Source organism: Budorcas taxicolor, chromosome 6 (assembly GCF_023091745.1).
Source record: "Budorcas taxicolor isolate Tak-1 chromosome 6, Takin1.1, whole genome shotgun sequence".
Classification (NCBI taxonomy): Eukaryota; Metazoa; Chordata; class Mammalia; order Artiodactyla; family Bovidae; genus Budorcas; species Budorcas taxicolor.
In genome coordinates, this window is record NC_068915.1 from 44,699,749 (window position 1) to 44,760,445 (window position 60,697).

The 60,697-nt window shown below is 44.0% G+C and overlaps 1 pseudogene; it reads right to left on the reverse strand.

Moving 5' to 3' along the window:
- Positions 1-38,074: 38,074 nt before the first annotated feature.
- LOC128049493 (40S ribosomal protein S6-like) lies at positions 38,075-44,417 on the reverse strand (annotated as a pseudogene).
- Positions 44,418-60,697: the final 16,280 nt, after the last annotated feature.

Genomic DNA, 60,697 nt, shown 5'->3' on the forward strand with positions numbered 1-60,697 from the left:
CTTAGACAAAGACTTCTGTTGAGTTTCCTGATCCCTGACTAGCTTAACCTTGGGGGCCATAGGCAGAGGGCCATGGACAGATCTGGGGCTTCTCTGGCTTCTTTGAACACCCAGAAGGACTTCCATCTTCATCAGCAGATCTTTTATATGTGTGCCCTGAATTCTGTCTTACCTTTATTATTTCATCCATATCCTCTGTCTCTTTCCTATTCCAGTTGCCCTTCTGTTCCCATCTTCATGTTCCAGTTCATTCAGGGTTTTCTTAAGGCTTTCTCTGAACTGATATTTTCCACCCCAGATTTCCCCACCAGTAACTCTCAGAATAGTAAATTGTTGACTTGTCAGGAAATTTGCCAGCTGGTTGATTTCACATGGATAGTTTCAACTTGGCCATGATAGAGTGACTATAAACCAGCCCTCCCTATACCAGAACTGTTGTTAAATACTTACCAGCACATGATTGCTCATTTATGAAATGATTTTATTTTCTTACCTCTGCCTGAATTTAATTCAGAAATCACTATTTCCACTCGCTATGGAGTCACAAAACATTTGCATTTGAAAATATAAAATTGTTAAGACCAAGTGGCTTCAAAACCCTGTCTGTAAAGTGGTGATAACATCTTCCTCCAAGTCGTGATGGGACAAGACTGGGTCATGCCAGTCTAGGCTCAGCAAACACTAGATTCTCTGGCTCTTATCTCTCTGCTGGTCCCCAGCCCTTTCAGACTCAGGTTACTCCTTTATCCAGTGATAGTTTTTGGAGCTCTCTTGTTCTATGAAAAGCTGGTACTAGTGACTCATCAGTGAAGTATGTTTTAAGCTGATGGAAATCTTTATACTGGTGGGAAAAGCTCACAACAATCCACATTCGTTTGTACTTCTGTGATGAACTGTGAAAACCAGGTCTTGTTCTGCAATGCTAAACCCTGAGCATTTTGAGGGGATTCTGAATGTGAATTCTTGGATTGTTATCCATATTGTCATTCTTCCACTTGGACAGAGCTCTTTTTTTGAAATATCCAGCTGGCACGTGTCTATATTCAACTGTGCCCTAATTTTGTAGGATCAGCTTCCCTTTGTGTTGAGATCATTGTGCATTGAGGTCAAATATGAATCATTGGGCAAAGCATGTTGTCCCCTCTTCTCCAGGGTCTGAAACACACACGTGCCATCCTACACATTCCCTGACATGGGTAGTGGCTGTTAACATGTTTTGCCCAATGGAATTCATAGCTGCTTCTTCCTGCAAGGCTAATTTCATTTGGAAAAGACATTTTTTTTTTTAATCCTAGGGTTATTACATTTGATGAGATTAATTGCCCCTGAGCTTTAAAAATGCATATTTTGATGGCCAACAAGTATGTCAAGAAATACCTGAAGTAAAAATATAAAGCAGGGGAAAATAGCAGTTATTTGTTTGACTTTAGAAAGTGTCAAGGTCCTTTTATTTGCTGCTTCATGGTCCCAGTGGACTGTTTGAATTTAAATTTAGGTTTACTGAGATGTAATTTACATGCAGGAAAATGTACCTTTTTTGGTGTAGATTTCTATGAGTTCTGACAAAAGTGTGTTCTGTGTAATCACCACAATCATGGTGTAAAACATCCCCAGACCTCCAAATTCCCTAGGGCCCCGTGATGCCAACTCCCCTCTCCCACCCCCAGGCCCTGGCAATCACAGATTGGTTTACAGCCACTAAAGTTTTGTCTTTTTCAGAAAGTCGTGTTAATGAAACATTATACTACATCGCCTTTTGAGTCTGGCTCCTTTTACTCAGTGAATGCATTCAAGATGCACCCACGAAGCGCCTGTACCGGTGGCTTGTTCTTTGTTTTTGCTGAACACTATTGCATTGTGTGCATGTACCGCGGCTTGTTTATCCATTCACAGTTGCAGGACGTTTGGGTTGTTTCCAGGTTTGGGTGATCATGAATCAAGCCACTGTAAATATCTGCATACAGATTTCTATATGAACGTAGGTTTTCATCTCCCTTGGGTCAGTCCTGTGTGCCATTTTCTCAGCCCCTCAAACTCCTGTGGCTGCTTCACGCCTGCCTGCATAATCCTCAAAGCCCCAGTTTGGAGGGGCTGAGCACCATTCTCACTTCAAGTAGGGATGTTCGAGTTCCAGAGTAAGGAAGCAGTTTTAGAATTTAGGTCTGTAGACACCTGACCTACCCCCTGAGGAGACAGGGAAATAAATTGGAAGCAGAGAAATATATAGGTGGTTGATAGATGGAGGGAAGAGAGGTGGGCAAAATAAAGGAGCAAGAACAAGACACATCTCCTACATCAGGTGCTGTAATTAAGGGCTTCTTCTTAATTAGCAGCCCAGCTGCTTATACAATTGACTTGTGTTTCTCTGCTTATAAACGGGAACTGTGACTCTCTGAATTATGATTTGCTTAAATCCACACTCTTGCCATTTGTGTGTAGGAACTAATGTATTGCAGCTGATAGCTGAACTAAGGCGAGATGATTAGGAGGTCTCCGGTCATGAGAGATTTCTGTTAATAATTCCATCTGAAGAACAATAATAGCTAACACCGAGAGCTTGCCATGTACCGGATACTATTCAAAGGACTTTACATATTCGAACTCAATTAATACTCATGACAACCTTAAGAACTAGTGGTAATTTCCCTCACTTTACAGATTTTGTAGAATCTGAGGCACAGAGAGGTTGAGGACCATCCGTAAGTGGCAGAGCCGGAATAAACACAGGCCATCTGGCTTTCAAGCTCATTTGCTTACCCATGAGTCTTCCCTGCCCCGAAACTCCTGCCATGAAGAGCCAGGCATGTGACATGTCTTTTCTGACCTTCATACTGCCCCACAAGGTGACTCTCGTTATCCCTATTTTACAGATGAGGGAATTGAGACTCAGAGAAATTAAGTAACTAGGTCAAGCCCCCCCTACTTGTGGGTCATGGAGCTGGGAATGGAATCTGAGTTAGTTCGCAGGCTCTCCACCACCCTTCCCTGCCTCTTGTAAAATCCTTTTGTTTGCCTTGGACTTGACCTGAGTTGAGAGGCTGTCGAGGACATGAAATGAAGATGAATCTGTCTGAGGCTGTGTTAACCTGCTGTCTAGGCTCAGCGCATGCTGCCTGCACATTCCTGCTGGGACCTGGCTCCTTGCAACCTGCTGACCACTGAGAGTTCCTCTCTGGGGATCAGGAAGCCAGTTGTAAAAATATTCTGATTTTTACCAGGGTTTTTCTCAAATAATAAACTCTCCTAGAAAAGTTAGGGGAAAACACATACACACAAATAAATATTTTTTGAGGGTATATTTATGATAGATGTCTTCTTGAATTCATTTGACTCAAATTTCCTTAATAGGCTGCTTATTCTGGGCATCATACTTGCTCTAATTAGTTTTTTCATCATGTGGTGGTTGGTCTCTGGAGGAAGAGAGAGTTTGAAAGCATAAGCAGCAGCCGTGGCTATAAAAGCACCAAATAAACTCGTCATTGCCTTGGCTGTGCTTCTGTGAAGTGGAGGTGAGGGCTGGTCCAGTCCTTACAAATCTCACCTTGCACAAAAATGCTCTGACGTGGAGGATGCTTGGTTTTCATTATTCTATCATCTTTGGGCATCTTCTCCGAGTTCAGCTCTGTATTCAGCACTTTTGGATGCTTGCTATCTCCAGGCCCCACAGCTCACTTTCTGTACCCATCTGTCCCCCTGCTGAATTATGGGTTCCTGAGTGTAGGGAAATAAGTCATCAGGGATGAATTGGATCTGATTTTCTGTCATCCAGGAGTCTCTAGTTTAGTAGGAGAAACTGACATATATATAAATAATTTGAAAACATGGCACCCTGTGATAGTGCAATAGTATTATAACAATGATGATTACATTTAAGGACAGGGTATCACGGTCCTGGCACTGTGCTAAATCCAGCACGTGTTTCTATATATCTTTAATGCTTAGTGAAATCAGTGCTGTAGCAGTTATCTACTAGTAAGGCTGTGTAACGACCATAAAACCTCAGTGACATGCAGCAACATTTATTTTTGCTCACAAATCTGAGCATTGGCTGGGAGCTTCTGCTTCTGGTGCAGCCGGCTGTTGGCCAAGGCATTTTGGCCGAGTGCTCTCATGCATCTGGGGGTTGGCTGGTCTGAGAAACTCTCAGATGAGACGCTTTGCCTCCGTTTTACTCTGTCTTTCCTTCTTCACCAGGGCAGCTCTGGCTTATCTTTATGGTAAAGGCAGGATTCCAAGATCATGGAAGCTCACAAACCTCTAGAGGCTGAAACTTGAAACTGGCCCACAGTCAGTTCTGCTGTTCTTGCACTTGGCCAAAGTAAATTTACAAGGGTAACCTAGATTCAGGGAATGGAGGAGAGGCTCCACCTCTCAATGAGAGGAGATGTGAAGTTACTCTGTAAAGAGCATGGGTGCCAGAGCAGTGAAGAATTGTAGTAGACACTTTTGTAATCTACCATAGGGACTACTATCATCCCCATTTTACAGATGAAGAAACTGATGCATAAAGAGGTACCTAAGTTCCCACAGAAAGTGCGTGCAGGCTAAGTTGCTTCAGTAATATCTGACTTTGTGTGATCCCATGGACTGTAGCCCACCAGGCTCCTCCGTCTATGGGATTCTTTAGGCAAGAATACTGGAGTGGGTTGCCATGCCCTCCTCCAGGGGGTCTTCCAGACCTAGGGATGGAACCCACGTCTCTTATGTCTCCTGTATTGGCAGGTGCGTTCTTTACTGCTAGAGCCACCACAGAAAGTAGTGGCATCTTAAACAAAAGGGCTATGAAAGCACTGATGAAGAAAGAGATTAATGCTTTTAAGAAAGACTTGAAATCTTCTTTCATATGGGGATGAATCAGAACTGGGGCACTGTAACAGATGCTGCTGATGCCTCACCCCAATTCACACAAGAATCACCTCTGAGCACACAAGGATCACCTCTGAGCACACCAGCAGCTGTTGGGAGTAGCTGACAGGCTTCTCACCTCAAAGGACTCTTAGCTCTTCTGCTTGAGGCTTTCTCGAAGGTCATCAAAGTTCACTCTTCTCCTTGCAGGGGAGCCAGCGAGTGTCAGAGTTAATGCCCTCTCAGGGGCAACCCTCAGCCAGTGTGGGGTAGGAGCTGCGGAGTCAACAACCCAGCTTCCCCATCCTGGGTGGAATAATTCCATGGCATATCTTACACATTTCCTGAGATGATCCCCCTGGGGACCTTGCCCCAGATTACTCTCAGTAGTAACCTACTCATTAACACACACCATATCACCCTCCTCTTTCAAGGAAGCCACCTGCACCCAAACCCTTGTCTTAGGATCTGCTTTTGTAGGAAATCAAAGGAAGACACTTTGAAGGACGGACAAGATATTGACAGATAGGGGAAGCCCTGTGCAGTGTTCCAGGCAGAAGATTTCATTTGATAAGGTCTTGAAGCTGTTCTGAGCTCATCTATTTTGTTTGTCCAGAAGAGCTTTTCAGAACCCAGGCCGATTTTGTAACATGTAGTGCACAAAGCAAACATGAGGGATACCGATGACCTAGTTACTCATTAGTCACCTAAATTTTTTTTCTTTCTCAAAAAATTAGCTTTCCCAGTCAAAGGAAATGCAGGCACATTGTAGAAAAACAGGAAATACCAAAAGAAGTAAAAAGAAGAAAGAGACATCATCCTCCATATAGGCAACTCCTTCCTAATTTTTTTTCTGTATTTTCTTTAGATTTTTCTTCTATGCATATTTTAATGTTTCATGTATACTATTTTCTTCAGTTTTGGATTCTTCTTTTCCAGTTGTTATCAGAACAAAAGCATTTTAAGCATTATTAATACATCTCCAGAAATCTGAATTCTAATGACTGCATTATATTACAGCTTGTGAATGTGGCATAGTTTTACCTAATCATTCCCCCAGTTCTGGACACTGTGTTTAAATTTTCTTTGTTCAAATAATACTATATTTACATCACTGTGTAATCACATTTTATGTTAATTTCAGATTATTCCTTTGAGGAATAGATTTCTAGAAATACAATTAGTAGGTTACAGGGTTTAAGCATTTTCACAGGCTTCTGGCCACCAAAATTTTAACTGTAACATTTAGATTTTGCCCAGTACAGATATCTATCTTAGTACTGAAGGGTTTTTTTTTTTTTCAAAACCTTATTCATACAAGCAATGTGTATTTATTGAACACCTGTTATGATTGGGTATGGTTCTCGGTACTAGAGATACCAGTGAACAAAACACACACAAATACCTACCCTGGGTGAGTAAAAGAGAGCCTCAGACATTTTCTAATGAATACTAGAGGGTAAGGACATGCTTAAAAAAGTGATGAGTGCATGTCACGAGGACCCAAGAGCCTACTTGAAAGGGTTCCCACCAGCAAAATCTGGGGTAATATGAATACCAAATAATGAAAGAAAATAGTGAATTATAAATTATTAAAGAAATAGAAATTGATGAATCCACTGTAATGATAGGCAGATAAACAAACACACAAGGGAGAAGGGAAAGCTCTTGCTTATAGTAAAATGCCAAGTTCCTGTTGGTCAGTGGGCTGCGAATGCTACAGTTGGAAACTACCATTTTATTACTATCATAATAAAGATTGGCTTAAGCAAGAATCAAGAGATTATCCATCTAGGAGTTAATTTTCATAGGGAACAGGAGATCTTCATGGTCTTAGCTGTCTCTCTAGAGACTGGTCATCAGCTGCAACAAAAAGAACAGTAACTGCTCAGTGCAGAAACTGAACAACATCTTGACCAGATGATAAAAACTGATACCGCCCACGAGAGACAACAGTGTGTGCTTCCAAATGCCACTCATTGAAAAGGACACATCATTAATGATGTACTCTGGTTGAGAATACCTAACATGGATATAACTGTGAAGAAATAATCAGACCAATCATTCCCAAATGAGGAAAGTTTTATTGAGAGAGAGGCAGGGGGTGAGAAAAAACACTATAGCCTTCAGAAGTTTCAATGTCATAAAATGCAAAGAAAGGCTGACTTGGAGAAGACAAGCTATAAAGAACAGTAGTAGGTCTATTGACATTATTGTGTCACTTATCAACTGGAATACCCTAAACACATTAGATTAGAGCATTTTATCAAAGTTAAATTTGCTGAAGTTGGTAACTATGTTAGAGTGATTTATAATATCCCAATTCTTAGGAAATGCATACTGAAATAATTAGGTATAATAGAGCATGATGCAGACAACCTACTCTCAAATGTTCAGAAAAGTATTATATAATCACATAGTATGGTTGTATAATTAAAATAATCACATCTGTTTTATGTGTGAGAGGGAGGGAGTAAATTATAACGCATCTGGATAAAATGCTAACAATAGGTCAACCTGGGGCTAGGGGTCATGGGGATTCTTTGTCCTTGCTTTGTGTTTACCGCTTTTCTGAGTTTACAATTATTTTCCAAATAAAAATTTTGATCTCACAGAGCCCACATTCATTAAGATTACAAGAAGATTGGGGTAGAGTCATGAGTCCACATGCTGGAATGAAAACTATGTTCAAACACTTTACTCAACATGTGCTTAAGCATAGATAGCCAGCCTTCAAGCATCTCCTTCTGATACCCTGTCTCTAGACTGGGATGAGGTCCTTAACCGGTGGGGGTGGGAAGGTCCTCCGCCTGTGCCCCACTTCCTGGTTATGCCTATAACGTCTCATCACCCTATTCTGCCTGGTGATATTTCTTGTTTCATGGCTATGTTAGCCAGGTTCCAACTAGGATAATGAAAACCTTCTGGGTATTTAAAACAGACGGAGCTTAATGTGGGGAATTGGTTACCTGGGTGATGAAGGAGTTGAGAAGATAAATGGGAGGTTGAGGCTGCCCAGAGATTTGCAATGGCAGAAAGTCACGGCCACTTCTGAGCTGGAGGAACAAAGGGGAAGGTCGTGTTGCTGGAGTCCAGAGGCTGGGGTTCCTGATGGACACAGGAACCACGTCTGACAAGAGCTGGCAGCAAGTACAGTCCCTGCCTCTCCCTTCCTTCAGCTACTGTCGCCCAGGACTGTCTCTCTGTGGCTGAACCCAGGGTCAGCCGATCTCTCATTCTCTTAACACACACAACTTGTGGGATGTACAGGCGAGCAGGGAAAGGATGAAAACTGGATCTTAGGATAGCCACTTTTATACCCTTATAGCTATCTGCAGAAAGATCTTGGCATTTGCGTCCACAATGTTCAGAATTCCCTCTGTGTATTATGTCTAGGGAGGCTTGGCCTCTCTCCTGTCCTTTTCGTAAATGTTTGGTCTAGATTCTTGGGCCCATGGCTCTGTCTCTATTCTGAGCCCTCTGTTGGCCATGATTCCTTTCAAGCTGACCTGGGTCAGCCGTGGTTTCTGCAGCCAAGCAGATTCCCTTGAAGACCTGCATGGTTTCTGCATTAATGTTTATATCATGAATGTACCTTTGAGGATGCTAATCATGCACTTCTCACCCTCTCTCTGGCTTAGTTGCTCTTTCCCAACCACTGCCTATAATAGTGTGAGCAGGAGTTTAACCTTCCTGAGTGAGAAGAGTGTCTTTTCACTTGGGATCTGGCCTGAAAGCAGAGTTCCCGTTTGGGTGGTGCTATGACATGACCTGGGTACTATTACTGAAAACAGCCCTGACATCACTACTCAAAGATGTTGCTGCTATGATCACATCAAGCTCAACAGCTTGGTAGCCTGTGCTTTCTCGTGGTCTGGTATCTAAGAGTGGAAATGATGGGACTTGGCTCCCATTTTTCCTGGAAAATTAATTTATTCCTTCCATGTCCACACACAGTTCAGTTCAGTTCAGTCACTCAGTCATGTCCAACTCTTTGCAACCCCATGGACTGCACCATACCAGGCTTCCCTGTCCATCACCAACTCCTGGAGTTTACTCAAACTCATGTCCATTGAGTCGATGATGCCATCCAACCATCTCATCCTCTGTCATCCCCTTCTCCTCCTGCCTTCAATCTTTCCCAGCATCACGGTCTTCTCAAATGAGTCAGCTCTTTGCATCAGGTGGCCAAAGTATTGGAGTTTCAGCTTCCATCAGTCCTTCCGATGAACACCCAGGACTGATCTCCTTTAGAATGGACTGGTTGGACCTCCTTGCAGTCCACGGGACTCTCAAGAGTCTTCTCCAACACCACAGTTCAAAAGCATCAATTCTTCAGCGCTCAGCTTTCTTTACAGTTCAACTCTCACATTCATACATGACTACTGGAAAACCATAGCCTTGGCTAGATGGACCTTTGTTGGCAAAGTAATGTCTCTGCTTTTGAATATGCTGTCTATGTTGGTCACAACTTTTCTTCCAAACAGCACTAGGGGATGGGGCAGATAAACACCCTGTCTGAGAGTGACCAAGTGTCAGTGATCTAGAAGTCCCCAGTTCAGTTCTCTTAGCCTGCACTCACCATATCTTTAAAGATTTAAATATCAACTCAATTTCCTATCTCACTTTTGCTGGAATTCAACATCCCTCCCAACCAACAGCTCTATTCTCTGTGGCTTTAAGTGTCTCCCAGTCACCTCAGGCTTCAGTCTCCTGTTGCCATTTGATTCTCAATCTCCATTGTACATCCTCTCTCCTGTTTCTTTTCCACATCATCCAGTTGCTGTCTATTCTTAACATCAGGCAGGTCCTTGACCTTGAAGGTCATGTTTCAAATGCCACATTCTCATTGTGGCTAGAGGGAGAAACGAACCCCCATGGCGTTTAGTTTCAGCTGCATTTGCAGCCAGAATTGCTTACTCAAGTACATGAGCTTTCCTAAAATTCCATGTTGACACAGGCATGCTGCTGCTGCTAAGTCGCTTCAGTCGTGTCCGACTCTGTGCGACCCCAGAGACGGCAGCCCACCAGGCTCCCCCGTCCCTGGGATTCTCCAGGCAAGAACACTGGAGTGGGTTGCCATTTCCTTCTCCTGACACAGGCATAGCAAACTTTTATTGAAATTTTGAGTGTATGAGGGTTGCTGTTAACTCAATGTAACCCATGCAATGGCATATACCTACCTAGACATCACAGCTTAAACACTAAACATCTCTGTTATGTCCATTAGCCTTTCTTGTACCATGAAGTTCTTGGCCAGTCTTGCATACTGGATTCTCTGGTGGTTCAGATGGTAAAGAATCTGCCTGCAATGCAGGGGACTCGGGTTCTATCCATGGATTGGGAAGATCCCCTGGAGAAGGGAATGGCAACTCACTCCTATTCTTGCCTGGAGAATTCCATGGACAAAGGAGCCTGGTGGGCCACAGTCCATGGGGTTGCAAAGAGTTGGACATGACTGAGCGACTAACACACACGCAATCTTCCATTTAAAAACATGATCTGCCCTCATATTTTCCATTCTTTTTTTTTAATCTCTTTTTTCTTATTTCCTCCATTTTAGAGGATAGTCTCCAAATCCAGCCATATCCCTTTATATTTTCCTAGGTCAAGCAGTTCACTTCCCTAGCTACTGTCTCCAGGCAGGCCCCACCCTGAGTGCTAGCCTTCTATAACCAGAATGGCTTATCAAAATTTTCACTAAATAAGACAGTTCTCTCTCTCAGGTACCCCACAACTAATGTGTTTGTAGAGATGGGATGGGAGTGGGGCTGGGAGGGGAGAACACAGGAAGGGGGGTTGACAAAGGTGTCCCTTGTGAAGGGGACAAAATAAACTTGGTAAGTTTGAGAATAATCTGGACTATTTTCTGCTCTCCCAAATATCCAACTCACAACCTCTAATTCTGTGCTTTGTTCTTTTGGACTCTGAAAGCTTTTTGGTCTTCAATAATTCTCTATTAAAATGCAAATACCTACTGGGAGTTGTTAAGCCTTATCAGTTAATAGTTGACTCTTGCATAAGCATAGGATCCTGCTTTAATGGGGCCAGGATGGCAGAGGAATGGGGTGATTTTGTGGAAGGATGAATAGATTCAGAAAGAAGGGGAGAGAATATTTATCAAAGGGGTCATTTGGGGTCTTATATTTTGACCAGAATGAACTCTGCTCACGTTTATCCATAGTCTTTTCCTTTGCCTTCTCAAAAGGAGCCATCTTTAAATGGTTGGTTCGTTTCCCCTTGACCTGAGAGTAAGTTGAATTAAGGAGGGATGTTGGAGCCTCTCTCGTCTGTCATGCCTGAATAAGAAAGAGTAAAAGTGATCCAAGGAAATAGCTGCAACGGTGCCCCCTTCCAGTTTAAATTTAGCTCTGTTTGATGGCATCAGTGCTATGGCAAACATGTGGCGTGGGGACTGGTGGGTGGCAGCAAAGACTGGACGTGGCCCGGATGATGGGTGTGCTTCCTCCGTGGTAGGAGGTAAGCCAAATTCCTACCAGTGGACTTGCCAACCTGTGCACATTAGGAAGGATCAAATGAGAGCTGTGGATGCACACTGCCAATCATCGCAGCTCCTGGGAAACCACAGAAAGCTGCACACACCTCCAGAGGACATGAAGGCATCATGAGCTGAGTCCCCAGCTGCCTTCCTGCTTGAGGACCTTTTCCATCACCTGTGTGCTCTCTACCTACCGTGCATATCTGCTCTCCCCTGCTGGCTTGTGAGCATCTTCAGCAGGAGCCAAGGCTGCTTCATCTTCAAGAGCAAATCCAAAATGCTTCCAGAATAAGCTCATTCATGAAGAAGAGGCAGCAACGCAGGATCATTCCAAAGCAGAATGTGGAAATATTCCTTTCCTCCAGGATTCTCTTGTCCCTTTCAGTGGTAATATTACAATATATAACAACCAGGAAGGCACCAGCACCAACAAATAAGACTAGAAGCAGGCTTGTTCTGAAGCTGGGTCCTGGGCCACCGGCCCAGCAACAAGTTCCTGGAGCATCAAGTTCCAAGGGAGAGACAGGACAGGGCAAGATTTGCCTAGTTAGCTCAGAATGCTGCTGCTGCTGCTGCTAAGTCACGTCAGTCGTGTCCGACTCTGTGAGACCCCAGAAACGGCAGCCCACCGGGCTCACCCATCCCTGGGATTCCCCAGGCAAGGATACTGGATCCACCAACGTGGAAATGTTAACATAGGTATGTGTGCCCGACACACAGCATGATGGAGTTATAGTGGTTAACATTATCACTCGTTAGATTCCTGGAGGCCTGAGGCTATGTGCTCATGATCATCAAGTAGTTTTCCCATTTGGTGGTGGTCGGGGGGTTCACATCTCCAAAACAACCCAGGAAATTTGCATCAGATATTATCTAGGTACTTCAGAGAGGAGCTAAAGCAGAGGATATCGTGGAAGGCCTGTCCTGGGAAAGCCCAGTAGGGTTCTGCTCAGTTCCAGAAGCATTCTAATATTTTAACAACTTTATGGCTATCCTGGTGTGTCCTGCCTGAGTGCCAGCCCCTGCCCCTTTCCAGGCACTCTGCTTTCGGACCCAAAGCTGGGATGAAGCTGGGCCAATGAAAGTTCTACCTTGCACTGGCCTGTGCACTTTGGTGGGGGAGGAGTTGTCAGTGGGCTCAGTCCTAGGGGAGGTGTGAGGGTCATTCTGAAGACGACCAGGGCTTGGTGGCTCAAAAGGCAGTGTCTGGGGGCTTCCCTGATGGTGCACTGGTAAAGAATCCCCTTGCCAATGCAGGAGACACAGGTGTGATCCCTGATCCAGGGAGATCCCACATGCCGCAGAGCAACAAAGCCCATACACCACAACCACTGAGCCTGTGCTGTAGAGCCCAGGGCCACACTTATTGAGCCCGAACACCACGACCGAAGCCCGTGTGCCCGAGAGGCTGTGCTCTGCAACAAGAGAAGTCAGTGCAATGAGAAACCTGTGTGCCACAACTGAAGAGTAGGCCCCATTCACCACAACTAAGAAAGCTTGAGTAGCAATGAAGACCCACACAGCCATAAATAAATAAATAAAACATTAAAAAAAAAAAAAAAAAAGGCAGTGTCTGTGTAGCCCTGAGCTGGCCACAGCCTTTCCTGAGGCCCAGCAGGCTTGGCCACAGTCTTTGGTGCCCAATTTCCTGTGGCCTATAACAGCTCCAGGGAAAGGCTTCCTGTGACACTAAGACATCAGTGTTCTATTCTGTTTTTTGCCTTGCTGATTCCTACTGTTGAAGAAACAAAAGACTTCCCCTTCCCTACAGCTCTCATCCCCATGAAAACATTTGTGTTTTTTTTTAAGGCAAACTCAGTTCTGTAGCTTGCTAGAGCAAGGAAAGGCACTGTTTTAGTTGCATGCACTTTAGATCCAGCTTAAGGCTCAGTTTTACTACATCTGTCCTCATTCATGCATCAGGACAGAGGGAGAGGAACCTTGACACTTGGGATCTTTGGGTGGAATCACAGACCTGGCTGGGGGTGAGGGGAAGGACAGGAGGAGGAGAGAAAGGAAGTGAGCTATTTTCAGTTTGTCAAGAATCCAAATGGAAATTATAGATGAACACAGCACCCTTGTGTGGATCTAGAGAAATTCAACTTGAGCCAGCTTAGGGGTAAAAAAAAAAAAAGTGGAATTAATTAGCTCTTGAAATCAATATACAGGAAGAACTGGGGTGTGCTGAGCCGCAGGGACAGCTGGGACCAGTGCCTTAAATGTCACCAGGACATTCTTGCATTTCCCCAGTGCTCACCTGTGCTCTCCCCTAAATATGGGATTCCTTCTCTGGGTCAGTGGTTCTTGACCAGTGATGGAGTGTGACTTTACCATACTCCCCCCCCAATCCCCTGCACCAGGGGACACTTGGCAATATCTGAGTGGAGATGCTACTGGCATCTAGTGGGTAGAGGCCCAGGATGCTGCTAAATGTTCTACAATGCACAGAACAGCGCCTCCCTCTCAAAAAAATAAAAAATTATCTGACCCAAAATGTCAGTAGTAGCTGGGAAACCCTGGTTGAAGACCAGCTTCCTCTGTATAGTTGAAACTGGCTGCTGGCAGCTCCCAGGCCCACATCCAACAGCTTTGGCAATCCAAGGGGCTATGGGGAAGCCAGTAAAGACAAGTGGACTTTGATGGAGTGAAGACTGGGAAACATATTAAATACCAAATCCTTCACTAACATACTGCACAAGCCAGGCTGGTATTCCCCATTTCAGGCCCCTTTTCCCGATTCCTCCAATGAAGACAATTCCTGGGGGACGTGTTCTTGCTCAGAATCTATGGGTGGTAACTGGCTATTCAGATAAACTAATTCTTGCTAATGTTTAGGTAGCTAATGAGTTATTCTTTCCAGATGACACAATGCCCAACCTCATTACAATGTGCGTATCCTTTAAAAGGTCCTTAAGGGAGGAAATAATGGCAGAAATTTCAAGCAAATGGGAGCTTGGTGGGAAGATATTTTGGTTTTGGTGTCCTCCAGATTTGGGTCATTCAAGCAGGTAGCAGGTTAGACTGTAACTGAATTAGGCACGTTCAAGGTCAACATATTTTGAGATATATTCTAAGGAACACTGAGTCCCTAGGATGGTAGAAGGTATTATGGAAAATAAAGATTCCGTAATCAAGTCAGTTGGGAAATTCTGGTGTAGACAACATTTAGTGGGTTTCTTTATTTTAAGACTCATAGCTTTCAATGGAATGAGTGTGGTGTGATTCTTAAGAAGGAACTATACAGTATGTAGACTTTCCAAACTTTTGGGGTCAAGGAGCCCCCTTTGTTGAGACATATTTTACACAGGATGACCAGTCCTGTTTCACACCTGCTGTCCTTGCATAATTGCTATAGGCATCTACTTCCATTCCCCAAAGTGTACCAGTCTGGAGAGTAAATTCTATGGTCACCCTATTCTAACAGAAACACACTTTGGAAACCCTTTTCTACTGTCATCTTAATATGGAGAGAACAACTCTTATATCCTTTTATATCAGCCTTTAGACTTCTCTGCTGGAATATTTTTCACTACTTGGGTATCAAACTTAGATGCTTAGTTCTCTATAGATGAGCGTAGTATAAAAATTATTGGGAGCAATCATTTCCTATTGTCCCTCCAGAACACAATTTAGAACACTAAATTGACCCCTCCAATCAATGTTAGCATTAGAATCCCAGAATCAAAGCACAGACTTTTAAAATTAGACGAACCCTAAGGTCACTGCATTATTAAGGCATTGTTTGTTTGTAAGAGACAGAAACTCCAACAGAATAGCCAAAAATAACATAATAAATTTAGGGAAGAAACTTCTAGAAGCAGAGGACAAAATTCAGGAACCAGTACACCTTCGTGTCCCTTGGGGGCTGGACCATTTCCTTGCTGTTTCCAGGATTCTTTCTCCAATCATGGCTTGTCTCTGCCTTAGCGTCAATCTGTCCCTCCTGAGACCATGCTGCCTCTGTAGATGCTGGTGATTAGAGAAGACTAATTTATGACCTACAAGTATTTACATAAACATCAGACAAAACAATCATTCAAAAATTAGAACCATGAGAAAAAAACGTTAAGCAATGTAGAGTGATTTCAAAGAAGAAGCTCAAGACAATATTGTAAGGTCAAAATGTAGGACAAAAATCAGTTCTTGTAAATAATTACCTTGGAAATCCCTTGAATCCCAGATAAAGCACAATGTGTATGGTTTTACATCCTCAACTCTTGGTACGTACAAATGACAGAGGCATGTAGTAATGCGCAGAAAATGAATAATGTACAGAAAAATAGTACATATGCAAAACATAAACTTCCAGACTTTTTACTTTTATAAAAGGGAGCTGAGAAATGGAAGAATAAAGAAGAAAATAAAGAAAAACTACAGGTGGTTTCTTCAGTGGATCAAGTGCTCAGTTTAGAATTAAGGGATGTGGTTCTCTGTGCTGTGCTCAGTCACGTCTCACTCTGTGACCCCATGGACTGTAGGGAGCCCACCAGCCTCCTTGTCCTTGGGATTCTCCAGGCAAGAATCCTGGAGTGGGTTGCCATGCTCTCCTCCTATGGATCTTCCTAGCCGAGAGACTGGACCTGTGGCTCCTGTATTTCCTGCACTGCAGGCGCATTCTTTACCACTGAGCCATGGGGACAGCCCTAGAACTAAGGGGCATTTTGTGCAGTATCTTTCAGCACCAGCTGATAGTTAGGGTGGAGGCCATGGAACACAGGGAGCAGAGCTGCACTGTCTTCCGTCTAACGCTCACACTGAACTTGCTTCCCTGGGGGAGGATGGGGAAGTGTCACCTGCCCTGTTTTGACTCTGCTTACTTTTCCTCTGGTTTTCTTCCTTCTTTCCCCTTCCCCTTAGCCCTCTTTCTCTCTCCCTTCCATCTATCCCCCTTTCTCTCAAGCCAGTGTAGCAGGCGATGTAATCTAGTAGTAAAAAACGTGAGATACTGGTGCATTAATTTAAATCTGACCACTGTCACTATGGGGGGCTTCCCTGGTGGCTTAGATGGTTAAAAATCTGCCTGCAATGCAGGAGGCCCAGGTTCAAGCCCTGGATCGGGAAGATCCCCTCCAGTATTCTTGCCTGGAGAATTCCACAGACAAGAGGATCCTGGTGGGCTACAGTTCCTGAGGTCGCAAAGAGTCAGACAGGACTGAGTGACTTAAGCACAGCACACAGCAATACACTGTCACTGTGGGACCTTGGAAAAGTTACTTAGTCTTTCTGTACCTCACACATAAATGATAGAACATGTCTCGTGGTGTTATTGTGATGATTCAATACGGTAATGCATGCAGAGCACCTAGAACAGTGACAGACACTTATCATCGCTCTCACGGTTACTACTACTGTGACTACTATTTGTACTGTAAGATAAAGCCAAGAGGGTCTCAGTTCTCTGGGAACCTTTACTGATGTCCACTTTATTCATTTCCTCCAATCCCCACTGTTTATTTTGCTTGTTTGTTTTTCTTTTAAACCCATCTTTGACTGGTTTGCACTTTATGGAGAGAAAACCTCCTTTGAGTCTTTGCTTAGGAGTTCCACTGCATTTCTTATTCATTCATTCATTTAAAACATATTTATTAAGTGGCTTCTCTGTTCCAGGCATAATTCCAGGTGCTGGAGATACAGCAGAAAGCAAATCAACATGAATCCCTGCCCTCAGGAGCTGATATCCCAGTGGGAGAAATACTGTGAAGGGGAAAATTTCAAGTTTATAATCCAAATGATACTGTCTTTCTTCCCTCACCTGCTCCAGTTTGCTTGTCTCTAATTTCTTGATGTAAACTTTTCCCCCTTTTGGTTTATGTGTGAATACCCGAGGGAGTCCCAGAAAAAGCTTTAGGCAGCTTCCTTTTTTCTTTCTTTTTTTTTTTTAAATAAGAATACTATTTACTTGAAAGTATACCTCTGGACATGATATCACTGGTATTTTTAGATATTGAAAGACTATTTTACATAAGCAATTGCTAGCTTCCTTGCCTTTAACTTCGTTGCTTCCACATGACTTGCTCCCTCCCCTGACATGTGTGGTAGCATTTTGCTAGGTGCTGTTGGCCTTTTCTAAGCTGGATCCATCTCCTGCCTGGTCTTTCAGAGTCCCTTCCTCTGGTGTAGGCAACAAATCCCAATTTAGCATCACTTGTGATTATAATTAATGTGCTGTTTACTCCCTCTTCCAGATCATTAATGAAGATGTTAAATGAGACCAGAATGAAACCATGTCCCCGTGGCATCCTGCTAGACACCTTCCAACAACTTGACACCCTGCCATTTGCTGTTTCATTACCCTTTGTTTACCTCATGAGCCCAGGCCCTTGCTTCTCAAAGAGGCAGAAAACTTGATGTTTCTACTGCTGCAGAGATGGCACTTTAAAGTGGGGTTTATAAAACCAGGCAGAGTGTCAACACGTCTTTCTGAGTTTGAATGAAATGTTGGATTATGAATAGAGCATTGTCAGTAAATACTTGGTTGCTCTCTCTCCTCTCAGATGCCTTTGTTTTCCCTGGACTTTCTGCAGCTGTTCTGTCTTTACCAGAGCAGAGAAGGGTAGATGGTTGCTGTCTGCAAAGATGTTGCTTGGGTCAGCCTGACTATGAACTAGAAAGATGCTCTGTTAGTTGTAAAGACTGTGCTAATGGATTGCATTTCTAACCTCAGTTTTTCTCCCTTTCCTGCATCCATGCCTTCCCTATGTAACCCTGCCAGAGTCCCCTTCCAATCTAATTCTGACCCAGCCATGTGACTTCCTTTGACAGAAGGGATTTTAGCAGACATAATGCAGTCATTGACTTGAAAACAGTCACTTGCATCTCTCTGCCTGCATTCTTACACCTTCCATGACTGCAGTGAAAACAGGCCCGGGAGAGCCTGTTGGAATATAGGACACAGAGACAAGAGCCCAGTCTCCCCAGTTGTACGGTCAGGACAACTGGTAACCTCCACATATGCATATGGGCCCAGGGTTAGATCAGCAAAATCTCCTACCTGACTGCCAGATGTGTGGACAATAAGTATATTGCTTAGGAGGTTTTGTGGTTGGTTGTTACACAGCAGTAAGTGTGGTAATAGATAGCTAATTTCGTGGCCTGGAAACGCGCTGACCACCTAGTGGTTTTCTACATAGGGTGCTCTCAACACCACTTTTTATAAGAAAGGAGAAGGAAAAGTTTTCTAAGTAGAGATGCAAAGTACAGAGAAGTACAAAATAGATCCTAGCATCTGGCTTCAGGCTTTAAAAAGCGAAAACCAGAATACGACTTCCATGCTTTTTCAGCTCAAGATGGTTAAAGCCAGCACACGTACTATGTGTGGCATGTCCTAAGAACTCTGACAAGTATAGGCGCTTTTATGCAGGGAGGGGCTCCGAGAGCTACAGAATCTGCACTGCACTGAGAGACTCCTTTTTCCAGTGAAGACGGAAAAGAGAAATGAAGTCTGTCCCAAGAAGAACAAGAGTGCGCTTACTCCCCCTCAACCCTAAACAATGGTTCCTTGCATCTTTTTAAATATTTACCTCCTGAAACTGCCCCAATATTCAGCCTATGGTCGAAAAATGTTCCTTTGGTTTCTGGCACCCTAGTGATAGGTGGCCTGAGTGGGATGGGCCAAGCTTGGTGAAGCTCTGTTGCTACTGTTTAGACTTCCTGAGGGGAAGCCACAGGCTTCTAAAAGGCGGAAGAAGCAGTCTCTAATTTCTCCCTGGGTCCTTTCTCCACCAGGGTCCCTCTAAGTCTTCCTCTTCACGACTGATTCCCCACCCTAGGACCTTGCTAGGAACATCAGGGAAGGCATGAGCCTCTTAGGCAGGATCCTGGGCTCCTCCCAGAACCACTGAATTTATATTGATATTTTTCAAGAACCCCAAGGGTGCCATATGCACGTTCAAGTGTGAGAAGCCCTGCCATATGGAATGTCACACTTTCCAAAAGGAGTAAGTAATTTCTTTTGGGGTCAGCTGCCTCTTCTTCATGGTGGTCTTCTTCTTTTTTTGAATTTCATTTATTTAGGCTGTACTGGGTCTTAGTTGTGGCTGGTGGGATCTAGTTCCCTGACCAAGGATTGCACCCAGGCCCCCTGCCCTGGAAGTGCAGTCTTACCCACTTGACCACCAGGGAAGTCCCAGCAGTGGGCTTCTTGAAAGCAGAGTCCTATCTTCTGAATCTTTGTATCCCCAGCACCTCATACTGTGTTTAAATATAGTAGGTGTGTATGTGTATGTGTGTGTGTGAGTTGCTCAGTTGTGTTTGACTCTTTGCGATCCCATGGGCTGTAGCCCACTAGGTTCCTCTGTCCAGGCAAGAATACTGGAGTGGGTTGCCATTCCCTTCTCCAGGGGATCTTTCCATCCTAGGGGTTGAACCCAGGTCTCTTGCATTGCAGGCAGATTCTTTACCATCTGAGCTACCTGGGAATGCCTGAATATATAGGAGCCCAAAACAAATTTACTGAACTGAAGTGCATTGATGTCCCTGGGCAGTCAGAGCTCTCCAGTTTATTCCACTACTTACAGATGTACCTTTTCTCTCCAGGAATCCAAGTCTCCTGGAGTGGACGCCACCTTGAATGTGCAAATTTGCCCAAACAAAGTAAACTCTGCATGGGCTCTGGGCCAGCTCTGCACACACCAGAGATTTAGGTTGGAACATCGACATGGGAATCACCACATCAAGGGCCTTTGAATAAGCAAGTTTGGGACCAGCATCCTGCATATATTAGAATGTCAACACTGAACTAAATTAGGGTCCTTAGTGGAAAAACTTGCTAGACTTTCAGCAGTGGACATAGAAATAGATCAGCAGGCAGGAAGGAAGGGAGAAGGAGGAGGAGGATGGTAAGAAACCAGGAGAATGACAGAGTGGGAGGAGAAGGGAAGAAAAAATAGGCCAGGGCTTATGGGACCTAAATTTTACCTTCTTATTTTCTAGCGGAACTCAGAATTTTTTCACCCTCCTCTCACGGTATTATTGACATTAAATATCCAATCTCCTCGGCCCCACATCAACTTGAGTAATATACTACAGCCAAGGTTGGCTGCATCTGCTCTCTTCCCCTCTACTCAATTCAAGTTAAGAATGCTCCTACCATACATTACTATTGGGATTTTAAAAATGATTTATTTTGCTACACAATTCAGACCTTTGAACCACGCTAGATGCTGGGTGCTTTGTTGACATAGTAGTTAGGGATAAAAGTAGAGTTTGGGGGATTGTGGAATTCTGACTTTCTATAAATCACTAATTTTATTGTAGTAAATAGAGGTCACCTCCTGGAACTTCAATAGCCTGCCTTGAAAAATGGTATGAAACTATCAAAGTCCATCAAAAGGAAAAATAGGACAAATGGAGTAGAGGGGAAAGAATATTTTCTCACTTTCAGCCAAGGCCACGGCAAGAATATGGTCAGTACAGTCAGAGCTACTTTTAAGAGGTTGGCCCAAAACTTTCCCTTGCTTCTTTGAGCATATTGTCTATTACCCCTGCCCTTGATAAGAAGCTAAAGATGAAGAATGAAGCTGAGGAAGATGGAGCCTTGAAAATTCAGTTCTGTCCTGAGCTTAGAAAGGCCAGAACATATTCCAAAATTTATGCCGTGACTTGGCTGAGAATAACAAAAGGAGTTGCAGACACAAATGCAGGTATGGGGCCATGGAGGGCAGGTAAATGATAAACCAGACTGGGAAGGGTCTGTTCTGAATGGAGATACTCTAATTTGCGTTATACAACACATTTCCCACCGCCTTCTTTCTTAGTAATAGCAGCAGTAATGAACGTTCCATTTCCCAGCCAAACTTGGAGCAAGGCATGGCTGATACAATTCACTTCTGACCTTTAAGATATTAGTGGAAGACCGTGGGGAGTCTTCCTTTCTCAGCTGAAAGGACAGTCCTTTGCCTGAAGAGATTTGGCCCTTTGCCCCTTTCTGTCCTCCATCCTCTCTTCTTGTCTGAAACCCACGTGCTCTGGCGGGATGTGCAGCAGCCATCCTGAGATTGTGAGGACCCAACATCACATGATAAAGTGACAGAGCAGTCAGAGGAGCCCAGGGTCCTGACAGCATTGCTCAGCCTCAGTGTCAGCCTTGGACTTCTGACTCCTGAACATCTTGCTGTATGAGAAAAACTCAACCCTTACTTGATTAAGCTCTGGTGGGCAGAGTTTCTTTTATTCACACATTGATATACTGCTCCCTAGCTCTATCCATTGTTGCCATGTAGGAATGATGGTCCAGTGTGGTCAGATTTGATTTTTCAAGAGAAGATTTAATTCTAGATTGTAAATCTAAATGTAATTTCCCAGTTGATGGTTGGGACTAGATCCCAATAGAGAGAATTAATTGTATATTTGAATATACAATTTCAGTTTTGTGACCTCTGATTTATAGAGTATTTGTTCTGGGCCAAGTACGATGACAAACAGCCTATATAGATAATCTCATTTAATCTTTACAACAATGTTGGTAGTGATGCTATTTTTGCTTCCGTTTTATAAATGAGGAAACTGAGACTCAGAGGTTAACTTATCCAAGGCTATAGAGCTAGAAGAGAAAGAACCATGATGAAAGCTCCGATCTGTCTTTGGAGCAGGCATTGGTAATAACTATTGAATCAATCATCTGTTACCATGGTACGTTGCTTAAGGAATTGCCCCACACTCGATTGGATTACAATCAGCCTCTATTCTCATGCTTCCTGGCTTCCCTGATAGCTCAGCTGATACAGAATCCACCTGCAATGCAGGAGATTGTGGTTCAATTCCTGGGTCAGGAAGATCTGCTGGAAAAGGGATAGGCAACCCACTCAAATATTCTTGAACTTCCCTTGTGACTCAGCTGGTAAAGAATCTATCTGCAATTTAGGAGACCTGGGTTCGATCCCTGGGTTGGGAAGATCCCCTGGAGAAGGGAAAGGCTACCCAGTCCAGTATTCTGGCCTGGAGAATTCCATGGAGTCCATGGGGTCACAAAGAGTTGGACATGACTGAGCTACTTTCACACTTTATTCTCATGCTTCCAGGTTTGTGGGTTGACTGTGGTGGGGTCTACTTCAGGCTGTGGGTTTGGTGGGACAGACTCCAGGCTAGAAGTCAGGTTCGGGTTGACTCCAAGTGTGTGGATCCTGGAGCCCAGGTGAAAGGGCAGTGGCCTTGCAGCCAGGGACACCAGAGTTAAGAACTAAGCCAAATGGTCTGTACATGGAAGGCCTCTAGCAGTGTCATGACTGGCGTTCCATTGGCCAAAACATGTTTTGAAACCAAGCCCAGCATGGAAGGAGCAGGAACACAGGCTGAGCCCCCAGCGGGAGGGAGGGTAAGCATTGCTCAGCGGCGATTCAAACAATGGCAATTGTGCTGTGCAGTGCTAGGAGAAGCTGCCTTATTGTGATGAAACAAGGACTCCTTTTGTTCCAGTTGCCTGTTTGCAACACCGACACATGGTGCATGGACCTGGAAAATGGGGCACAAAGCCACCCAAACTCATCTAAAATCAGTTCATTTCAGAGCTGTCATCACCCTCTGATGATGTTAAGCCTGGCAAATTGTGGTCCATCTCCAGCTTCCGGGAGGCCACTGGCAGAAGGTGGGGAGGAGTCGGTGGGAAGATATCCCAGTTCCTTTTTCAGGGAAGAGCTCTCATCTCATTCCAGTTTGGAGTGGTAGAAGCTATACCCAGGGCCTTCCCCAGCATCTCCTGCCCTGGTTCCTGCCTCATCTCTCTTCTCCCCTTATCATCATTTAGGTTTTCCTTCCTCCTTCTCCAACATTCTGGAAGATTCAGTCACTCTATCACTTCATCAATAAGCATTAATTGACACCTTTTTTGTAGCAAGCACTGTTCATGATGCTGGAGACACGGGGAGAACAGGACTGGTCTGATCCCCATTTTTGTGGAGCTTAACATTTAGCAGGAGCAGACAGGTTAACAAACAAGTAAATAAAATGAAGGTGGTCACTGCGGAGGGGCAGGGTGCTCCTCAGGACAGACAGGGTGGAGAGGGGAACAGAGAAAAGGAAGGACAGGTGAGGAGGGAGCTCCAGGCCTCTTGGTAGCAGATTAGCCCCTTATGGGGGAACCCCTTTCACAGGCTGGTTCCATGAAGCTGTGAACTGCTCTACTTCAGTCAGAGGCCACATTTGATTCAGCACATGCTCATGTGGTGTCTTTGTCAGCAAGACATCCTGACTCCCAGTGCCTTGTATGGTTCTGTGGATAATATGTGAAGGGGATGAGGGATGGGGGATGTGAGGTGGGGGGGGGCACAGAAAAGGGTGGGAAGAAGAACCAGAGCAGCTCCCACCACTCCTTCTATGGGGCAGACTGGGTGGTCTGACATCCCTCTGCAAGCAACAGCTTCCTGCAGAAAAACGGATGTGCCACCTGAGAGAATCCAACCTTGCCTGTTTTCTAAAGCCAAGGTTGTCCATGGGGACAGGGGTGATTTTGCTTCCAGGGGACACTTGGCAATGTCTGGAGGCATTTCTGATGCCCAGTTTGGAGAGGGAGTGCCACTGGCCCCTAGTGTGTAAGGGCCAGGGATGCAGCTAAACCCTGCAACCCACAGGACAGAATTATCTGGCTCAGAATGTCCCTAGCACCCACAGGCTCTAGAGAAATGCTTGTTGGCCTTACAGTCATTTCTGCAAGGACTTGATTTACTGACTAGATACCACCTTGTTTTCCTTGAGGCAGGGAGATATATGCACATCACAAAATTCAGAGAGTGCAGTAGGGTCCATGGTAAAAGGGTGCCCCCTGCTCTTCCCCACCACTCAGCCTGCTTCCTTATGCAGCCCCTTCCAGACAGCCTCTGGGCTGTTTGAACAGACTCGGTCAGCCTCCTCCTAAAGTGCCCCCTCTGCTCTTCTAGACCCCCCCAAAGTTGCTCTCTGTGACCCCTGAGTTTTCCCTTGGGGACTATTTTCTCTGGTCCTGGGAGCAGCTTTAGCAAGCTAGAGTGACTGTCCCAGAAGTAGCCCTCAACCAAAGACAGATGGAACATTGGCAGATAAATAGCCCGACCCCTGACCCCGCTGGTGAGATCACCGTGAGGTGAAATTCATGCCCTTTTCTGGACTCTCCCAGTAGAACTGCACTGCTGTTCTTCAGTGGGAGCTAGTGATGATGCTCTTAACTGACTCCCTTTCCTTCTCTGCCTACCCAGACATTCCTTGCCTTTCTACTTCCTGTTGGAGTTTCCTGGGATCCCAGAAAATGACATATACTTATATTCTTCTCTTAAAGTATGACTCTGGAGGAACACAAATTAAGATGGCTGTAAATATGTATATATAAACATATATGTAATATACATATGTAATGTAATATATATGCATGTAATGTAATAGATTCATATAGATTATATATTGCCTATTGTGCACATTCAAGCTGCATGCTCAGTTATGTCCATCTGTTTGCAACCCCTTGGACTGTAGTCCGCCAGGCTCCGCTGTCCATGAGATTTTCCAGGCAAGATTACTGGAATGAGTTCCCATTTCTTCCTCCAGGGTAGTCTTCCTGATTCAGGGATCAACCCACATCTCTTGCATCTCCTGCATTGGCAGACAGATTCTTTCACCCCTGAGCCACCTGGGAAGTCCACTACATATATGTATATTATATATTACATTGCACATGCATATCACATGCAAACACATTACGTATTAAATTTATTATATACATGTGATATGATGTATGCATACATATATATTACATTATACATACTAAATGTTTGTGTCCCTCTCATATTTATATGTTGAAAACTAACCCCCAGTGTAATGGTATTAGGAGGTGGGGTCTTTGGGAGGTGATTAGGTCATAAGAGTAGAGCCCATACGAATGGGATTAATGCCCTTATAAAAGAGACCCTAGAGAGCCCTCACAGCCTCTTTCCACAATGTAAAGGTACAAGAAGTCAGCAAGTGAGAAGAGGGCCCACATCAGAACCCGAACATGCTGGCACCCTGATCTAGGATTTCCAGCCCCCAGAACCGTGAGAAATAAATTTCTGTTGTACATAAGCCACCCAGCCTATGGTTATGTTTGTTGCAGCAGTCTGAATAGACCAGGACAGTATGTATGTATACTACTTACATATATACATAAACAGATATACCTATGGACGTATATGTGTGAGTGCTCAGTCGCTTCAGTCACACCCAACTCTTTGGGACCCTGTAGACCCACATAGTAAGAAGGAAATGGCAACCCACTCCAGTATTCCTGCCTGGAGAATCCCAGGGACAGAGGAGCTGCCATCTGTGGGGTCGCATAGAGTCAGACACGACTGAAGCGACTTAGCAGCAGCAGAAGCAGCAGACCCATTCAGCCTGTCAGGCTCCTCTGTGCACGGGATTCTCCAGGCAAGAATACTGGAGTGGGTTATCATGCCCTCCTCCAGGGGATCTTCCCAACTCAGGGATAGAACCTGGGTCTCCAACATCTTCTGCACTGCAAAGGGACTCTTACTGCTGAGCCACCAGGAAAGTTCTCATACATCCATACATATAAATAAATATATATTTTTAACATACATATAAATAAATATATATACTTACATGGATAATGATATTCTTCATCTTGCTTTTTCACTTAATTATGCATCATGTTTCTTGTTAGCATAGAGAGCTATCTCATGCTTTTATTGGAAGCATTTGTATTTCATTGTATCATAATGTATGGACATCTGGATAGTTTTTAATGTTCTGTTTTTATAAATGGTGCTGAAGTGACTATCACATATTTGATATAATCTCTTCCAGTGGGATTGCTGGGCCATGTGGCATGTGCATTTAAAATTTTGATTGACATTGGCAACTTTTTCTCCATAAAGCCTATACCAATTTTTATCTTCTCATTAACAAATTGTAAGAGTAGGAACTCAGTGCTGAAAAAATGGGGCCAAATGTTAGTACAACCCTCCATGCTTTAGTCACTGCCCAAAGCATTTTTCTCTATTCTGTGCGTTAGAGGAGGACATGAGCTTGGAACGCCCAGGCTGTGGAATCACAGGGGAATGAGTGCAGCCTGGCAGCACACAGGTAGTGCATCTGAAAGTGTGATGCTCACATGCACACATAAAAATGCACAGACACACAGACACACACACACACCATGATTCCCATGCTCAGTGAGGTTTCTAAGTCAGATTCAATAATAAGATATTGGGAGAACATATGCATTTCCTGGGACAGCACCCCCTTAAAATGTAATAAATTCAAATGCATTTGGAGCACTATGTGCCTGGCAGAGAGTCAAATGTCTTCCTTGTGTCCAGTTGCCACTTCACAAGCTTTGTTGATGATCATGCTCTTATGCCTGTTTTTTGCTTTTTTCTATAAGGAGACTGAGTCACAGAGATAGCGACTGACCCCGTATCAGTAGAGGGAAGCAGTTCAAATCATGGTCTCTGTAACCCAAACTGGCCCAATTTAAATCCTGGCTTTCCCTCCCTTTAGCTGGGGAGCTGTAGACAAGTTGCCCTTCCTCTCTGTTACTTCAGTTTCTTCTGTGAAATGGAGACATTGTTGTGAAGATTAGATGAGTTAAAAGACAGAAAATGCTCAGTAAATTTTGAAGAACATCTGTCTGACTCTTCAAGCTGGAATTTTCGTCACTGCATTTTCCTGTATCCTATTAGTCCAGTTCATTTTTAAAAATAACATTTATACATCTAAGGCTCTAAGAAAATAAGTGAAAGAGGTAAATCACAAGGTGTAGTTCAGAAATTCTCCAAGTGCACTTGAAAATGTGGCTGGAACCACCCTCTTACCTGCACAGCACGGATGGCTGGGCTAGATGGTGACAGCGGATGACACACTGTGAGTGGCCACAATGGAGGCAAAAATCAGCACCGACTGCTATGCTTATCTGCAGAAATCCAGGCTCTCTGCCTTCTAGAATAATTTGATCCACACCATCTGGCAGCTTGTAAGAAGAAGAAAAAGCAGAAGAGAGAGAAGAAACAGCAGCCATGTAGCATGAATGTAATTCCCAATTTGAGTTATGCACTCTCATGTAATATGAGCCAAATTTAAACATGTCAACATCTCAACAATTGCTGATTTTTCAAGTGCTATACTATGCATCTGGCGGGCGCTCATTGAATGCTCTTCAATGATGGTGACGCAAATGTATTTACTAAAATATAGTGTATTGAAAAAATAAATAGTATATTGTGATGTCCTTTAGTTTGCATTTGCATAAATTGGCACTCTCTGAAATAATTGGTTGAGATTTAAAAGAACATGGTATGTTTTTAAATGTTCAAAGACTCATAGTTATAGAGCTTACAAATCCTTTAGTTCGTTTCCCTCATTTAAAGTGTAGAAGAACTTAGTCCAGGATTAATTTTTGCTAATGAGAGAGAGAGAATAGGGTGTGAGCCAAGCACCCTGGACACCTAGCAAGGAGGGAAATGAGAGAGAGAGGTGAAGGTCAGTGGAAGCTGGACCACTCTGGCTCCTGAGCATCCTGCCTCCCTCCTCTCTTCTGCAGTGACTTCCTGGAGGGGAAGCAGGGGGTGTACCGCCTAACCAGGTGTAGCTTCTCTGCTTCTGAGATGGAAACGATGCGCTTGTGGTTTATTAGGAAGGATTATCATAATGGGAAACAAGAACCTGTAGAAGGGAAAGACGGAGGGAGAAGATGAGCCATGAGGCCTCCAGGAAGCCTCCAGACAACTCTTTGGAATGTTCAGAAGCCAGGGTGTCCCTTCAGATTGTCCCAAGCTGAGATAAGGGGATGAGGCCTTTAAAGTCCACATTGGCCAGTCATTAGATGTGAGTCACTGAAGGTGAGGTGGTTCCCTTCTGTTCCGGTGGTTCCTAAAGCGAGCTGATAACTGAGGGCTAGGTGCAATAGCATTCTCAGAATCCAAGGAGAGCCCTCTGTGCCTAAAGGAGTTGTTGGCAGCACATCACAGTGCCCATCACACCAGGACAGTGTCTGGTACGGAGTGAGCCATCAGGAAATGTCTGTTGGATGGAGGAACCCACCTAGAGGCTCAGAACAGAACTGCAAGGGATGGAATGGTCTGTCACCTTTACAGTGTGCTTTAGAGGTACAAGAGGAGAAGAGTTCAGTTCAGTTCAGTTCAGTTCAGTCGCTCAGTCGTGTCTGACTCTTTGCCACCCCAGGGACTGCAGCACATTAGGCTTCCCTGTCCATCACCAACTCCTGGAGCTTGCTCAAACTCATGTCCATCGCGTCGGTGATGCCATCCAACCATCTTATCCTCTGTATTTCCCTTCTTCTCCTGTCTTCAGTCTTTCTCAGCATCAGGGTCTTTTTCAATGAGTCAGTTCTTTGCATCAGGTGGCCAAAGTATTGGAGTTTCAGCTTCAGCATGAGTTGTTGCAATGAACATTCAGGTCTGATTTCAGTTAGGACTGATTTGTTGGATCTCCTTGCAGTCCAAGGGACTCTCAAGAGTCTTCTCCAACACCACAGTTCAAAAGCATCAATTCTTTGGCACTCAGCTTTCTTTATACTCCAACTTTCACATCCATACATGACTACTGGAAAAACCACAGCTTTGACTAGACAGACCTTTGTTGGTAATGTCTCTGCTTTTTAACATGCTGTCTAGGTTGGTCATAGCTTTTCTTCCAAGGAGCAAGCATCCTTTAATTTCATGGCTGCAGTCACCATCTGCAGTGATTTTGGAGCCCCCAAAAATAAAGTCTCTCACTGTTTCTATTGTTTCCCCATCTATTTGCCATGAAGTGATGGGACCAGATGCCATGATCTAAGTTTTCTGCGTGTTGAGATAAGTTCACCCAAGGTAAAATAAAACTCCATTCTTTTCTGCCTCTCTAGTATCTGGAATTTCTCAAGGTTCCTGGGCAATGGAGGCAATCCTGAGCAAGGTCTACCCCTATGATGTGCAGTTCCAAGACAACTAGTGGTACTGTGTTGAATGCCGCTTGTTAATGTCCTTCTTCTTTGGATGCTAGAAAATGCAGACGTAACTGGCACCTCATCTACATTAATGCATAGAGCTTTGGGAGCTTCATGACATGCTCTCTGCCTCCTACCCTCAAACTAGTTGATATCTCTTTCTAATGTGTAGTTTTCCGTGATTCTTATGCTCTAATATGCAGTTTCCCTGATTCTTATATTTTAGCATTTAGTTATGTCTTACTGTTTTGGTGTATCTCTGAAAGCTTCTCTGAGCTCTGTGGAACAAGGCCTAGTATGAATGCACATATACTGTAAGTTCATTATCTTCTCCCAACACTTGGTGGTTGGTATCCAATCTCACTGACATTGACTCTCATTCTATGACATCAAGGCTAATGGATGAGATCAGCAGGATTATTCTGGGGTCTTTAATGGGATGTCTTCACCTTGGAATGCTCTTCTTTGGCTCAGTGAGCGAGTGAAGTCGCTCAGTCATGTCCGACTCTTTGCAACCCCATGGACTGTAGACTACCAGGCTCTTCAGGCCATGGGATTTTCCAGGCAAGAGTACTGGAGTGGGTTGCCATTTCCTTCTCCTGGAGATCTTCCCAACTCAGGGATTGAACCTGGGTCTCCTGCATTGCAGGCAGATGCTTTACTGTCTGAGCCACCAGGGAAGCCCTCTTATGGCTCAACAAAGATATCTTTAGGCAGTTGGAAGCATTCTTTATAAGCATTATTTGTATGAACTTTTATGCAATGCACTTTTATTTCCTAGATTTAGTTTATATATTAAATATAGGTCTTAAAAGCATTGTTGCAGTCCTTAAGGCATAACTAAATATTTTCAGCCATTGCTTATTGATTCTGCTTTGAAAATGCTAACATCCGGACCCTTTGGTGTGAACAACAACTTCTTCAGGTCCCCTGGTCTCTGTAGGGTGGGCAGCACTGGTCTCTGGAGGGTTACAGGTGACCTTAGCCTCTGTCCTTGAGGAGATAGCAACAACAACGTTCTTAAAGCAAACTGTCTTTGAAAAAGCCTGCTCACCAACTCAGTGTTCATTCAGGCGGCCAAGAAATTGAAGTCTTCCTCCATGTAAGTCTGGGGAACACTTGCTTTCATCATTTTTCACGTTTAGTTTTGGCTGTGCTGGGTCTTCGCTGCTGCACAGGCTTTCTCTAGTTGTGGCGACTATGGGGCTACTCCCTAGTTGCGGTGCTTGGGCCTCTCATTGCTGTGGCTTCTCTTGTTGCAGAACACGGGCTCTAGGGTGAGGGCCTCAGTAGTTGTGGCATGTTGGTTCAGTAGTTGAGGCTCCTGGGGCACCAGGGCACAGGCTCAATAGTTGTGGAACATGGGCTTTGTTGCCTTGTGACACGTGGGGTCTTCCCAGATCAAAGATTGGAACTCGTGTCTCCTGCATTGGCAGGTGGGTTCTTTACCACTGAGCCACCAGGGAAGCCCTCATCATGTTTGAGATGAATATTAAAAGCAAATGAAGAAGTTGTGTGATAAATTTTTTTTGAAATATAGTTGATTTATAATGGTGTGTTTCAGGTGTACAGCAAAGTGAATCAACCATACATACATACATATCCACCTGTATGATGGTTTTTGATGGGACTTAAACCTGGTTTGGAGGGAATGATGCTGAAGCTGAAACTTCAATACTTTGCCCATCTCATGCGAAGAGTTGACTCCTCAGAAAAGACTTTGATGCTGGGAGGGATTGGGGGCAGGAGGAGAAGGGGACGACAGAGAATGAGATGGCTGGATGGCATCATGACTTGATGGACGTGAGTCTGAGTGAACTCCGGGAGTTGGTGATGGACAGGGAGGCCTGGTGTGCTGTGATTCATGGGGTTGCAAAGAGTCGGACACGACTGAGCGACTGAACTGAACTGAACTGAAACCTGGTGCAGCTGAATGAGATTAAAATTGTAAAATGAAGGGCAAGTTCTAATTTATAGCCACTGCTATAGACCGGGCTTTTGGGAATCCACTCCTGACGTGCTCTGGCCTAGTGGGTACTGAGGTTGCCATGGGGTTCTGGATCCACCCAGATATACACGTGCCACTGGACTCAGAAACTAGTGTCTTTCTCAGAGCAGAGCTAAAATTCTCTCGGATCCATAACAGGCTACATGAATACCCTTCCATTCTCTGGAACATGGACCTTTAATTTGATCTTTTGTTTAAGGAGAAATTTAGAAGATTATATGAAGGAAATAGCAGGACGGTGCCCGCAGCAAAAGCTGGAGTTGCCGTAGGCAACACCTTGGTGTCGCAGTTAGAGGAAGGAGGGCCAGCCAGGGAACAGGAAGGAGGTGCGTGGTGGCGGGGTGAGCGCTACTCCAGGCCAGTCTTAATTTTGTTTTTTGTTTATTTTCTCATCTATTCATTCTAAAACTATTGATTGAAACCTTACAATGACTCAGGCACATCTAGTGAGGTTGGTAAAGAACTGAATGGGAAAAGAGAACGGAGTGTGAAAAGTATTAGGATGAAGGACACGTGGGGTAATACAGGAGCCCAAAGGAGAAGCAGGGAATATATCAGAGGAAATTACCTCTAAGAGGAATGGAGATGAAAAAACTGTTCCAGGTAGAGGAACAGTGTGCACGAAAGCCTGGAGAAAGGCTCTCTTGAGAATGAGGTGTTGGTGGAGAAGTCCAGTTGGCTGGGGCCCCAAGTGTGAGAGAAGGGGAGGGATGGAGGCAGGGGAACTGAGGAGTCAGGCAGGTGCAAGCGAAGCGGTCTTTGTCATGGGGTCAGTGAGGCGCCATTTTGAAAGGTCTGGAGTAATATGATAACACAATCTGATTTTTGTTTTTAACTGGTCAGTAATCTGGGCCAGAGATTATTGCCACTGGGACTCGTGTGGCGACAGCAGCCAAAGCAGCAGATGCCCTCCGAAGGTGGTGAGGAGGCAGCACGTCCCGGCCCGGGTGGGCTTCCAGCCGGACCCTAGTACTGAGGCACCGGGAGTGAGGGGCGGGGTCCTGCTGCTGCGAGTCCTGTGGAGCTCGAGCACCTATTGCATTGTCCCTGATGAAGGACTTCTTTCCCAGGAGTGACTTGAAATGAGGACGAGATCTCCAGGGTGGATTCTTGCTCAGGAAAAATGCAAACCAGTATCTTAAATTGCTCGGCATCTGAACTCTAAGTTGGCCCGCGCTGGCCACCCTGATCTCTAAGCTGGTTCCACTCTGACCTTGATTTCTGTTGTAAGCCCCTTTTATTTGGAGCAGGGAGAATCTTCTTCTTAAGCAGGCCCAGCCATTGGTTTCAGGTGCAACCCTCATTAGGTGCTTAATGAAGAAGTACCTCAGCTCTGAGGATGTACGTGAATGAGCTTTCTAAACAGTCAAGGGCTACACGATGTAGGACTGGAGGCTTCTCCCAGCTAGATAAGGCCTTCCTCTCACACGTGTGTAAGAAAGTAAGCTTCAGTATTTAGCCTATTAAAAATATATTATGGAAGACTTCCCTGGCAGTCCTGTGGTTAAAAGTCTGTGCTGCCAGTGCAAGGGTGCAGGTTTGATCCCTGATGAGGAAACTAAGAGCTCACATGCCAGGTGGCACAAACAAAAATTTTAAAAAAATGTATTCAGTTCAGTTCAGTTCAGTTGCTCAGTTGTGTCTGACTCTTTGCGACCCCATGAATCGCAGCACGCCAGGCCTCCCTGTCCATCACCAACCCCTGGAGTTCACTCAGACTCATGTCCATCGAGTCAGTGATGCCATCCAGCCATCTCATCCTCTGTCGTCCCCTTCTCCTGCCCCCAATCCCTCCCAGCATCAGAGTCTTTTCCAATGAGTCAACTCTTCGCATGAGGTGGCCAAAGTACTGGGGTTTCAGCTTTAGCGTCATTCCTTCCAAAGAAATCCCAGGGCTGATCTCGGCCTATTCTATGTAATGCACCATCAGAGGCACAACCTGTACATTATTTGTTTATCCTCAGTCTCTGGCACAGGCCTGAGAGAGAGAAGCTGGGTGTTGCTGTACTATGAAGTGAGTCACAGAACCCTCCAGGAGCATCTCCACATTCACGGCTCACCTCTGTCTTATTGCAGAGGTTAAAGCCATGGGCTTCTGCATCAGGCTTGAATGCAATTTCCCCATGGTTCACGTGCGAGCTTGGCAAGTCACTTTATTCTGTAAATCTCAGTGATGTCACCTATCAAATGGAGGAGCCCTGAGGTCAAAGGACCCAAAATTACCACTTTTGTAAGCCCCAAGTTGACAATTTCAGATGATTTGACCACCTCTGATAGAAGGTGATTGTAAGGATTATATGAGATTATGTATTAACATTTTTCATCTAGACCCTGTCACAAGGTAGGGAGTCCTCTTGGCCTACTCTTTTTATAATAATAAAAAATAACAACAATGATAATAAATGAAAATAAAATTATTATTTACATTTGGAGAGGACAGTTTGGGATGTGGGTGCTGAGGGGCTGCTTCTCCAGCTTCTCTGAGTGCTCCTGGTCTCCTGCCACACCCCTCAATCTTCCCCTTGGAGGTGGAGTGATTCACCTGGCTCGTGAGTGAGAGTCATTGGTCCATGTTTTTCAATGGGGAGGAATGAACTCAATGAGAAAACTAGAGGTGTGTATGTGTGTGCCTCTAGTTTTCTCATTGGGTTAGTTCCACTCCACCAAAAAACATGGACCAATGGTATGCAGGGCTTACCCTAGTGGTTCAGCTGGTGAAGAATCTGCCTGCAATTTAGGAGACCTGGGTTCGATCCCAGGGTTGGGAAGAACCCCTGAAGAAGGGAATGTCAACCCACTCTAGTATTCTTGTCTGCAGAATCACATGGACAGAGTTTGGTGGGCTAAACTCTGTTAGTCCATGGGATCACAAAGGGTCAGACACAACTGAGTGACTAACACACACACGTGTGTGTTTGCAGCTCTCTCTGCCCTCCTCGTCTTTCATCATCCTGCCCTAGACCAATGCCAGGCAGCCATCCTTCACCAGACGTCTGTTCTATAGACTCACCCTTGCCCTGCCCATACCCAGCTTTAAAATGGGGTGTGGAGGAGTAAAGTCAGTAGAAGGAGGAATCCCACATTTAAGTCCTACCCTGCAATCCAGACTTTAGTAGCAACAAAGCAGATGTTTTGATATCCATCTCATTCCTGGCTCTCTCATTTGATTGAGAATTGGACAGAGTGGAGAGCAGTGTAGTTAATTAGTTCCCTCGGCCCCCACAGAAGGGACTGGACCAGTACCTCCAGGAAGATGTCGTGGCAAAAACCTGCTTGGATGTGTTGGAAGAAAGTCTAGCCTGGTAGGAAAAGGAGGTGGCTCAGTGTGGCCACAGTAAGTCATTTCATGTCTTTGGCTGGGGTTGGCTGGGCAGGCAAAATCAAGCACAGTTGACCCTCAGTATCCCTGGGGGATTTTCTTTCTGTGAACGCCAGAATCCCGATGCCCAAGTCCCTGATATAAGATGGCTTAGTCCAGACAGCCCTCTCCATCCTCAGATGCAATCAATCACTCCAGTATGGAAGCCCATTTTTGCATCACTGCTATCCAGGGGAGGGAGTTCCAATTTGTGGGGTGGGGAAGGGCAAACATGTCCTTGGTCATCCTAGCCAGAGAAAATTTCCTCACTAGGGGAATGTTTTCCTCAGGCCTCCGCCTTTGAGCATCCTTTCTCACTTTCTGTCCTTCCAGAAACTTTTTCTTCTCTACCCAGATTCCTGTTCCTTTCTCTCTCTGAGCAGTTCAGCCCCTGCTTTCTCACCCTCTGCCCACCCTGAGCCAAGTCGGTACTCAGCTCCTCCTCTTGCCCTGCTGTAGCCTCCCTCCTGTGGCTCTTCAGCAGGGCAGAGTCAGGGACTGGCAAAGCTGGATGAGAAAGTAGATCATATCCTTATTGTCACTAGCCTTTAATGCAGATTTAGCATTCCCGTTAATTATGAATGTAGGTAACCAACCACAAAAGTTTCAGCAGAACTTGTGAAAGTGACATTAATAGAACTCATAGATATTTCCATATCACACATACACAATTGTTACAGATGTCTCAAAATATCGTTAAGATTCACCAGAACTTTGAAACTACAGTACTAGACCTGCTGCTAGATATTACTAAATTGTTATTTAACTGTTTTGGTAACTGTGTTTCCATATAACTGATTTCCTTTGAGATCCTATGTTTTCATTTTATGTACTTTGGAGACATTTCCCTGAGGAGTCCAAAGATTTCACCCCATTGCCGAAGGGATCCATGGCACAGTATAGATGTAGAATTTGTGCTTTGGTAGAAAAAAAGCACTGTGGAAGTTATGCAATTAGTTGTTCTTTAACACGATCAGTTCCCAGCTGGTGCTTCCACCTGTAGTCAGAGCCAGAGACCAGGAGGGTAGGGACGTGACAGTGGACCCTTGGTCTGTCCTGAGAAGGTGCTGCTGCTGCTAAGTTGCTTCAGTCGTGTCCAGCTCTGTGAGACCGCATAGACGGCAGCCCACCAGCCTCCACCATCCAGGGGATTTTCCAGGCAAGAGTACTGGAGTGGGGTGCCATTGCCTTCTCTGTGAGGAGGTGCAGCAGATGGTAATTCCCAAGCTGGCCCATCCCATGCCTTCCAAATGTGAGGCGGACTATCCTTCTGATTGGAGGGGCTGTCTGTTCTTTCTCCTCTTGAGTAATGGAGGGAATGTGATGATTGATGCAGCTTCCCAGGCCAGCTTCTGAGAAGTGAGAGGTTTCCTCCAGGATGGGTCCCAGCTGACAGTCACATCAGCTGCCAATACTGGAGAAAGGAGGCTGATTGCAGGCCTGGCCACCACTGCAGCCAACACAGACCCAAGAACTATCTCAACCAGCCCAGCCTCCCCAAATCTGGAGAAGTAACAATGATTGTTGTTGCTTTAAGACACTAAGTATGGGAGGACTGGTTTCATAGCAGTAGGAACCAGAAGGTATCTGGGCTTCCCACGTGGCTGCTGCTGCTGCTGCTGCTGCTAAGTCACTTCAGTCGTGCCTGACTGTGTGACCCCATAGACGGCAGCCCACCAGGCTCCCCCATCCCTGGGATTCTCCAGGCAAGAACACTGGAGTGGATTGCCATTTCCTTCCCCAATGCATGAAAGTGGAAAGTGAAAATTGAAAGTGAAGTTGCTCAGTCATGTTCAACTCTTAGTGACCCCATGGACTGCAGCCCACCAGGCTCCTCCGTCCATGGGATTTTCCAGGCAAGAATACTGGAGTGGGTTGCCATTGCCTTCTCCGTCCCACGTGGGCACTAGTGGTAAAAAATCCACCTGCCGATGCAGGAGACTCAAGAGATGTGGGTTTCATCCCTGGGTTGGAAAGATGATGTGGGATGCGAGATCTTAGTTCCTCAGCCAGGGAGCTTAGTTCCTGGACCACAGACCAGAGCTTTCTGCATTGAAAGATTGTAATCTTAACCACTGGACCACCAAGGAAGTCCCAGTTTACCTTATTTTTTTATTCCATGAGGGTAATGAATACTTCCATATATACCCTGGATGCTATAGCTGTATTTTTCCAAGAGGGAAAAACTTTTCCATTTTTAAAAGCACAGTTTTATTTTAAAGAGTAATCTGCTCAGTTCCATGACGCAGTAAATCTGAAAAATTAGAATATGAAGATGCACTCAGGCTACTAAACAGGTTCTGAGTTAGTGAATATCCGTGCCATTTGTCAGGAAGGTAGATGTGTCATTTTCAATACTGACAAGTAACACAAACTAACAGGAGATGCAGTGCTGCCAGGAGAAAATTCTGCCAAATCGACTCAATGAGTTATAATCATTTATAATCAGTCCATTAATCAACTGGGCACAAAGGAGGTTGTAAAGAGTTCAGAAGTATTTTCCCATGTAGGTTAAATATACCCCTCCTGCCTCATTTGCTTATGTGGATACTTCAATCAACAATCTTGAATTTTATTCAAAGAAAAAAAGTAAGTTTCAATCTTGACTTCATTTTCATTTTTCAAAAACTAGATTTTAAAAGAGTCCAAATGAAGAAGCTTCTGGTATAAAATAGGAAAAAACAACAACAACAACAACAACAACCTAAAACCAAAGAAGTAACGGGAAGAAATCAAAGAACCATGAATAGTCACTGAACATCACAAAGGGATGTGGATTAAAGAGGAAAAAAGGACATGTTTTCTGTTTTCAGGCGCTTACATTTTAATCAGCGGCTGACAATGTAATTAAAAAAAGAAACTATATTGGCCAAATGTCAGGATTTGGCTAGGATTTTTATTTCTCCTTTTAGTAGTAGCAACAAAAGAATAGAGACATTTCCAAATTCTGGGCCCTCCAGCAAAATGCTTTAGAAAGCAGCTTTCTAATCATTCTAAAAATTACTCTTAAGAAGAAAAAACTAGAACAAACTAATTGCTCAAGAGATGCAGGCTGATCATAAAAAAAAAAGCATGTAAGACTACACAGAAGCAAAATAAGATAAAAATTACCTATAATCCTTCTATTCAAAGATAAAGTGTTACTTTGTTTACATTCTTTTTAAATTTTTATTGCATATGTTTACTTATATATATTTTTCCCCCAAATAATATTTTATTTAAAAATATTTGTTGGTTTTTTGTTTTCTTTCTTTCTTTTTGCTGTAGCACAGCATGCAGGATCTTTGTTCCCCAACTAAGGATCTGCATTGGAAGGGCAGAGTCTTAACTACTGGATCTCCAGGTAAGTGCCCCAGAAAGTATTTTACACATTGTTTGAAACCTGTCTACCCTTCTCTCTCTCACTCTCTCTTGTTTTTTTCTTTTTTTTTCTTTTGAGGTCTGATCTTGTTTATTTGTTACATCTCATTTTTGACTGGATTTAGACTTAGAAGTAGGAGCTCTTAGAGAGGACAGCCTTCGTCTCTTGGCAATTTACTCCTGGCATTTTCCTTTTGCCTCTTTATTCGCTTGGCCAAAAGTTTAGCATGTTCTGAAGCCTCTTCCTTATTTTTCTTCGTATGCTGTTTCTTCAGCGCAATATGCCCAGAACACCTGCAGTAACAGGACAATGAATCTTGGACGCTCTGGTCCTGGGTTTCTTACCTTCTTTGTTTAGGGGCTTTCTTACAACATCTAGGTGGATGCCATCTTCTTTAGAGAGACTGAAAGTTTTGCGGATTCTGGAAGCTCTTTCGGACCCCAGGCAATGAGGCTTAGTAGTATCAGTGAGTCCAGGAATATCCTTATCCCCTTTTTTTAAGATGACCAAATTGTCAACACTCAGATTGGCATCCACAGTGCAACCCTGAACAGATTACATCATTCTTTCTCCGGTCCTCCTTGGTCTGTAATAGGAATGCCCCTTACTCAGCAACAGGTGGACTTGGCCATGGGTCAAGACACCTTGCTTCCTGGGGAAGTCCTGTTTGTTGTTACTGCCACTAATTTAGACACACATAACCCTTCCATTCTTCACCCAGGGGATCAGCAGCAGCTTCTGTGGCCATATGCTTCTTATAGAAGATATGAAGTTTTTGTTCATTGTCCACCTCAATGAGCTTCCAGCAGCCAGTGGCTGGGGAAGAGATGTTCAGCTTTATTCTGAGGCATTGGACTGCCTCCAAGGTGCCACGAAAGAGTCCCTTCCTCGTAATTAATCAGCAACATGTTTCTATGGCAATAAATGAAAAATCACATCTATGAGCCTTCTTATACACAGGTATCCCATAATTTAGTTGACCAACCCCAACTATTGGATAATTTTTTCCACCCAAAGCAATGTTATAATCAATGGTCTCATTATTGCCTCTTTGTCTACATCTTTTATTTCCACAGGAAATGATACTGATGGATGAAAGAGCATAGCGTGTGCATTTATGAGAAACATTCCTCAGTTTGAATGAAATTCAAAGTATCTAAGTAGTATATCTGGTGAAGTCCGACAGAGGTCTGAGTAGCTGCGTGATCTCAGACAAGTTAACTGCTGAGGGTCACGCAGTGGGAAGAATGGCTGCCCTGTGGCTGTGAGGACGGTTCAGGGAAATAACACGTGTAGGTGTTGCCAGCACAGTGACCGGCACACAGCAGGTGTTTCATAAATGTCAAGTCATTGCCTCCCTTGTCCCCACCTAGGATGAAGCTCAGTCTCACAGAGAGAGAGAGAAGAGAAGAGGGATGAAGAAGAAGGTGAAAGGGGAGGAGGAGACGGAGGAAAAGAGGAAGGAGAGAGGGAAGAGCAGAGATGGGCTGGAAGGAGGGATTAAGAGAACGGAGAAGGGGCCTAGCAAATGCAGAACGTGTGTCTGCATGCCTCTTTTTGGAAGAAAAGATTCATGGTAGCTTTCATGCTTTTTTGTTTGTTTATTTTTCACGGCTAGAGTTTCCCCCACCCAACACAGAAGCTTTACAGTGCGTTACTTCAGCATTTCCATCTGCCCTTTGGGTATTGTCAAAGGTTAAACCCCACACAACAGGGCAGAGCAAAGCTTGTTTACTTGCAAGATTCATGTCTGGTCTTGAAAGGTATTTTTTTCCCCTTGCCCCACAAGCACTGATGAAAAGGAAGATGGAAGATACACAAGGGTGTGGGTGACACATGTACTCTGGGTTCTGCACGGGCAGGTTGGGTCGGGGAGGGCTTCCTCCTGACCCGCATGCACACCTGGATTCAGGTGCCAGGTGACAGCCAGACAAGCTCTTTGCCTGCCCCCATCTCCCCTGCCACCTCTTCTGGAGACTCTTTCCCAGGCAGGGATCTCCGAGGAGTCCTTTACACATCAGGATGCATTTCAGTCAACTGCTGCCTTTCCCAGGGGTATCTGCATTTCAGGATGCAGCGCTCTCTGTGGGATCCGAGGGTTGTTGGTGTTAAAATGTTTACTAATCATTCAGGTGGCCCTGCTTCCTTTCCTGCTTTCCCTCCAGCAGCCATTATTGAGCGCATGGCATTCCAGAATGTGTCCTACACTGAAGCGCTATGGACAAGACAGACAAGCTCTCTGCCCTCTTTGAGCATACTTTTGGATGAAAAGATAGACAAAACCCAAGTACACAAATGTGTGCCCAGTGATGGAGTCGCTGAGAGAATTTACTCTGGGTAGGATGGTCAGGAAAGACCCCTCTCCCCAAGAGGCAGTGATATTTAGCCCCCTTTCAATCTTTGCGATTTCTTCGATGTCCAGAAATGAGCATGTCAGTCACTACATCACAGAGGCAGTGGATGCTTTGGTCTGTTTTAATAACAATAACAACCTACATGTATTGAAAGCCTACTATGTGGTAGGCAGGCTAACAACATTTTGTTGTATCTAGTCATTATGCCAAACCTTTGGCATAGGAATTACTGTTTTCCAGAAAGGCAGAGAGGTTTTCCCAAAGTCATACTAGAAATAACGGCAGAACAAAAATCTGAACCCAGCTCTGCTTTGCTCTATAATCTGTATCTTTTCTATACCATATCCCCTCCCTTCCTGAGAAGAGGCCTCTGACAACAGGTTGCCCTCAAACCCTTATTCCACAGATGATGAATAGCTTAATATAGAATTTACCCACCTAGACCTGTTTTCATGCAAATGACAAAGGATTTTTTTCTTTTGCCCCATTTCAAAGATTCTGTGAACCTCGACTTTCTCCCTGATTCTCTATAATCCTTTTCTTTGGAAGAAATAATCCAGTTGAGCCAATCGATGCTCACTTGTGTTCTCATAGATGCAACAACGGTGGGGGTGGTACCACATCTCTGCCTGCTCCCTGCCTCCCTACCTTCTTTTCTTCTTTCCATGTCCCATGCTGATTTGAATTAAATTGACCTAATTGTCTCAAGTTTTCACGTCCCTCCTTGTCCTGGAGCACACCATCATTACAGATCCAAACAATAGCCCCATATTCTGGTCCCCCTGAGATGGCAGCTACGGAAATTCTTATGCCACTGCTAGGACACAGGAACACTGAGTGGGAAGCATGGCTTTTCAGGGAAGGTCCTAATATTTCACCATTAGAAGTCTCATCAGTTTTCTCTTATAATACAGGTGCCCTTTTAGGAGAAATGCCTGGAGTATTTCCAGTTAATAACAACATGGATGAATGAATATCAATAGCATTTATATTTATATGCCATTTCCCAAAGTACCTTAGCTTATATTAAGCCCTATGGTTTCCTCCAAAACCATGAGTTGGGCCATAAGCCATTGTTTCCACTACAGACAAAGGAGCATGTGATGTCCGTCTGTATTGATAGGTAAATTGCAACTGGTCCCAGGTCACCCAGCTGGTAATTGATCCAAGGCTTTGGAAGTTGAGGCCAAGTGCTCCTTCCAAACAGTTTAACACTGCAGATCAATTTATCTGGGTCTTATTGTGGCATCTGACTGGAGAAAGGGTTCAGAGGAAGGAGGATGTAGGTAAAGGGAGGGATTTAGCAGGTGAGGACTGATTTACTGTGAACCACTGACTCACTCATTCACATGTAAATTTCACAGTCTTTTACTGAGCAGTATCACCTATTATATGATACTACAAGAAAGCCTAAATACAGGAGGAGAATCCTTATATTTGGCAGAGACCGACTAGCATTCTCTTCTCCCTGGCTCCACGGCTGGATTACATTTCCCAATCTGCCTTGTACTCCGTGCCTATAGTCTAGCTAATGGAATGTGACTAGAAAACCTCTCGCTTCCTGCTCTTTCCCTTTAATGCAGATAAGCAAGGAGAGCTCGAAAGCTCTGAATTATTTTATTCCTGCCAGTTTGGAAGACCCTTAGACATATATTTCTATTACATTACACCGCTGGAAGTTTAGAGTTTAACTTTTACAGAGATTAGTGCTATCAGCACTTCTTAATCAGGTTGTAGGAAAGAATTGAGACCTAATGCCCTAAGGCAGCCATTGTAGGGAATGAATTAATCTCCCTTGTGCGTCTAAAATAGTACAAGTTCTACATCTTCCTTAGGAGAATTGAGAGAATAGTTGCTCACACAATGTTCCATGGAGTTTAGTCCTCTTGTGGAACCTCTGTTGAGACAGGCTGCATACACTTGAGCAATCCTTGTCCTCAAGGGGTTTATTATAATCTAGTTGTAGAAACTGATCAGATGTACAAGGAAATATGAAGAGGGAAATTCACGTGGCTTCACTTCCTCCTTACAATAAGCCTGTGAAGAAGACTTTATCTTTGTTATTTACAGATAAAGAGGTTGTAAATTATGCAAATAAAGGCTCAGAGTTTCTCAACTAGGAGGTGTTGGAGCCAAGGTTGAACCTGTGTCTGAAACAGCTTTCCTAATCACACCTCCAAAACTCTCAGAGACTTTTCCTTATGCCAGGAAGGACTCTTGATTCAAGCTACTGCAAGAGAAGTTTAATCCCCTGTCTATGCAATCCTCTGGCTCACAGGAACCAGAGGGCATTTCCCTTCTGGAGAAGGGTACTTTTCTCACTCGCACCTTTGGTCTTGGTCATACCTGAGATACCCTCTCTCCATAGATTTTCCCTGTCTTGGGCCTGTTACAGGGAAGAGATAATAACATCATTGAAAACTATTTATAGAAGTGAATGGGCTTCCCAGGTGGCGCAGAGGTAAAGAATCTGCCTGCCAATGCAGGAAATACAAGGGACGGAGGTTCAATCCCTGGGCTGGGAAGATCTCCTGGAGGAGGAAATGGCAAACCACTCCACTATTCTTGCCTGGAAAATTCTGCGGACAGAGGGACCTGGCAGGCTACAAGTCCACGGGGTCACAAAGAGTTGGGCATGACTGAGCATGCAGCTCCCATACACAAGTATAGAAGTGACCAGGTGTAAAAATAGCAGTCATCCTAGATTCTGACTTTAGGAAAAGGGGACTAATTTATGAAAAGTTTGGGAGGTATGATTAGGAAAGCAAAGGGTTGTTAGTTTACAGAGAGAATTAGGTTAACTAACAACCATCTTCCAAAAGCTTAATTAAGTCTCTCAGCCCTCAAGTGAGACAAAGAAATAATTGATTTCTGCATTGCTGATGGGAAAGTGGTTGGGGGAAGTAATTCACCCATGGCCAACAAGGGAAACAGTATCTCTCCTGGGATTAAAATGTATGGTTTTCTGGTTCTTGATCCTTTGTTTCACTTTTGAGTCTGGAATGTTCAAGGCCCAGAAGAATTTTTGTGTGTGAGAGAACCCCAGAGCAGGACCATCAAAAGATCCTTTGCAAGTGAGAGACCAAATAATTAAGGATTCACTCCTTAGTAATTTTCTGCCCTTCAAAGAAGTAACACAAACAGTGTGCTGCTTCTGAGCATCAAGGCCATGTGGGTTCATGTGGGTTCATTTAATAAGTGCTGGCACTTCTCATTATAAGTTCTGTCCATCACCCAGTGACTTGTGATGCCAGAAAATATTTGGAGATCTTAAAAATTTAAAGCAACATCCAGAACAAGCTAGACTGAAAGAGATCAAAGTGGGGGAAAAAGAAGAAGAAGTAACAGAGGAGGAGGAAAAAGCTTTCTAACTATTGAATTCACCAATCACTGAATGCTGTGCAAGAAGGTTTTCAAATGTTTTGCACAAGAACTGCACGTGATAGGCATTTAATTACTTTATATCAGTTTGAAAACTGAGACTGAGATGGAAACCATCTTGTCCAAGTTACATGTAAAATAGATAGCCAATGGGAATTAGCTGTATGGCTCAGGGAACTCAAACAGGGGCTCTGTGAAAATCTAGAAGGGTGGGAAGGGAGAGAGGTTCAGGAGGGAGGAGGGGACATGGGTACACCTATGGCTGATTCATGTTGATGTTTGACAGAAGTCTATAGAATTCTGTTAAGCAATTATCCTTCAATTAAAAAATAAATAATTTTTTTTTTTTAAAAAGAAGGAACAGGACCAGTATTGGAATCCAAGTTGGCAAGTCAGCCTGTTACCTTAATGTGTTAAAAACAAAAAACAAACCCTCCATACTCTCAGAAAACAAAACAACCGAGTCCTGTCCATCTCTTGTGTCTTTCTTTACCACGCACATGGATTCCTGCACCTCTAACACTCTGGTCACCAAACGTGTGTGGGTATTTCCTGCACCAAGCAATTCTCTGACATCGGCTGGGTATTCTCTAATTTAATTCAGTTTCAACACTGCCTACCTGGAGAGAGGGTCAGATCCCACAGGTTCAGGGTTCAGCTCCCTGAGACCGATACCCACTTTAGATGCCAGCCTCAAGTAGTAGGTCTCCATGTCACCCACAGCTTCTGTCCTGTTTGGCTACAAATCAGAGGTTCTCATGACTTCTTCCCCCTTGCGCTGTGCTGTGCTTAGTCACTCAATCATGTCCGACTCTTTTTGACCCTGTGGACTGCAGCCCGCCAGGCTCCCCTGTTCATGGGCATTCTCTAGCCAAGAATACTGGAGTGGATTGCCATGCCCTCCTCTAGGGGATCTTCCCAACCCAGGGATCGAACCCAGGTCTCCTGCACTGCAGGTGGATTCTTTACTGTCTGAGCCACCAGGGAAGCCTGGGAGGCCCGTGAAGTCTCATGACTTCTTCCTCCTTAGGTCTGATTAATTTGCTAGAGTGGCTCACAGAGCTCAGGGAGACATTTATTTAGGCTTACCAGTTTATTCCAAAAGGATATGATAAAGGAAACAGATGAACAACCAGATGGAAGAGATGTATGGGGCAAGGTGTGCAGGGAGGTGGATGGAGCTTCCATGACCTCTCGGGTGTACCACTCTCCTCGCACCTCCACCTGTTCAACAACCTGGATGCTCTCAGAACCCCATACGACTGAAATTTTATGGAAGACTCATCACATACATATGATCAATCATAAGCTCCATTTTCAGCCCTTCTCCTTTATCAAGAGAATGGACGATGTGGCTGAAAATTCCAAGCTTCTAATGGTGGCTTGCTGTTGCTTGTAACCAGCCCTTATCCAGGAGTGGACCCAAAAGTCACCTCTTTTGAACAGAAGATGCCCTTATCACCCAGCAGATTACAAGGGTTTCAAGAGTGCTGTTTCAGGATCTGCGGTCAGAGACAAACATTAGAACAAAGGATGTTCCTAGTGCTTTTATCACTTAGGAAATTACAAGAGTTTCAGGAGCTCTGTGCCAGCAGCCAGGGGCAGAGACCAACACATACTTTCTACTATCTCACACTTAACTGCACTGTACTGCCTTCCACCTGCAGATCTAAGAGGCTAGGAGGAGGGCTGTCAGAATTCCTGTGCTTACATGTCTGTTTTTCTCTGCTTGACTGAAAGCTCTTGAGGCCCAGCATCAAGGTTTAGTATCTTGGTATCTCCAGAGCCTAAAGTAGCTGGTGAGATCAGTAAAAGTTTGCTGCATGAATGAATGGACATCTGCAATTAGTTATAGGCCAAGAGTCAAATATCTCAAATATCTCATCCTCTCATCTAATCCCGAGTCTCTCAGGCTCTCAGAATATAGGCAACATTGCTCATCCTCCCCCGCCCTCCCCACATTCTACTTCATGGGCCAAGGAAGTCCAAAGCTGTCTCTGGATGTCTGGAAATTTTATATAAGTCACATCTGGATTATGAGACTCAGTTTCTTCTCCTGTAAATGGACGTTTTGATTTAGGGAAGGATGGCAGACAAAGGCCTTCAAGGGTTAGACAAGTACAGAAAGTAAGTGATGCAGATATTTGCTGTAAGACAATCAGGAGTAGTAACCACGATGGCCAATATGGAAGGGTCCCCGAGACAGAGAAAGAAGCTATAATTCATCTTCAGTTGATTTTTGTTTTAAGGAATTTTTTTTTTTTTTTTTTTTTTTTGTGGCATGTGGGATCTAGTTCCCTGACCAAGGATTGAACCTGGGCCCCCTGCACTGGGAGCTCAGAGTCTTAACCTCTGGACTACCAGGGAAGTCCCTCCAGCTGATTATTATATGGGAATGAGGGCTTTTTTCCAAAAGATGTGGAAAATCTGGATTTTTATGTGAAAGCTTCCAGTTCTTAAATGTTGGCACAAAATTTTTCAGAAACACAAAATGAGCCAAACTCAACACATCTGTGTGCTGAAATCAGCCCATGGACCTCCAGGGTGAAGCCTCTGGACCAGATGATGTCTGAAGTCCTTTCCAGTCTGGAAGGATTTGGCCTGGTGGTAGATTGTCTCTTCAACCCGTGTGTGTTTGGCTCCCTGGTCTATTTCTGCTCCAGTTTAAGCAGAGTGGACGAGGGCTTAAGTGTAACTGTGTTTATAAACACCCTAAAGAATTCCATATGGTATGCCGAATGTGAAGTTGGCTTAATTTGAAAAGATTAAATGTGCTCAGGCAATTGCAGAGTTGTCTGTTTCATAAATCAATGCAATTTGTTGGTGGCAGGCTGGCAAGGGATGAGCTTTGGGAAACGCAGCTGGTGTGACCAGTAAGCCCAGTGGTAGGGACATCAGAGGCGAGTCGTGGAACAGTAGCTCTCCTGAACATTCAAACATCTTCCTCTTTGCAACACACACACACACACAAACACGCCCCCCTTCTCCCTCCCCCCACCCCCATTTCATTTCCTGCTTCTTAATTTGAACCTTATCCAAATGAAAAAGATTTCCTTTACACTTTCAGGGACAATGCGGGAAGTGCTCAGCCATCCTGGACCAGCTTTCTCGACAGATAGAGGCCCTTGGAGTCACGCAGAAGCCCTCAGTTAGGAACCTGAGCCGGGGTGCAGGCCTGCCTCCGGCATTAACCAACCACGAGACCTTGGACAATCATTTCCCCTCTCTGAGCCTCATGTCTCTAGCTGTAGAATAACGGGAATGAACTTGGATGTCTTAAGTCTCCTGCACCATTAACAATACTCGTTATCTTTGATCCCCCAGGAGGCAGGAGAGGGGAAATCTCTCCTGTCTTCCCCTTTAGCATTGTTTCTGCCTCAGATGGTGGGCAGCGGCCTCTTGGCCTCATGTTTAGGCGTGGGAATGACCTTGGCTCTGCTCTTCTGCAGAGTTGCCTTAAGCACGTGGTTGGGAAGTCTGGTGTGATGTGTGGTGCAAGCTTAAGGTGGACCTGAGGCATCTATGGATCCCAGGTAAGCCTGGAGCAGAGGCCCCTCACCATTGACTTTTCCTCTGTCATTTCTGGCACAGTTTCAGGAGCAGAGAGTATCAAGCTCATGTAATCAGGTGTCCTGATCAATACTTCTTAACCCTTCAGAACACAAAAGGGAAAAGAAGAGGGAAAAGGGTGTGTGAGTTAGACCTGTGGTTCACGAATAACAGAAAAGCAAATCACAGCGGGTTAAACAATAAGTGGAGGATTTAACTAATATGAAAAGAATCCCAGTGTTATACCAGCAGCTCCAGGAATGGATAAATCATCAACTCATTGACGTCATTAAAGTCCCAAATCTCATTGATATTTCTATTTTGTGTCAAGGCAATTCTCCTCATTGTAATGAAATGGCTGCCACGGTTCCAGGTATCATGTCTTTGCACATCAAAGTTCCTTTTTTGTGTATCTTTCATTTTCCAGTAAGGCAATCCCCCAATATTTCTTTTAAAGTCACAATGTCCAGAAATGAGTCTCATGCCTGTGCTTAAGACCAATCATTAACAGGGAAGTGAAAAATACCGATTCACCCTGAGCTGGGGTGAGGCCCTGCCTCCTCCAGGGTGCAGAGACCCTATACCTGAACAAAATCAGGGTCAGAATTCAAAAAAGGAGGACAGGGGACATGATTGTTGGAAAGACTACCAATAGCATCTCTTTTCTTTACCTTCCTCGTCTCTCCCTTGGGGCTTGGAGGGAGGAAAGAAGAAGAGCAGGAAAAAAGAGAAGGAAAGAGAAAAGCAGGGAGGAGGATAAGGAAGAGTAGCAGTTTTGGAGTCAAACAGACTCTGGTTTCAATCCCAGCTTTGCCATTTCCTAGCTGTGTGTTCCTGGCATGACCCCAGGCATGTCTAAGCTTGGGTTTCCTGACTTGTAAAGTGGAAGTAAGGTGGGATTTCCATGAAACTAAATGATAAGATAAATGTAAGATGCCAAGCATAGTTTTTGTCACAAAATAATGTTCAATTAATATTAGGAAGAAGAGAAATAGAAGTAGGAAAGAAGCAAGACTTTATAGAGGGCTTCACAGTGTATAAGATGTTTTCACAAATATTAGCCCCTTCAATCTGACAGTCAAGTCACAGATGGGATGTGTTTATTGTTTCCGTCTACGGATATTGAAGCTACAGATCAGGGGCCACGTGTATTATCTTGCTTAAGGTAGTAGGAGTAGGGTGCAGGTCTTCAAAGTCCAAAGCCCCAGAAATATCCAGAAAAAAGGTGGTAAAAAATTAAAAAGTGTGTTGAGAATAAAAGCATATTATTATATTTGGAAAACACATTGTGGGGAGGGAGAAATCCTTACAATGGAAAATCAGGTTGTTGATGTCCACCTAAACTCCCAACCTCCATCTTCCTCTACTTAGATTCAATTGAGCACCTGCTGTGTACAAGGCAGATGGCTGGTCTCCGGAGGATTCAGAGGTGGGTGAAAAACATCCTTGGTACTCAGAGAACTCAGAGTCTTGGGAAAGCATAGAGTCATTTTACTGATCTCAGCTTTTCAAAATGCAGAGTATTTGAATTAGCATTCTTTTTCTCCCAATTTTCACCTTCCAAATCTTGTAGCTATCTTGTAGCCCACAACCCCTCATGGCCAAGGCTGACACAGACTTTGTGGAGGAGACAGGTACAATGGAGCTGGCTTCGATATTCTCTGTGAGGCCAGGAGATCAGCTGTGTCACAAAGCGGTTCTGGGAGTTCTGGTGGTCTGGAAGAGGGTGGAATCTTCCTCACTAAGCCAGCCACCTCCTCTCCCCAGCCCGAGCCAGAGTCAAGCCAGCCAACCCTTACCCATCAGGACTCCCACTTGGAGTGAGTGGACTTGTGCTTCACCCAGGCCTGATCTTGACTGGTCATGTCTGGGCTTGGGAGCTCCAGGGTGAGTAGGGGGGGGGTGTCTCAGTGACTCAGCCACACTCTCCAAACCCTGTTGGGCATCATCACCTGAAAAGAATTGCCAGTGCTTCCCCAAAGGAGGCCCTTAACCTCTGAGACCCAATCTTCTTCCCTGTTCTAAGCAGAACTGATTCCTTTGGACGTCTGGTTCAGAGATAACTTAAGTCAGGTGTGGTGTATGTGATGATGAGACACTCTGCGGTTCCAGTGGTCAAGAGGAGTGCAGAGCTTGGGTAGCCAGGCCATGGTAACATGGGTATGAGCTGGAGGAGTGAAAGGCAAGTGGCGGGAGCAGGCTGATACCATCAGAGGGGTTGTACAGGGCTATGGGGCTGGTTTTGAACAGCAACAGCCTCTCTTTCCCAAGGCAGCCTCGCATTTTACTTAAAGAGCTCATACTTTGGAATTGCGTCTGATGACTGAGACTCTCCAAAACCAGGGCATCAGCAAATTCAGTGCCTGGTGAGGGTCCACTTCCTGGTTCTGTCTCTTTTATAAGGGTGCTAAACCCATTCATGAATACTCCCCCGTCTTGACCCAATCATCTCCCCAAACCATGGGAGCTCAAGTGAGACCATAGGATTCACCATAACAAAGTAGCCCAGACAGATATCATTCTAGTCTCGTTACAACTCTCCCCAAGAGAGGCATCAATATTGCCTGTTAGTCATTCTTCCTGTTAATACCTGGACTTTGGGCTCCATGCACTTCCTCCCTCCCCACTATAAGTCCTCAGACAATGTAGGAAGCATTTCATGTATAAAAGGGAAGCACTGTATTTAAATCCTTTAGAACATAGGCAACATGAGGATATGAATTTTTTATCCTGTTGTGAGTGTGGTCACACCAAACCACAATGGAGGCTGAGGAATGTCACCTGGCCTGGGATTTGGGAACCTCTGTGGCAATCAGCCCTTCTGATCACCAAATAACCCTCACACCACTTTTTCCCACGAGAGACTACACTGACCAACTCTGTAAGGGGGACAGTTGAAAGCCCAGTCTAGTTACTGTATCCAGCTCAGTAGTCCAAGTCTTTGGCCGGGGGGGTGGGGGGGCGGGATATGTAATGTCTCCACAAAATCCAGACGCAGAATTTCATGTTCATTGACCCGTGAACTAAAAGGACAAGTTATTTGTCACCGCCCTCCATGTACCCCGCGTGCTTTGATGGAACAGGGATGGGACAAGGAAACAAGCAGTCCCATTCAGAAAAGCGCAGAGTAGAAGTTGCTGGCCCATAGTCCATAGACTGTACAATCCTGCCAAGCAAGAGATTCTGCCAGGTAGCAGGGGAATTTTCTTGATCAGACCAGAATTAAACTCCTTGGGGAAAATTCCCTCATCCATTGTTCTCTAAGGTCTGTTATTCTATTGACATTGTGGGCCATTTGTTGTGGGGTCAATCGTATATGAGCGTAAGATGTTTACCAACTTTCCTGGCCTTTATCCATTAGGTACCAGTGGGCAGAGGCATCTCTGCCCCAGGTGTGACAATCAAAAATGTCTCCAGGACTCCGCTGGTGACCCAGTGGTTGAGAGTCCACCTTCCAGTGCAGGAGACACGGGTTTGATCCCTGGCTGGGGGAACTAAGATCCCATAGGCCATGGGACTACTGAGCCCGTGAGGCCAAAGCAAGACCCAACACAGCCAAACAAATAAAAATTTAAAAAGTGTTTCCAGACATTGCCAAATGTCCTATAGGAACTAATGGTTTTAGGTGTGAACAAAGTCCTATATTATGGTTTTTTGAGCAAGTCTGTCCTCTCACAATCTTAGTAGGATTCTGATCTACATGTGTCCAATTAGTTCCATGAACATAACAAAGGGTGAAGCTCTTTCCTAAACAAAAATGTGCATGAGTGATTTATTTCTTTGCGTCCAAGTATTTTTTTTTCTACTGCATAACATAGTCTTCATTGCTATAGTTTCTAAAAGCATTTTTCTTGCCACTTGTCACTCAGCACTAATTATTAATAGTTGGGCAGTGGGCAGCAAGAAAGCTGATACTGGAGGTTGGAAAGACTCATGTTGACAAAAGGCCCTGTGATAGTTCGAAAGGCAAATAGCCAAAACGGAGCCACATGTTTTAGGTTTATATCATGGCAGCACGCCACTTCAAGGTAAACTTCAGTTTAACCAAAGTTAAACTGTAAACTTTGGTTCAATAAGTCCCTTACAAACAAACCTTTAAGTTGTGAAATTTCAAAGATTCGAATGGGTGCCTTCCATCAATGTCAGGCATGAATGAAATTGCAGCTCCCCCTCCATCTCCTATCGTTGATGACCCTTCAGCTCTACCATCTCCCACCTTCTCTCCTATAAACCTCCTACAGTACAGTGCTATCAGCCAATTGTGTTAGTTGGGTACCTAGGCTAACTTTGTTGGAGTTATGAATTTGCTCTCAGAACAGAACTCGTTCATGTGCAGGGGACTTACTGTATTAGTTAAGGAATGTTAACAGTAGTACCCCACTTCAAAGTATCCGTTTCCCTATTGTTAAGATATAAAAACAGGTAATGGTCTTTTTTCCTGGCCCTCTTTCTCTCTTGTCTATCAGTGATTAGCTGGGATGGCAGGCATAAAGCTGGGTTGGCTTCTTCCTAATTAGGAAGAGAATCAGGACCTGGGATGTTGGGCTTAGTGGAGGGCAGAGAGGAAGGTATATGAGTGGGCAAGGAGAAACTTGAGGCGGTGGAGGTGAAACTAGATGGAGCCTGGAGCAGCTTCCAGGATGGAGTGCTGATTTCTGAGGTCCAGTGTGGGTGAGACTGCACAGGCCAGGCTCATTCAAAGGGTCTAGAATGAGATGACCACAAGAAAATCACCAAGAGTTCATTAATTCCATATTCAAGTAAGCCAGATGAACTCTGAACTGCTTCCAACATTCCATTTCAAATTTATATGTATGTTTTATGTTAATAAAAGGAAATTTAAAGATAATTAATATTTCATTCTGATTAGGAAAACAGTAAATAAAAACTGAAATGAGATGAAATATTCCACCACAGGGAAAATGTTCAGTACACTGTGATATATACATACTACAGAAAACTGCGCCATGGTTAAGCTTGTATGTACAATGTGATACCATTTACATTAAAAAGAAAAACTCCCCACTATCGCTGTATGAAAATGTTGTTACATAAGAAAATGTATAGGAATTGATATGAAAGGACCCACCAATCAAGCTGCTAACTGTGGCTGGGCTGGAAGGGCAGGAAGGGTGATGGTGCAGAGTTGGGTGATGGTTAAAGGGCTTTAAAAGTAACAGTTTTCCTAGAATAGCATGTAAATAACATTTGATAAAAATTAAAAGAATGAAATGGATCTCTTTGTACTGATAGATACTGGTTTCTTTTTTCCGCCTTAAAGGAAACTATTAGCTGTATTTACCTCTGTGGGGTATGGACAGAGGGAGAAAGCATGTGGGAAGATACACTATTAATTTTGTACTTCTCTACGCTCTCAATTTTCTAACCATGTTTATATGTTGCATTTTCTTCAACAGAGTTTTCTGCATGATAAGAGGATAAACCTCTTCTTCCTTTTTTCTTTAAATTCAACTCTATTAAAGTAAACATGTTACTTTAAAGGAACTTACATGAAGTAACATGTGATCCTGGTTGATAATTTTGAAAATGTAAGAAAGCATAAAGAACAGACTTTAAGTCATGTGTAGTCTATCAGACATGATGTTCATTAACAACATTTTGATGATTTCTTCCAGTCTTTTTTCTTATGTCCGTTAATGTTTATTTTAATACGATTGAGTTATATTTTGCATTCTGTACTGTACTTAATAAGGTATATGAACATTTCTCATACCATTAAATATTTTTTAAACAATATAATTTGTAATCATTATATAACAGTACTATACATGTATAAACATCCCCTACTATATATACATGTATAAAATCATAATTATGATGCCAATAGTTAAGCACTCACAGTATTTAGGTTTACATAAGGACTTTACCTATATTGTCTCATTTCATCCTTCCAACAGGCCCATGGGGGTAATATATCATCCCCATTTTATAGATGCGGAAGCAGAGGCTCAACTAGATTATAGCTAGAATTAACCCAAGGTGTCAAAGCTAGTGAGTGGCTAAGCCAGGTCTCTAACTCATATCTATTGTCTTAACTGCTGTGTTAAACAGCATCTACCACAATTTTTAAACCAACTTCCTTTTGTTAGATGTAGGTTTGCTTTAAAATTTTTACTATGTTAAATAACCTAGTGATGAATATCCTTGTACACATGACTTTGGCCACATCTCAGAAGTCCTTGCTTAGGTTAAATGCCTCAGGGTGGAATTACTAGGTCACAGGAGAACATCTTTCAGGTTTTTGCAACATATTCCCAGACCCTTTCACAGGGGTACTTTGGAGCCTTAGGCAAACCCTTCCAAAAGAAAAGGGTAACTCTGCAGGAACAAAGATCTGCAGAGATCATGGCCCTCCTGGGTTGAGGGCTGAGCTGGAGTCCGCTGACTTTGTCTTCTAAGTGATGGCACTCAAGTCGCACCTGGCGCCTGGAGAGTTTTATTGAATTTCCCTGCAATGCCATTATGCTCCGCCAACACCGAGCCAGGCCCCTATTACAGCAGGTAAGCGCACATCTTGCTACAAGCCTCCTTTCAAGTTTCTATTATTTCAAATGTCAAATGCACTTTGCCTCAAGCCTTTTCGGCCTTTAATTTTTAAATCCACATGCATTTAATTTATTTATTGGATTTCTATAGGACTTGAGGGAAAATTTAATTCATATACTTCTGGTTCATCTTGGCTTAACTCATTTGATGGCTTAAAAAGCTTTGTTGGCTCTCTTAAAAAGAATTTTTTTGTGTGGGTGCAGCTTCTTTTCAGAGATAGGATGCTAGGGAGGGGGGATTCTCATTGAAAAGATCAGCACAAAGCTAGTAAGGTGATCAACTTGGGGAAGGGCAGGCTCCCAGTCATTCTTTAAGACATTCTGCCTGGTCAAGAAGTTACAAAACAGTACAAGTAACTGGTAAAGCAGCATCCTCTTTCTTGACCTCATTAGATTAATTTGGGAGCCCACTACTGCTACAGTGATGTGCCAGGAACCTCAGGGGCACCCCAAATTAAAAAAAAAAATTAAATTGCATTTCAAAATTTAGAAATGTTCTCATTCAAAAAATTAATTGGTGACATCTGAACTCCCCAATTTGTCTTTCTTACTAAGATAACTGAGTGGAGATAATTCCAGCCCAAAGTAGTCCAAATCTGATATTTTCTGAAGTCATTTCAGTCCGAAGATGTGTATATGTGTTATTTCCATTAGGCTTTGCTCTGTTTTGTTTCTTCTTTTTCCCTTACTATGGAAATTTTTAAACATTGAGAAAAGATGAAAGAGGTGTATGGTGAACACCCTTGTACACACACCCTAATCCTACAATGATGAACGTTTTGCCCTCTGTGCTTCTTCACATGCCCATCTATCTCTCCACACACCTGTCATCTCTTTATACTTCTTAGTGAATTTCAAAGTAAGCTGCAGACATCAGTAAACTGCATTCCCAAATCTGTTAGCATGCCAATATTAACTAGAATTCATTATTTAATTTCATTTTTTTCTTTACCAGGAAAAAATTATACAAGTGAAATGCACAAATCTTCCTTGTATCATCTAATGGGTTTTGACTAATATGCTCATTTGAGTAACCATATCCCACCAAGATTTATAAATTTCCTCAATTTCTAAATCCCCCATAGAACTTCTTTGTGTCTTTTTGCAATTAACTCCTCCCCATCCCTTGCCCCAGGTAACAACTGCTCTAATTTCTATCACTATATGTTAGTTTCACCTATTCTAGAACTTCATATAAATAGAATCATACCATATGAACTATTTACTTAGTCAAGTTGCCATGGCTTCCTGTTGTAGCTACAGGCCTCCTGGTTGAAATAAGAACTATTTAAGGTTGACCTTTCTTGCCTTATGTTATAAATTGGAGTTTCTCAGGAACACATTGAAAATGGAAGTGAAGGCACTAGTGGAAATAATAGCCTCGTTAATGCCTTGCTAGAATGGTATTAAATATGCTACAGAATTATTCTCCTTAATAAAGGGACAATCAGTGGAGAGGCCTGCCAGAAAAATGCGAGCTGTTATTTTGGAAAGAATCTGGTCCCCCTTGACTTACCATTCTGCCTATCAGAACCACATGGGCCTGCCCTATATTCAGTGTGCTGGGATTTGTCCCTCTCAGTATTAACTTCCAACCAAGTCAGAGGTCAAACTAAGATTCCGCAGTTCTCAGAAGATTCCGGCACACCCTTCACAACATGAACAGGAAGGTCTAAGTCCAGCTATGGTGATGTTGGAGGTGGAGCAGGTCACCAGTAGGTGGCGCTCTTCCTCTGAACCATGACCCAGAAGTGCCACCCACCCCTAGCTAAGACCAGAAACCAGCCTGCAGAGAAGCCCTGCCTTCTGAAAGTGACAATGAAAGGAGTCTTCAGATGCTTCTAGTTTTAAAGGCTGCTGAGTCTGTCCTTGATTGAAGTGCTTTGAGCAAGCTGTATTCAGCCGTTTCCAGGGCCTGTTGCCTTGAAGCAGAATTCAGGTTTCCTAAGACCAGAGGTTATGGGATCTTATTAAGTAAAAGGATGCTAGGTGCCTATCAGTGTTAATTAGTACTAAAAAGTTTGGGAAAGAAAAATCTGGAAAGGTGAATTGGAAGACTTGATAGAATTTGTATGTTAACCAGAGATATTGGGATAATTTCACTAGGGATGAAATGTAATTCAGTTCTTTATTCTTTTATATATTTATTCAGTACTCAGCATGAAGGAGAGAGCAGAGTACTTAATTGTTAAAAAAACACCTGTTGGAGTCAGGCAGACCTGGGTTGAGAGAACCACTCCCTGGGTCTCAGTTTTTTCACTGGTAAAAGGAAGACTATATACTCACATCATAGACATTTCATTCCTTGATTCAACAAATATGTAGTGAATGCCCACTGTGTGCCAGGCACTGCTCTAGAGCCGTGGGCCCCGTGTGAAGAAGGCAAGGCCTCTGCTCTCATCAGGTCTCTTTGTTGCTGCTGTTCAGTTGCCAAGTCGTGTCTGACTCTCTGTAATGCCACAAACTGCAGCACGCCAGGCTTCCCTGTCCTCCACTATCTCCCAGAGCTCACTCAAACTCATGTCCACTGAGTCAGTGATGCCATCCAACCATCTCGTCCTCTGTCATCCCCTTCTCCTGCCCTCAGTCTTTCCCAGAATCAGGGTCTTTTCCAGTGAGTCAGCTGTTTGCATCAGGTGGCCAAAGTATTGGAGCTTCAGCTTCAACATCAGTCCTTTCAACAAATGCTGGAGCTCTCAGGCAGGCTGTATTTTTGAAGATGATTGTGCCAGTATATTCCAGCCCACATTCTCTTCTTTTGTTTTAGATTTAAATTTCTTTTTTATGCCAAGAATCCTTGCTAACAATGAAAGCAAACCAAATCATGAATAAATGCCTATTTAAAAAAAAATTACTTTACTAAAGTACAGTTGACATAAAATAAACTATTCATGTATATTACCATACGTAAAATAGATGACCAATGTAAGTTTGATGCATGAAACAGGGCACTCAAAGCTGGTGCTCTGGGATAACCCAGAGGGATGGGATGGGGAGGGAGGTGGGAGGGATTTTGGGATAGGGGGACACATGTACACCCGTGGCTCGTTCATGTTGATGTAGGGCAAAAGCCACCACAATATTGTAAAGTAAACAGCTTCTAATTAAAATAAATTAGTGTCATTGAGTTAGACAAGGCTGCGGTCCGTGTGAGAAGATTGGCTAGTTGTCTGTGATTGTGGTTTCAGTCTGTCTGCCCTCTGATGCCCTCTTGCAGTGCATACCATCTTACTGGGGTTTCTCTAACCTTGGATGTGGGGTAACTCTTCACGGCTGCCCCAGCAAAGCACAGCTGCTGCTCCTGACCTTGGAAGTGCGGTAGCTCCTCTTGGCCAAGGCCTTACAAGTAGCTGTGAAAAGAAGAGAAGCGAAAAGCAAAGGAGAAAAGGAAAGATATACCCATTTGAATGCAGAGTTCCAAAGAATAGCAAGGAGAGCCAAAGAAACCTTTCCTCAGTGATCAATGCAAAGAAATAGAGGAAAACAACAGAATGGGAAAGACTAGAGATCTCTTTAAAAAAAAAAAAGATACCAAGGGAACATTTCATGCAAAGGTGGGCTCGATAAAGGACAGAAATGGTATGGACCTAACAGAAGCAGAAGATATTCAGAAGAGGTGGCAAGAATACATGGAAGAACTGTACAAAAAAGATTTTCATGACCCAGATAATCATGATGGTGTGCTCACTCATCTAGAGCCAGACATCCTGGAATGTGAAGTCAAGTGGGTTTTAGGAAGCATCACTACGAACAAAGCTAGTGGAGGTGATGGAATTCCAGTTGAGCTATTTCAAATCCTGGAAGATGAGGCTGTCAAAGTGCTGCACTCAGTATCCCAGCAAATTTGGAAAACTCAGCAGTGGCCACAGGACTGGAAAAGGTCAGTTTTCATTCCAATCCCAAAGAAAGGCAATGCCAAAGAATGCTCAAGCTACCGCACAATTGCACTCATCTCATGCGCTAGTAAAGTAATGCTCAAAATTCCCAAGCCAGGCTTCAGCAATACGTGAACCGTGAACTTCCTGATGTTCAAGCTGGTTCTAGAAAAGGCAGAGGAACCAGAGATCAAATTGCCGATATCTGTTGGATCATCGAAAAAGCAAGAGAGTTCTAGAAAAACATCTATTTCTTCTTTATTGACTACGCCAAAGCTTTTGACTGTGTGGATCACAACAAACTGTGGGAAAATTCTGAAAGAGATGAGAATACCAGACCACCTGACCTGTCTCTTAAGAAACCTGTATGCAGGTCAGGAAGCAACAGTTAGAACTGGACATGGAACAACAGACTGTTTCCAAATAGGAAAAGGAGTATGTCAAGGCTATATATTTTCACCCTGCTTATTTAACTTCTATGCAAAGTACATTATGAGAAATGCTGGGCTAGAAGAAGCACAAGCTGGAATCAAGATTGCTGGGAGAAATATCAATAACCTCAGATATGCAGATGACACCACCCTTATGAGCCTCTTGATGAAAGTGAAAGAGGAGAGTGAAAAAGTTGATGTAAAGCTCAACATTCAGAAAACGAAGGTCATGGCATCTGGTCCCATCACTTCATGGGAAATAGATGGGGAAGCATTGGAAACACAGTGGCTGACTTTATTTTGGGGGTCTCCAAAATCACTGCAGATGGTGACTGCAGCCATGAAATTAAAAGATGCTTACTCCTTGGAAGGAAAGTTATGACCAACCTAGATAGCATATTCAAAAGCAAAGACATTACTTTGCCAACAAATATCTGTCTAGTCAAGGCTATGGTTTTTCCAGTGGTCATGTATGGATGTGAGAGTTGAACTATAAAGAAAGCTGAGCACCGAAGAATAGATGCTTTTGAACTGTGGTGTTGGAGAAGACTCTTGAGAGTCCCTTGGACTGCAAAGAGATCCAACCAGTCCATCCTACAGGAGATCAGCCCTGGGTGTTCATTGGAAGGAGTGATGTTGAAGCTGAAATTCCAATCCTTTGGCCACCTGATGCAAAGAGCTGACTCCTTGAAAAAGACCCTTATGCAGGGAAAGGTTGAAGGCAGGGGAGAAGGAGATGAAAGAGGATGAGATGGTTGGATGGCATCACCGACTCAATGGACATGAATTTGAGTAAATTCTGGGAGTTCGAGATGGACAGGGAGGCCTGGCGTGCTGCAGTCCATGGGGTCACAAAGAGTTGGACACGACTGAGCAACTGGACTCACTAATGTCTGGCTTACTTCACTGAGCATGATGTCCTTCCAGTCCATCTATGTTGTTGATAAGGGCAGGACTTCTTTCTCTCTCTCTCTTAAGGCTGAATAATATTCCATCATGTATGGATGTAGATAACATTCTCTTCTCTCATGATGACACTGCTGGCACTTCTTTATCTTCCTGAATTGGGACAGGCCTGCAACTGAGGTGGAAGTGACGCTGTGTAACTTTGAAGTCTATGTCACAGACATGAGACAGCATTCCCTTGGTCCTCCCTCAGGACACGTGCCTTGAGATCCCTGAGCTCACATAGAGGCTACATCACTTGCTGTGATGGAGGGACTACTCAGAGATAGAAAAAGGTGCCCAAAGAGCCCAGTTGTTCCAGCCTTCAGGCTTTGGGTGGGTGTTCTGGCTGAGACCCCCAAAAGCTCAGCATCCTCACTGTGCCTCACTTGACCTCCTTATCTGCACAGTCTGTGAGCCTAATAAACAGTTGTTTTGTCTATCAGCTTTGCATGATCTGTTATGCTACCCTATTAACTGGAACAGGCTGTATGCTAGTTGGGCAGGCAGAAGATAAGCCAGTGAACAAATAAACAAACAAGGTGTTGTCAAACATGGCTGTAAAGAGTAGAAAATAAGATGCTAAGATGGGAGTGTGTGGAGGGAGGGGAAATTCTGGCAGAAGAGAGAATGTGTGAGCTGTGGAGATGTTCGCATACAAAAAAGGGCAAGAATGAATATTCTGGGAGGGACATAACAGCAGGAGCAAAGGCCCTGAGGCAGGCTGAAGCTAGACCCATGTAAGGGACTAAAGGATAGCTGGTGTCTCTGGACAATAGCAAGAGGAGTCTAACAGTCCCAGCTGAGGTCGGTGCAGACAGAGGACCTCATATATGGACTGGTAGGTCAGAGCTAAGGGTTTGGATTTTTATCCAAGTATAATGGCAAGCCATGGAAAGGTTCTTAGTGGTGGAGGGGTACAGTTTTATTTACAAAGTAACAATATCCCATTGGCAGCTGTGTGGTGACAGGATTGAAGTGTAAGAACTGAAGCAAGGAGGCTAATTAAGAGGCTTCAACCTCCATTCAAGTGAGAACCCATGGCAGCTCAGACTGACCTAGAAGTAGTGGACATTTTAATAACAAAAACAATGGATAACATCGCCTGAGTGGTTTCTATGTTCAGGCATTGTTTCAAGCGCTTTACATGGATTATCTTGTTTTGCCTTCACAGCAACTGTTATGAAGTGGGTTCTATTATTATCCCAAATGAGCAGTCAGTTACTTTGCCTGTAATAAGTGGTGGAGGCAGGGTCCTAGCTCAGGCAGGACCACTGCTGAATGCTGCTTCCCCAGATGGAATCCAGTGGGAGGATTCAGGATATTCTGGAGGACTGGGTACGTGATTTGGGGTTCGGAGGAAAAGAAAGAGATCAAGGCTGGAGCTTGTGTTCTGACACGGGCAATGAGGGTAGAGGCAGTGCCATCTTTTGAGATGGTACTGCCTAGGGGAGAAGCAGAGGTGGGGAGAAGCTAGAGTCCTCTCATTCTAAGAATGAACAACCATAGTGATAAAATGAGCATGCGTGCATGTTCAGTTATGTCAGACTTATCTGCCTACAGAATTTTCCGGGCAAGAGCACTGGAATGGGTTGCTATTTCCTCCTCCAGGGGATCTTTCCAACC